Raw genomic sequence first — 72089 nt, forward strand, 5'->3', positions numbered from 1 at the left:
AGACAGAGAACGAATTCGTACTAGAACAAGTAGAAGAAGCTGTCATTGTTCAAGAAGAAGAGTTGGTTGAAGATCTAGGAGATGATGAACCTCCATGGGAATCCAGACTGAGGAGAACTCCATCAAGGATGCTACAGTTGATGCTAAGGAGGATATTGTACAATCTCCAAGGCAAGTTGTTTATGAAGAATCAGACGGAATAACCCAGGACACAAATTCCCTTGATGATGATAGTCACAAGTCAAATTCTCTTAGTAACGAACTGGCATCCGCAAGTGAATTCTCTGAGATCGAAGAATCTTCCCCAAGTGAATATGAAGATGATGCGGAGGTAGATTTATCTCAACCTCCAATCTATGACTCAAATGATGAGGAAGACATAGAAGACTTTGACCAGGACACAGATACAATTGTAGAACCTTGTAAGGAAGTAGAGGAATTCACAGAAGAGCACAAGGGAGTAGAACTTACAGAACCACCGGAAACACCTATCCCAAGGCCATTACCACCTAATACAAGCTTCAAGTGGGTACAATCCTTAACCTTTAACTTTACTTATTCACTTGAATATGGTTTACTTGAAACAGATGGCCAGCTTAGAGCTCTTTGCGGCTTTAAGAGTAAGAGGGAAATGGCTCGTACTCAGAGCTGGTGCACAAGGTTCAATAAGGTTCCACGCTTCACCACAAAGTACACGGATTGGTATCATGCTCAATTGCATGGATCACGGAGAATGTTTGGTCACCATGGTGAGATTCTACTCTTTAAACCGCCCGAATGGAAACATGTAGATCAAGACGGAGGCGAATTTAATAGCAAAGCCTGGGATCCTGGAATCTATTCTGACATTCGTCACTCCGGGAGCCTGAAAATTTGTCTGAAGCTGCTCAGAAGCTTTACATGCCTAGTACGGGATCCCGGAGGCTATTGGCATTCCAAGCACTGGTGGAGATTTTTGGACAAATTTAAACATAAGCCGCCATAGCAAGAGGCTCCTCCGATGTCCAACTTAAGGACTTTAACTAAAAGTGCTAGGTGGGAGACAACCCACCATGGTATGATCGTTCCTTTTGCAATTTTAATTTTATTTTGTTTTGTTTGTTTTTGAATTTTATTTCTATTTTATTAAACCTGGAATCATGCATAGCATTCACATTAAGCATTGCATCCTGCATTCATTTCAAAAAAAAAAAGGATGCATGACGCGACCGCATGCCCCATGCGATCGCGTCATACTGCGAATACACTATCCACGCGACTGCGTCATCCACGCGGCCGCGTGCCTTGGAGATCGGCGTCAAAAATCCAACGTCCAAAGAGTTAGGCTGGAATCGTGCGGCCCTTGTGCGTTTTGCACAAATTGGCCCACGCGATCGCATTCCCCATGCGATCGCGTCACTTGCACAAAACCAATCCCACGCGACCGCGTGAGCGACGCGATCGCGTCGCATGGATTGCACAACACCCTAGGACGAGACAGAGAGTTGCGCTGAAACGGTGCTGGAGTCGTGCGTTTAGAACATTTTCCAACGACGCGATCGCGCGACCCACGCGATCGCGTCATCCCCTCTTCCACCCCTCTCATACGATCGCGTGCCCCACGCGATCGTGTCACTCCCATTTTCACCCTCACCACGCGACCGCGTCCCCCACGCGATCGCGTGGATTTGAAAATATAACCCCCCAGCCATGCGAACCCTATCAATCGCGCAGCCCCCCCAACCCTCTTCTCCCTTTCTTCCTCCTCTTCTCTCAACCACCACCCAGCCACCATTGCCGCCACCCCGACCACCGCCCAGACGCCGCCGCCACCTGCCCCCTTCCTCCCTCCCCTTCTTTCTTCTTCTTTCTTCCTCTCTTCCCCCCCCTCTCCGCCACTCCCCTCCGCGGACCAACACCCATCACCGCCGGCCATCCCAGCCGTGCCACCCCCCCTCTCCCCTATCCTACCCCCTCCCCTATTCCACCCATTACCCCTCCCTTTCCCCTGACCGAACTGCCCCCTTAGCCGCCACCGCGCCGCCGTGCCCCTCCACCGCGCCGGACGCCGCCGCAGCCACCACCCAGCCGCTTTCTTACCCCGTTCTACTCCTCACGCCTACCAGGTTCCGATGAACGCCACCTTTTTGTCCTTCGCAGTTATTTTACAATTTTTTTTCTGTTTATAATTAGGATAGATAGATATGCATGCTGTAGTGGATTTTAGGTTGTTAGGTAGATTAGGCTGTGGTTAGTGGATTTAGGTCTGTTTACTTGCACTGTTCATGCTTCTGTTTTATCAAAACTGCGATTCTGCTGTTCATGTGACCTTGTTCATATGCGGTAATTTCCTGCATTTGCTGCTTGTTACTCTGAATTTTCATGTTTCTATTAATTATAGGTACCTGCAGCAAGTTTTTTTTATTCATATGTACTGCCTTGTTTGCTGTTTATTTTCCGGGACAATCCAATTTTAGCCGGAATGCTGCCCAAATTTTTTGTAAATTGTTTTCATTCATGTTTTGATTTGACAATCTGAACTCTGTTGTCCTCTGCTTTAACCAAACTGTTTCATGAATGCGATGGCAGACTTTCTTATCTTCTTTGATTTCTTGGTTTACAAACTGCATTTGTGATATTCTGATTCCAGTTCTTGCTTTCTTTATATCTATTAGAATCAACATCACCCTGTTTTCCTTGTTCGGTTGTAAGTTAATTCTATTCATAATTGTGAATCCTTGTTATATGGAATATTTTCTTTATGCCACTTACCTTAACCCACATTTTACTGACTCACTAATTTTAATTTAATAACTTCTTTTTCAAATTCTAACATTACTAACCTTTTCAAAATCTCTTTTCTGATTTTTTTTCACTTTCCTCTAACTTTCTAACCATGGCATCATGACAATTTTTCTATTTAACTTGAATTCTGATACATTTTGGATTGTCAATTCTTCCTTTCCAAATTTTAAACTATTATACAATCCTTAATGCACATTTACTTGACTCATTTACCTCATTCTAATTCTCCTTTGCCGCTTTGAGTTTTCTTTGTTTAATTGCCTATTTGCTTCCCTATTTTTATCCATATCCTGGTTTCCTATTTTTCAGGATGTCTGCCTCACAGAGGAAAGAAAAAGGCAAGGCTACTGGCAAGCGCAAGAGAGGAGATTCCTCCCAGTCCATCATTGCCCTCATGCATGATTCCTCATGGCGGGAGAAGAACTTTACACAGCAGGAAAAAGCTGACCAGCTGCTCCCTGCAAATGATTCAATAAAATTTGCAAACCGGTACTGTGAGCTGAAGTACCCGGCATTTGCAAACTCCAGGAATCTATACCTGGAGAGAACTCTGAAGATTCCAAAAGCACTCCAGCAGTACACCACTGAGCAAATCAAGCAAAGAGGCTGGTTCTTTCTAGAGAGAACACTGACAGAGGTTAATGCATCTTGGGTCCGGGAATTCTACTGCAACTACTACATCACCACCCTAGATGCAGTGAACCTGAGAGGAAAGCATATTCTGGTCACTGAGGAGGCCATAGAGGACATTCTCCAGCTCTCCGCCAAGTCCGATCAGCCTGATGGTTATTCAAAGGCTGAGGAGGACATGCGCCTGATGCAGTTTGATTGGGATGCTGTAAAGGCACGGATAGCTCTCGACCCGACTGTTCCTTGGGAGATGGGTCAGGACACTACCATGCCTAGAGGAATCAAGAGGGTGTACTTAAATGATGAGGCTCGGTTATGGCACCAGATCTTGAGCAATTATGTCATGCCGAGTACTCATGAGACGGAGATCCCAGCTGCTATGATCACCCTCCTATGGTGTGTGCTGGAGGGTAAGGACCTTTATCTACCACGCTTTATCCGGCATTATATGGCCAGGGTCCACGTCCGAGGCACCCTCCTTTTCCCGTATCTGGTTACACAGCTAGGCCGTCGAGCTGACGTGCCATGGGAGGATGCCGATGAGAGACCACCAGCGGCGGACTGCAGGAAGATCATTCCTCACAACAGGAACTTTCTAGCTTTGGGCTACAGACCACCACCCTTCACTGCTACTGATGAGACAGCCCCACCGTCTGCTGGACCCTCTTCATCCACGGCTGCCCCTGCTGCCACCACTACACCTCCACCGGCCTCTGAACCCGTATACCGCCTCGTGCACCGCCTATTCCGACAGCTTGACCAGATGGAGCGCCGTAACTGGCGCCGGTATGAGAGATTGGAGCGCCGCAGCTAGCGACGCTATTCGCATCTGAAGCTGATGATCAGACAGGGTGGTGACATCCCCTCCGAGCCCGACACACCATCTGAGCCATCCGAGGAGGAGGAGGATGAGCCCGAGGAGGAGACTCATTTCCAGGCAGAGACCCATCAGTAGGCAGACACAGAGCAGGCTGCACCACATCAGGAGGTTATGCATCAGATCGAGGCTGCAGATCCGGAGATCCCGATCCAGTCAGCACCACCTCTACTGCAGCCAGACCCTCAGCCCACCACCACCACAGAGCCTCCAGCTACCATCCCTACCAGTGATGACACCCCTTCACACCCGGCTTGACTGAGCATCAGGGACGATGCTTCATTTTAAGTGTGGGGAGGTCGCCATCTCTGGCGTTTTATTTTGGTGAACCACTACATCTCTTTTTCTTTTATTTTGGATATTTTTCTGTATTTTTCTTTTTTTTCTGAGTACTTATACATTGCTGCTTTTATGTATTTTTACTCTATTTTTGCATTTTTGCATTTTGTATTTTTAGTTCATATTTTTAGTTATTTAGTTTAGTTTGCAATTCTGACTTATTAGTGGATTAATTAGTATAGTTTACCCTTTTTAGCATAAGATAGCATAGTTTAAATTGAAAAATATAAAAAAGGAAGTAAACTAGGAAATTGAACATAACAGATTTAAATCCATAAACCTTGTATATATAGCATTACATCATATAGTTAAGTTGACAACATTTCATAAAGGAGGAACATTAAAACTTTAAAGGCTACCCTAAATAATTTTTTTTATGAGAATAATAGGAATTTTTAACTAAACCTGCATAACATATATGAATGATATATGATGCTTGAGTTAGAGAACACACAGCCTGTGAGTATTGAGCTTAATTGTATGGTTGCATTCAAACCATAATTTCATTCATGTGTGTTTCGCTTCTTTTTATCCTGATGTTCTTTACTTTGCTTTAATCTATATGTCCAATTATAGAATATAGATACATACCAAAAGAATTATTGATGAGGCCATCATTTGATTTTAGCTCACTTACCCCAAAATAACCTACCTTTCACATCTCCCTTGTTAGCCCCCTTGAGCCTTTAAAATCCCTTTTATTCTATTTAGCCACACTACTAGCCTTAAGCAGAAAAACAAAATAAAATCCTAAGTTGAATCATTGGTTAGCTTAAGATAGAAAATTATGAATAGATTAAAATGTGGGAAACCTATTGGGAACATGGATGATAGAAACAAAAGGTAGAAAAGTTGAAAGAAATAAAATAACTCAGAAAATTTGGGAAGCATGCTCATGAGAAATCAAAGTGATCAATTACCATGTGCATAAAAAAAAGTTATTTTTTTTCAGCATTTAATAAAAGGGGATACAAAAGAATTTCCCAATGCAAAATAAAAGCAATGCACATGGGATAAAAATAAAATTGAAACATGAGCATGTAACAACAAGTGGGATAATATGGGAAAATTGGTAAAGAAAGTTTTGTTCTACTAAATATGTATGTTAGGTGAGATCTTAGTCTAATTAAGGATTCACTTATTAGCTCACTTAGCCTTATACATATATCCTTACCTTTACCTTGGCCCCATTACAACCTTAGTTAAAGACCTCATGACTTTTGGTATGACTGTACTCTATAATTGTTGATTGGTTAGATGAAGAACAAAGTTATAGGAAGTAAGAATAAAAAGAAAAATAGAGTGAATGAACCCAATAAATACTGAGTGACTAGAGGGTAAACACAAATTCCAGTGAGGGTTCAATAACTCATCAACATATATCTGTGCTTAATTTACTAATTGTTTTGCAAGTTTGTACAATATTTTTATTTCCCATCTCATTTGCTAAAATGTTTTATTATATATATATATATATGACTCTTTGAGAATGTGAATTAATTTGACTACATGTAAGCTTTATATATGAGTTGATAAATTGGAATTGCATGACTCATTTAGGTAGATGCATTTAGAATATATTGCATTGCATAACATTCCACCACTTTAACCTTACCTTATTCTTTACCTTGGATTAAGCATGAGGACATGCTATTGTTTAAGTGTGAGGAGGTTGATAAACCCATATTTTATGATATATTTTGTGCTTAATTTAAGTGATTTATTCAATCCTTCACCCACTTATTCATATTAATTGCATGGTTTTACTTTCCCTTCCTTATTATGTGATGTATGTGAAAAACATGTTTCCTATGCTTTAATATTAACTATTTTAATTACCTTTATTTCCATTCGATGCCGTGATTAGTGTGTTGAGTAGTTTCAGATCTTCTAAGGTAGGAATGACTTAAAGGATGGAAAGGAAACATACAAAAATGGAAGGAAAGCACAAAACGGAGCTTCTGAAGAAACGGGCATCCACGCGATCGCATGGATGAAGCGATCGCGTGCCAAGCGCGAATCAGCAACGACGCGGCCGCATGACTGACGCGACCGCGCGCCTTAAGCAGAACGCACATGACGCGGTCGCATGACTGACGCGACCGCGTGGCAAGGAAATGCTCCGAATGACGCGATCGCGTGACCCACGCGGACGCGTGACAGAGGCCACGCACCAGAAATTGCAGAAAACGCTCATAGCAAATTCTGAAGCCCTTTTTGGCCCAAATCCAAGTCCAGAAGGCATAGACCAGAGGTTACAAAGTGAGGGAACGCATCCATTCAGAGAGAGCTCGCCGATTTTCACTTTCCATGATTTAGATTTAGTTTGAGAGAGGTTCTCTCGTCTCTCTCTCTCTTAGAATTAGGATTAGGATTTAGGACTTCTCTTAGTTTGTAAGAATGACTCTCGATCCAGGTTTAATATTTACTTTAATGCTTTTATTCGTACCTATAAATGTTGCCAACTTGACTTATGAACCCTTTCCATGTTATGATTTGAATTAATGATTATTTGAGGTATTTCAGTTATTGATTGCTTTCTCCTTAATTTGTGTTACCATTGCTTTTCATCTAAGGACATTTTTATTCCAATAATTTTATTTTTTCCCTTTTGGTCTTGGTTAAGAAATCGGTAACTCAACATTATTAAACTCAGCATAATTGATAATCGTTATCTTGCTAATTGAATTGAACTTCAATAATCCCAACTTTTTCTTAGGAAATAAATAGGATTCGAAGGTCAAACTAATTAGTCCCTTGACTTTCCTTTACCTTAGTAAAGGTTAACTAAGTAGAATTTAGATTCAACTTTCATTATTGTTGAGAGAGATAACTAAGTTAGACTTCCGATTTCTCTTACCTTGCCAAAAGCTTGCTTTACAGTATTTATTTATTTTAATTGCCATTTAAATTATTTGTCATATCTACTCTTCACTCTCAACCCCGAATTTACAACCTCCATAACCAATAATAAGAACATACTTCCTTGCAGTTCCTTGAGAAGACGACCCGAGGTTTGAATACTCGGTTAACAATTTTTAAAAGGGGTTTGTTACTTGTGACACCCAAAACGTTTGTATGAAAGGACTTTTGAAGGTTTAGAAACTATATTTGCAACGAGGATTTATCCGCAAATTTCTAGACCACGCAAAAGTTCTCTCGTCAGGCGCCAAAAACTTAGTGCACGAAAATTAACTCCGCACAACTGAACCAACAAGTACACTAAGTCGTCCAAGTAATACCTGAGGTGAGTCAGGGTCGATCCCACGAGGATTGTTATTTTGAAGCAAGCTATGGACACATTGTAGATCTTAGTCAGGCGATTGGAAAAGATATGTAGTTGTTTAAGTGCATAAAAGTAAAATAAAAATAACGTTACTCAGTGGTTGTGAATCTAATGATAAGAAGATGGTTAAGGCTTTGGAGATGCTTTGTTCTTCTGGATCAATACGTTCTTACTGTCTACTCCAACTGTGAATGATTTTTTCTATAGCAGACTGTATGTGATCAACACCGGTTGAGAGGCCGTCAATCTTCCTCTAGGCTAAACACCAGGTTTAGTGCGCATCTAGTTTGAATGAGGGTGAAGCTCCTGCAGTTCATCCCCTTGGTGATCCTACTCAAAACACCACAGACAAGGTCGAATCTTCCAGACCAGAGAATGCTGCACCTTGATTCTAGCTTTTACCACAAAGACTTTAATCTCCCCATACCTCAGTGGAACTGATGTCTTGAGAAGTCCCCAACGAAGTCGTGGATTAGCCGTCTAAGAGATGTATCCTCAAGCTAGTGGTTCATTGATATCCGATGAAAGACACTCGCTGAACCAATGTAGAATACAGATAACTTGTGATGATTCAACTCATTCATAAGGTTGAAGAACGAAGATACATCTTAGAAGAGAATCAAACATGAATTAAAATAGAACAGTAGTGCTTTTATTAATCCATAAAACTCAGCAGAGCTCCTAACCTTAACCTAGGAGGTTTAGTGACTCATACTGTACATAATAGTGTTTGAAACTAATGGGGGAGGAAGAAGATCCTAAACATGGTTGATCTTCTCCTATATATACTAATCTAATGACTAAGGATTACAGAAATATGATAAACTAAGTTGATAGTGCGAAAATCCACTTCTGGGGCCCACTTGGTGAGTGTTTGGGATGAGCTTAAGTGTCTCTCACTTGATAATGTCCCTTAGGGGTGTTGAACGCTGGCTAGGAACCCCCTTTTGGGCGTTGGACTCCAGTTGCTCCCTTGTGAGCACTGGACGCCAAGACTGGGGCTGGTGGCTGGCGTTCAACGTCAGTTTTGGGCCTTAATTCTGAACCAAAGTAAAGACTATTATATATTTCTGAAAAGTCCTGGATGTTAGCTTTCTATAGCTTTTGAGAGCGAGCCATTTGGACTTCTATAGCTTCAAAAAAATGCTTGCGAGTGCACGGAGGTCAGATCCTGACAACATCTGCAGTCCTTTCTCTGCTTCTGAATCAGACTTCTGCTCAAGCTCCTCAATTTCAGCCAGAAAATACCTGAAATTGGATGAAACACACAAACTCAAAGTAGAATCTAAAAATGTGAATTTTTTACTAAAACCTATGAAAACTTAATAAAACTTAAATAAAATATAATAAAAACTATATGAAAATGATGGCAAAAAGCGTATAAAATATCCGCTCATCATTGCGCATCCCCAGGAGGAACCTTAATGAAGGAGAGTTCCTTTTCACCTTCTCCTGGAGGTTTCACAAAGGAGACTGCCTTTTCACGTCGAAGGAGTGTGTCTTTCCACCTTGCAACCCGAGAAGAATGTGTGAAAAATAATATGAAGGAGAGTGTCTTTCCACCTTTCCCACATTTCCATCACGACAAGAGAGGGAATCCTCCGTCCTCAACTTGCCATCCGAACATATTTTTAAGTTAATATGCAAGCAGGTATGCACCTAGACCTTGCCATCTCGACCATTTCATCCATACTCAGTGATCATCAATCTCAACATTCACCCCTCAATTCAGTCACATCACAAGTCAAACCTTACCATTCTCAATTCATCATTCATACATCATCACCAATTCTACACTTCCCCAACCCCAATTTTATCCTTCTAAACCTTTCTTCACTTCTAAGTAACCTCTCCTTTCATAACTTAATCTCGTCACTACACTTAAAACTAATCCTTAGGGTCTAAAAGAGTAAAATTCGAGGTTTAGAGGTTCAAAATTATATTTAAAAACACAAAACTCACTTTTCTGATTTCATGGGTCATGCGTACACGTGGGCCACACATACGTGTGGGCGAGTTTTTTCTGCTCGCATATGCAAGTGCCTTGCTTGCGTACGCGAGATGCCCAACCCAAAAAGGTTGGTCGCATCGCGTGCGTTGGTCGTGTATGCAAGTTCTACAGATTGGTAAAAGTGTTGAATGCTGTAGAATTCTCAGCTTTGCACTCTAACTTTTTAACGCACATAACTTTCTTGTTTTAAAACATTTTTCATCCATTCTTCAAACAGCATAAACTTCGCGAATCCAATTTTTATAAGAAACAAGTTTGAAATAATTTGGGGGTCCGGAATCTGAGTTATGGCTCACCGAAGTTCAATTAAAAACCAAGTTTTCACCAGACTTCTAAACTTCTATTTCACTAATTTCCTTTATCAAAACCAAAGTTCTACATTTAAAAATGACTCCAAATACACCCAACACAACTCCATATCCAATCACAACCAACCATGCCTAAATTTAAACCACTTCATTCCATGAATTCTCAAATATACAAACACAATTACCAATCTATTAACATTCATATATTCACAATTCCAAATCCTCATCCATTAGCATCAAAATCATCATTCATCAATCCATTTTACCAACACCAACCACATTCACATCAATGAATCATTAATCTGATCATACCTTATCATTTTAACATACATTGACAACTAAAATCATTAAACATGCTCCAAACACATATTCAACTTATCCTATAGTCATCTAGCCTAAGTTTTCACAATACCATACATATTATATAGGGTTAAGTACTAAAATCGTCCCTAAGGTCTGAGGGAGAATCAAATTCATCCCCGACCTTTTTTTGTTATTAAAATCATCCTGAACGCTCAAAAACACTTTAAAATCATCCTCAAGTGCGTTAAAAACTTTTTAATGACAATTTTGACCCTGAACCCTTTAACGCTTCGATTTTTATTCCCGCGAAAGGGCTTCATTGTTTGAGTAACGTTACACAAGGGAAAACTGATCCTTCACCTTCTATGATACTCTAACAGAGATTCGTGGTAGCCTGAGGAGTACCGTCACTACATTTGGAGTGTGAGAAAGAGTGTGAGGGGAGCTCGTTCTCGTGGCAGTCATCTCGAATCAGGTACGTGTGCAACATTTGTTTCTAAATGTGACACTCTTGTAAACAACTAACATATGTGAGAGCTTTAATGGTGTAATAGTAGAGTCTAGGGAGAAGCCTATAGTTACAATGTTGGAGGACATCAGGATTTATTTGATGAGTAGATGGGCTGTTAATAGAGAAAGAATTAAAAATTTTAATGGTACAGTTTTACCTCGCATTAGGATGAAGCTAGAGAGGAGAGACAGATCAGCTGGTGAGTGCAGGCTTTACTGGCTTGCTGCACAAACATATGAGGTTGTTAATGGGTTGAATAAATTTGTTGTTGATCTGTCTGCTCATGAGTGTTCTTGTAGGAAGTGGCAGCTTAGTAGTATTCCTTGCACACATGCCATAAGCTGCATCAATTTTAAGGGCCTTGACATAGATGCATTTGTTGATGACTGCTACAAGAAGCCTGCATATGTCAAGTGCTATGATTCGGTGATCAATCCTTTAAATGTCCCAGATTTGTGGGAGAAGACCAATTTTGATGATGTCATGCCGCCTCCTTATCGAAAGCCTAGCCACAGACCAGTCAAAAAGAGGAAGAGAGGACCAGATAAAGCTCCGGACAGCAGTCAGTCCCACTTGTCTAGGAGGGGACAGATTCAGAGGTGCTCAAACTGTGGTGAATCCAGACATAAGAGGGGAGGATTCAAGAAGTCATCTGATAAGCGGATAATTTATACGCTTTTTGGCATTGTTTTTAGTATGTTTTTAGTATGTTTTAGTTAGTTTTTATTATTTTTTATTTAAAAATCACATTTCTAGACTTTACTATGAGTTTGTATGTTTTTCTGTGATTTCAGGTATTTTCTGGCTGAAATTGAGGGACCTGAGCAAAAATCTAATTCAGAGGCTGAAAAAGGACTACAGATGCTGTTGGATTCTGACCTCCCTGCACTCGAAGTGGATTTTCTGGAGCTACAGAAGCCCAATTGGCGCGCTCTCAATTGCGTTGGAAAGTAGACATCCTGGGATTTCCAGCAAGATATAATAGTTCATACTTTGCCCAAGATTTGATGGCCCAAACCGGCATTCCAAGTCAGCTTAAGAATTCTGGCGTCAAAACGCCAGAACTGGCACAAAAGCTGGAGTTAAACGCCCAAACTGGCATAAAAGCTGGCGTTTAACTCCAAGAAAAGTCTCTACATGTGAAAGCTTCAATGCTCAGCTCAAGCACACACCAAGTGGGCCCGGAAGAAGATTTCTACATTAATTACTTATTTCTATAAACCCTAGACTACTAGTTCTCTATAAATAGGACCTTTTACTATTGTATTTTCATCTTGGTTCTTTTGGTTCCCCCTCTGGGGCCGAAGCCAATGAACACCTTTATTACTTTTGTATTTTCAATGGTGGAGTTTCTACACACCATAGATTAAGGTGTGGAGCTCTACTGTTCCTCATGAATTAATGCAAAGTACTACTGTTTTTCTATTCAATTCGCGCCTACTTCTTCTTTAAGATATTCATTCGTTCTTCAACTTGATGAATGTGATGATCCGTGACACTCATCATCATTCTTACCTATGAACATGTGCCTGACAACCACCTCTGTTCTATTAGTAATGGCTTGAATGCGTATTGATGAGCGGATAATTTATACGCTTTTTGGCATTGTTTTTAGTATGTTTTTAGTAGAATCTGGTTACTTTTAGGGATGTTTTCATTAGTTTTTATGTTAAATTCACATTTCTGGACTTTACTATGAGTTTGTGTGTTTTTTTGTGATTTCAGGTATTTTCTGGCTGAAATTGAGGGACTTGAGCAAAAATCAGATTCAGAGGTTGAAGAAGGACTGCTGATGCTGTTGGATTCTGACCTCCCTGCACTCAAAGTGGATTTTCTGGGGCTACAGAACTGAAAATGGCGCTCTTCGAATTGCGTTGGAAAGTAGACATTCAGGGCTTTCCATCAATGTATAATAGTCTATACTTTGGCCGAGTTTAGACGACGTAAAAGGGCGTTGAACGCCAGTTCTACGCTGCTGTCTGGAGTTAAACGCCAGAAACAAGTCACAAGCCAGAGTTGAACGCCAGAAATACGTTACAAACTGGCGTTCAACTCCAAGATTGACCTCTACACGTGTAAAATTCAAGCTCAGCCCAAGCACACACCAAGTGGGCGCTGGAAGTGGATTTATGCATCAACTACTTACTTCTGTAAACCCTAGTAACTAGTTTAGTATAAATAGGACTTTTTACTATTGTATTAGACATCTTTTGATCATTTTTAGATCTCTAGACCTCCATGGGAGGCTGGCCACTCAGCCATGCTTACCCTATGTTCACTTATGTATTTTTCAACGGTAGAGTTTCTGCACTCTATAGATTAAGGTGTGGAGCTCTGTTGTTCCTCAAAGATTAATGCAAAGTACTACTATTTTTCTATTCAATTTAACTTATTCCGCTTCTAAGATATTCATTCGTACTTCAACATGAATGTGATGAACGTGACAATCATCATCATTCCCCATGAACGAGTGCCTGACAACCACTTCCGTTCTACCTTAGATTGAATGAGTATCTCTTGGATATCTAATACAGGGGACCGAGTCCGAGTTATTAGTGTCTTCGTGGTATAAGTTAGAACCCATGGATGGCCATTCTTGAGATCCGGAAAGTCTAAACCTTGTCTGTGGTATTTCGAGTAGGATCTGGGAAGGGATGGCTGTGACGAGCTTAAAACTCGCGAGTGCTAGGCGTAGTGACAGACGCAAAAGGATCAATGGATCCTATTCCAGTATGATCGAGAACCTCAGATGATTAGCCGTGCCGTGACAGAGCATTTGGACCTTTTTCACAAGAAGATGGGATGTAGCCATTGACAACGGTGATGCCCTTACAGAAAGCTTGCCATGGAAAGGAGTAAGACTGATTGGATGAAGACAGTAGGAAAGCAGAGGTTCAGAGGAACGAAAGCATCTCTATACACTTATCTGAAATTCTCACCAATGATATACATAAGTGTTTCTATCCTTATTTTCTATCTATTTATTATTTATGTTCGAAAACTCCATAACCTTTTGATATCCGCCAGACTGAGATTTACAAGGTGACCATAGCTTGCTTCAAGCCAACAATCTCCGTGGGATCGACCCTTACTCACGTAAGGTTTATTACTTGGACGACCCAGTGCACTTGCTGGTTAGTTGTATCGAAGTTGTGAATGAAAAACGATTTATTAAGACGTGCGTACAGAGTTTCTGGCGCCGTTGCCTGAGATCACAATTTCGTGCACCAAGTTTTTGGCGCCGTTGCCGGGGATTGTTCGAGTTTGAACAACTGATAGTTCATCTTGTTTCTCAGATTAGGTAATTTTCTTTCTGTTTTATTTTCAAAATTTTTTCAAAAACCTTCCAAAAATTTCTCCTTTGTTTTCGAAAAAAAAATTTAAATAAATGTTTTCAAAAATATATTTTTCTTCAGAATTTTTAAGAATGAATTCTAGTGTTTCATGAAGCATGTTGAAGCCTGGCTGGCTGTAAAGCCATGTCTAATTCTTCTGGATAGGAAATGTCAGGCGTGTCATGTCTGAGTTACATACTAAAGCTTGGCTGGCTATTAAGCCATGCCTGACCCTTTGATTGGAGCTTTAGACTAAAGAGCATAAGATTCCTGGAATTCATATTAAAAATTTTGGAATCCTTATTTTTCTTTTTCAAAATGATTTTCGAAAAAATTAAAAGAAAATACAAAAAAATCATAAAATCATAAAAATCAAAAAAATATTTTGTATTTCTTGTTTGAGTCTTGAGTCAAGTTGAAAGTTTGGTGTCAATTGCATGTTTTAAAGTTTGCATAAAATTTTCAAAAAAAAAATTCATGCATTCATAGTGTTCTTCATGATCTTCAAGTTGTTCTTGGTAAGTCTTCTTGTTTGATCTTGATGTTTTCTTGTTTTGTGTTGTATGGTGTTTTTCATATGCATTCGTGAATTCTTAGTGCCTAAGCATTAAAGATTTCTAAGTTTGGTGTCTTGCATGTATTCTTTGCATAAAAAAATTTTTCAAAAATAAGTTCTTGATGTTCATCATGATCTTCAAAGTGTTCTTGGTGTTCATCTTGACATTCATAGTGTTCTTGCATGCATTCCTTGTTTTGATCCAAAAAGAAAAGAGAAAAACATGAAAATGATGTTTTAATTTTTCTCTCTCATCATAAAAATTCAAAAAATCAAAAAAAAATATCTTCCCCTTTTTCTCTCTTAAAATTTCAAAAATTAGATTTGACTTTTTCAAAAAATTTTAAAATCTAGTTGTTTTTATGAGTCAAATCAAATTTTCAATTTAAAAATCTTATCTTTTTCAAAATCTTTTTTTAAAAATCAAATCTTTTTCATTTTTCTTATTTATTTTCGAAAATTTTTAAAATATTTTTCAAAAATCTTTTTCTTATCTTTTTCTCCTAATTTTCAAAAATAACATCATCAATTAATGTTTTGATTCAAAAATTTCAAGTTTATTACTTGCTTGTTAAGAAAGATTCAAACTTTGAGTTCCAGAATCATATCTTGTGATTTCTTGTGAATCAAGTCATTAATTGTGATTTTAAAAATCAAATTTTTTTTCAAAACCAATTCTAATCATATCTTTGCAAAAATATCTTCTTATCTTATCTTTTTCAAAAATTTGATTTTAAAATATCTTCTCTAACTTCTTATCTTCTTATCTTTTCAAAATTGATTTTCAAATTTGTTTCAACTAACTAACTAACTTTTTGTTTGTTTCTTATCTTTTTCAAAACCACCTAACTAACTCTCTCTCTCTAATTTTCGAAAATATCTTCCCTCTTTTTCAAAAATTATTTTTAATTAACTAATTATTTTAATTTTTTATTTTAATTTTCGAAAATTACTAACCTTTTTCAAAAACCATTTTCGAAAATCACTAACTCTTTTTCAAAAATTATTTTCGAAAACTCTCTCTCTCTTATCTCCTTCTATTTATTTATTCATCTATTAACACTTCATCTCACCCAAATTCGAACCCCCTCTTCCATCTGTGTTCGAATTTTTTCTTCTTCTTTTCTTCTACTTACATAAGTAGACCTCTATACTGTGGTAAAAAGGACCCCTATTATTATTATTTTTCTGTCCCTCTTTTTCATATGAGCAGGAGCAAGGACAAGAATATTCTTGTTGAAGCAGATCCAAAACCTGAAAGGACTCTGAAGAGGAAACTAAGAGAAGCTAAATTACAACAATCCAGCAAGCACCTTTCAGAAATTTTCGAACAGGAAGAGGAGATGGCAGCCGAAAATAATAATAATGCAAGGAGGATGCTTGGTGACTTTACTGCACCTAATTCCAATTTACATGGAAGAAGCATCTCCATTCCTGTCATTGGAGCAAACAATTTTGAGCTTAAACCTCAATTAGTTTCTCTGATGCAGCAGAATTGCAAGTTTCATGGACTTTCATCTGAAGATCCTTTTCAGTTCTTAACTGAATTCTTGTAGATCTGTGATACTGTTAACACTAATGGAGTAGATCCTGAAGTCTACAGACTCATGCTTTTCCCTTTTGATGTGAGAGACAGAGCTAGAATATGGTTGGACTCTCAACCTAAGGATAGCCTGAACTCTTGGGATAAGCTGGTTAAGGCTTTCTTAGCCAAGTTCTTTCCTCCTCAAAAGCTGAGTAAGCTTAGAGTGGATGTTCAGATCTTCAGACAGAAAGAAGGTGAATCCATCTATGAAGCTTGGGAGAGATACAAAGGACTGACCAAAAAGTGTCCTTCTGACATGCTTTCAGAATGGACCATCCTGGACATATTCTATGATGGTCTGTCTGAATTAGCTAAAATGTCATTGGATACCTCTGCAGGTGGATCCATTCACCTAAAGAAAACACCTGCAGAAGCTCAAAAACTCATTGACATGGTTGCTAATAACCAGTTTATGTACACTTTTGAGAGGAATCCTGTGAGTAATGGGACGCCTATGAAGAAGGGAGTTCTTGAAATTGATACTCTGAATGCTATATTGGCTCAGAATAAAATATTGACTCAGCAAGTCAATATGATTTATCAGAGTCTGAATGGAATGCAAGCTGCATCCAACAGTACTCAAGAGGCATCTTCTGAAGAAGAAGCTTATGATCCTAAAAACCCTGCAATAGCAGAGGTAAATTATATGGGTGAACCTTATGGAAACACATATAATCCATCATGGAGAAATCACCCAAATCTCTCATGGAAGGATCAACAAAAGCCTCAACAAGGCTTTAATAATGGTGGAAGAGATAGGTTTAACAATAGTAAACCTTTTCCATCATCTACTCAGCAACAGATAGAGAATTCTGAGCAGAATTCATCTAGCTTAGCAAATTTAGTCTCTGATCTATCTAAGGCCACTGTGAGTTTTATGAATGAAACAAGATCCTCCATTAGAAATTTGGAAGCACAAGTGGGCCAGCTGAGTAAAAGGATCACTGAAATCTCTCCTAGTACTCTCCCAAGCAATACAGAAGAAAATCCAAAAGGAGAGTGCAAGGCCATTGACATAACCACCATGGCCGAACCTGTAAGGGAGGTTGAGGACGTGAATCCCAGTGAGGAAGACCTCCTGGGACGTCCAGTGATCAATAAGGAGTTTTCCTTTGAGGAACCAAAGGAATCTGAGACTCATCTAGAGACCATAGAGATTCCATTGAACCTCCTTATGCCATTCATGAGCTCTGATGAGTATTCCTCTTCTGAAGAAAAGGAGGATGTTACTGAAGAGCAAACTGCCAAGTTTCTTGGTGCAATCATGAAGCTGAATGCCAAATTATTTGGTATTAAGACTTGGGAAGATGAACCTCCCTTGTTCACCAATGAACTAAGTGATCTGGATCAACTGACATTGCCTCAGAAGAAACAGGATCCTGGAAAGTTCATAATACCTTGTACCATAGTCAACATGATCTTTGAAAAGGCTCTGTGTGACCTTGGTTTAGGGATAAACCTTATGCCCCTCTCTGTAATAGAGAAACTGGGAATCTATGGGGTACAAGATGCTAAAATCTCATTAGAGATGGCAGACAATTCAAGAAAACAGGCGTATGGACAAGTAGAGGACGTGTTAGTAAAGGTTGAAGGCCTTTACATCCCTGCTGATTTCATAGTCCTGGATACTGGGAAGGATGAGGATGAATCCATCATCCTTGGAAGACCTTTCCTAGCCACAGCAAGAGCTGTGATTGATGTTGACAGAGGTGAATTAGTCCTTCAACTGAATGAGGACTCCCTTGAGTTTAAAACTCAAGGACATCCTTCTGTAAACATGGAGAGGAAGCATAAAAAGCTTCTCTCAAAACAGAGTCAACCAAAGCCCCCACAGTCAAACTCTAAGTTTGGTGTTGGGAGGTCACAACCAAACTCTAAGTTTGGTGTTGAACTCTCATATCCAAACTCTAAGTTTGGTGTTGGGAAGTCTCAACAATGCTCTGAACATCTGTGAGGCTCCATGAGAGCCCACTGTCAAGCTATTGACATTAAAGAAGCGCTTGTTGGGAGGCAACCCAATTTTTATTTATCTAATTCTATTTTTCTTGTTCTTTCATGTTTTATTAGGTTCATGATCATGTGGAGTCACAAAATAAATATAAAAATTGAAAATGGAATCAAAAACAGCAGAAGAAAAATCACACCCTGAAGGAAGACCTTACTGGCATTTAAAAGCCAGTAAGAAGCATCTGGCTGGCGTTCAACGCCAGAACAGAGCATAGTTCTGGCGCTGAACGCCCAAAATGGGCAGCATCTGGGTGTTTGAACGCCAGAATTGCACCCTGGAGAAGAGCTCTCGCTGAACGCCCAGAACAAGCATGGTTCTGGCGTTCAACGCCAGAAATGGGCAACAAATGGGCGTTCAACGCCCAGAACAAGCACCAATCTGGCGCTGAATGCCCAGAGCTGTGTGCAAGGGCATTTTGCATGACTAATTTGGTGTAAGGTTGTAAATTCTTGAACACCTCAGGATCTGTGGACCCCACAGGATCTCCACTTACCTCCACTCACTTCTTCTCACCCCTCTTTCACACAATCCCATAAACACTCTTCCCCAAAACTCTTCACCAATCACCTCAATCTCTCTTCCCTATCACCACTTCACCACTCATATCCATCCACTCTTCCCCATAAACCTACCTCATAAACACCACCTACCTTCAAAATTCAAAATCAATTTCTCACCCAAACCCACCCTATATGGCCGAAACCTTACCCCCTCTCCCTTCCCTATATAAAGCCCTCCATTCTTCTTCATTTTCACACAACACAACCCTCTCTTTCTCTTCTTAGCCGAATACACCCCTCCCCCTCTCCTCCATATTTTCTTCTTCTTCTTCATCTATTCTTTCTTCTCTTGCTCGAGGCCGAGCAACATTCTAAGTTTGGTGTGGTAAAAGCATAAGCTTTTTGTTTTTCCATTACCATTGATGGCACCTAAGACCGGAGAATCCTCTAGAAAAGGGAAAGGGAAGACAAAAGCTTCCACCTCCGAGTCATGGGAGATGGAAAGATTCATCTCCAAAGCTCATCAAGACCACTTCTATGATGTTGTGGTCAAGAAGAAGGTGATCCCTGAGGTCCCTTTCAAACTCAAGAGAAATAAGTATCCGGAGATCCGACATGAAATCCAAAGAAGAGGTTGGGAAGTTCTAACAAACCCCATCCAACAAGTCGGCATCCTAATGGTTCAAGAGTTCTATGCCAATGCATGGATCACTAAGAACCATGATCAAAGTAAGAACCCAAACCCAAAGAATTATATTACAATGGTTCGGGGGAAATACTTAGATTTTAGTTCGGAAAATGTGAGGTTGGCGTTTAACTTGCCTATGATGCAAGGAGATGCACGCCCCTACACTAGAAGGGTCAACTTTAATCAAAGGTTAGACCAAGTCCTCATGGACATATGTGTGGAAGGAACTCAATGGAAGATTGACTCCAAAGGCAAGCTGGTTCAACTAAGAAGACTGGACTTCAAGCCTGTGGCTAGAGGATGGTTGGAGTTCATCCAACGCTCCATCATCTCCACTAGCAACCGATCTGAAGTTACTGTGGATCGGGCCATCATGATTCATAGCATCATGATTGGAGAGGAAGTAGAAGTTCATGAAGTCATCTCCCTTGAATTCTACAAAATGGCCGAAAAGCCCTCTCCTGGGGCAAGGCTAGCTTTTCCTCATCTTATTTGCCATCTATGTTACTCAGCTGGAGCTCTCATAGAAGGAGACATTCCCATTGAGGAAGAGAAGCCCATCACTAAGAAAAGGATGGAGCAAGCAAGAGAGCCCATTCATGGATCTCAAGAGACGCATGAAGCTCATCACCATGAGATCCCAGAGATGCCTCAAATGCATCTTCCTCCACAAAACTATTGGGAGCAAATCAACACCTCCCTAGGAGAATTAAGTTCCAACATGGGACAATTAAGGGTGGAACATCAAGAGCACTCCATCATCCTTCATGAAATTAGAGAAGATCAAAAAGCAATGAGGGAGGAGCAACAAAGACAAGGAAGAGACATAGAAGAGCTCAAGGACATCATTGGTTCCTCAAGAAGGAAATGCCACCATCACTAAGGTGGACTCATTCCTTGTTCTTATTCTCTGTTTTTCATTTTCTCTATGTTAAGTGCTTATCTATGTTTGTGTCTTATTACATGATCATTAGTAGTTAGTAACTATGTCTTAAAGTTATGAATGTCCTATGAATCCATCACCTCTCTTAAATGAAAACTGTTTTAATTCAAAAGAACAAGAAGTACATGAGTTTCGAATTTATCCTTGAACTTAGTTTAATTATATTGATGTGGTGACAATGCTTCTTGTTTTCTGAATGAATGCTTGAACAGTGCATATGTCTTTTGAAGTTGTTGTTTAAGAATGTTAAATATGTTGGCTCTTGAAAGAAAGATGATAAGGAGACATGTTATTTGATAATCTGAAAAATCATAAAAATGATTCTTGAAGCAAGAAAAAGCAGCAAAGAACAAAGCTTGCAGAAAAAAAAAAGAGAAAAAAAATATAGGTGAAAAAAAAAAAGAAAAAGCAAGCAGAAAAAGCCAAAAGCTCTTAAAACCAAGAGGCAAGAGCAAAAAGCCAATAACCCTTAAAACCAAAAGGCAAGGGTAAATAAAAAGGATCCCAAGGCTTTGAGCATCAGTGGATAGGAGGGCTTAAAGGAATAAAATCCTGGCCTACGCGGCTAAACCAAGCTGTCCCTAACCATGTGCTTGTGGCGTGAAGGTGTCAAGTGAAAACTTGAGACTGAGCGGTTAAAGTCAAGGTCCAAAGAAAAAAAAGAGTGTGCTTAAGAACCCTGGACACCTCTAATTGGGGACTTTAGCAAAGCTGAGTCACAATCTGAAAAGGTTCACCCAATTATGTGTCTGTGGCATTTATGTATCCGGTGGTAATACTGGAAAACAAAGTGCTTAGGGCCACGGCCAAGACTCATAAAGTAGCTGTATTCAAGAATCAACATACTGAACTAGGAGAATCAATAATACTATCTGAACTCTGAGTTCCTATAGATGCCAATCATTATGAACTTCAATGGATAAAGTGAGATGCCAAAACTATTCAAGAGGCAAAAAGCTACAAGTCCCGCTCATTTAATTGGAGCTATGTTTCATTGATAGTTTGGAATTTATAATATATTCTCTTCTTTTTATCCTATTTGATTTTCAGTTGCTTGGGGACAAGCAACAATTTAAGTTTGGTGTTATGATGAGCGGATAATTTATACGCTTTTTGGCATTGTTTTTAGTATATTTTTAGTAGAATCTGGTTACTTTTGGGGATGTTTTCATTAGTTTTTATGTTAAATTCACATTTCTAGACTTTACTATGAGTTTGTGTGTTTTTCTGTGATTTCAGGTATTTTCTGGCTGAAATTGAGGGACTTGAGCAAAAATCAGATTCAGAGGTTGAAGAAGGACTGCTGATACTGTTGGATTCTGACCTCCCTGCACTCAAAGTGTATTTTCTGGAGCTACAGAACTCAAAATGGCGCGCTTCTAATTGCGTTGAAAAGTAGACATTCAGGGCTTTCCAGCAATGTATAATAGTCCATACTTTGGCCGAGTTTAGACGACGTAAAAGGGCGTTGAACGCCAGTTCTACGCTGCTGTCTGGAGTTAAACGCCAGAAACAAGTCACAAGCCAGAGTTGAACGCCAGAAATATGTTACAAACTGGCGTTCAACTCCAAGATTGACCTCTACACGTGTAACATTCAAGCTCAGCCCAAGCACACACCAAGTGGGCCCCGGAAGTGGATTTATGCATCAATTACTTACTTTTGTAAACCCTAGTAACTAGTTTAGTATAAATAGGACTTTTTACTATTGTATTAGACATCTTTTGATCATTTTTAGATCTCTAGACCTCCATGGGAGGCTGGCCACTCAGCCATGCTTACCCTATGTTCACTTATGTATTTTTCAACGGTAGAGTTTCTGCACTCTATAGATTAAGGTGTGGAGCTCTGCTGTTCCTCAAAGATTAATGCAAAGTACTACTGTTTTTCTATTCAATTTAACTTATTCCGCTTCTAAGATATTCATTCGCACTTCAACATGAATGTGATGAACGTGACAATCATCATCATTCCCCATGAACGAGTACCTGACAACCACTTCCGTTCTACCTTAGATTGAATGAGTATCTCTTGGATATCTAATACAGGGGACCGAGTCCGAGTTATTAGTGTCTTCGTGGTATAAGTTAGAACCCATGGATGGCCATTCTTGAGATCCGGAAAGTCTAAACCTTGTCTGTGGTATTTCGAGTAGGATCTGGGAAGGGATGGCTGTGACGAGCTTAAAACTCGCGAGTGCTAGGTGTAGTGACAGACGCAAAAGGATCAATGGATCCTATTCCAGTATGATCGAGAACCTCAGATGATTAGCCGTGCCGTGACAGAGCATTTGGACCTTTTTCACAAGAGGATGGGATGTAGCCATTGACAACGGTGATGCCCTTACAGAAAGCTTACCATGGAAAGGAGTAAGACTGATTGGATGAAGACAGCAGGAAAGCAGAGGTTCAGAGGAACGAAAGCATCTCTATACACTTATCTGAAATTCTCACCAATGATATACATAAGTGTTTCTATCCTTATTTTCTATCTATTTATTATTTATGTTCGAAAACTCTATAACCTTTTGATATCCGCCTGACTGAGATTTACAAGGTGACCATAGCTTGCTTCAAGCCAACAATCTCCATGGGATCGACCCTTACTCACGTAAGGTTTATTACTTGGACGACCCAGTGCACTTGCTGGTTAGTTGTATCGAAGTTGTGAATGAAAAATGATTTATTAAGACGTGCGTACAGAGTTTCTGGCGCCGTTTCCTGAGATCACAATTTCGTGCACCACGTATCTCTTGGGTTTCTAATCTAAGATTAGAACCTTCGTGGTATAGGCTAGAATTATTGGCAGCCATTCCTGAGATCCGGAACGTCTAAACCTTGTCTGTGGTATTCTGAGTAGGATCTGGAAAGGGATGACTGTGACGAGCTTCAAACTCGTGAGTGTTGGGCGTGTGACAGACGCAAAAGGATCAATGGATCCTATTCCAACATGATCGAGAACCGACAGATGATTAGCCGTGCGGTGACAGCGTGCGTAGAACATTTTCACTGAGAGGATGGGAAGTAGCCATTGACAATGGTGATGCCCAACATAAAGCTTTCCATGGAAGGGAGTATGAATGATTGGAAGAAGGCAATGGGAAAAACCAGAGGTTCAGGAGGAACAAAGCATCTTCATACGCTTATCTGAAATTCTCACCAATGAATTACATAAGTATCTCTATCTTTATTTTATGGTTTATTCATCTTTTAATTATCAATCATCCATAATCATTTGAATCCGCCTGACTGAGATTTACAAGATGACCATAGCTTGCTTCAAGCCGACAGTCTCCGTGGGATCAACCCTTACTCACATAAGGTTTATTACTTGGACGACCCAGTGCACTTGCTGGTTAGTTGTGCGGAATTGTGACAAAGTGTGATTCACGTTTGAGAGCTCCAAGTCTTTGGTGCCATTGTTGATGATCACAATTTCGTGCACCAAGTTTTTGGCGCCGTTGCCGGGGATTGTTCGAGTTTGGACAACTGACGGTTCATCTTATTGCTTAGATTAGGTAATTTTACTTTTTATTTTCGAAAATTTTTTTTATACAAAAAAAATTTTATTTTGTTCTTTAGAGTTTTTAAGAATGAATTCTAGAGTTTCATGATGATCTGTTGAGGTCTGGCTGGCTGTGAAGCCATGTCTAATCTTATTGGACCGAGGTTTCAACTTATCATCACAAGAGCTTGTTAATTTCTATCAATTTTGCTGTTGTGAGCAATGATCTGCTAAAGCTTGGCTGGCCATTGGCCATGTCTAGTGTTTTGGACCGGAGCTTTCTTTGAAAGCTTGGCTGGCTAGTAAGCCATGTCTAATTCCTGGACCGGAGTCTTAGACTAGCATTGCAATGATTCCTGGAACTCTTATTAAAAATTTTGAATCCCTTTCTTCTCCACTCAATTTTCGAAAAATCACAAAAAAATTTTATAAAACCATGAAAATCAAAAATATTTTATGTTTCTTGTTTGAGTCTAGTATCAATTTTTAAGTTTGGTGTCAATTGCATGTTTTTATTCTTCTTGCATTTTTCGAATATATGCATTATGTTCTTCATTGATCTTCAAGTTGTTCTTGATGATTTCAGTGCTCTGATCTTTAATTTCTCTTATTTTGTGTCTTTTGTTGTTTCTTATATGCATTTTCAAATTGTTATAGTCCTTAGTATACAAACTTCTAAGTTTGGTGTCTTGCATGCATTGTTTATTTGATCTTAGTTGCATTCTTTTTATTATTGTTTCTCATCATTTAAAAATTGAAAAAAAAAATTTAATTGTGTCTTTTCAAGTCAATAACACAGAGAATTGAAGATTCAGAACATTCAGCAGAGAAATTACACAGAAAAAGCTGGGCGTTCAAAACGCCCAGTGAAGAAGGAAAACTGGCGTTTAAACGCCAGCCAGGATACCTGGCTGGGCATTAAACGTCCAAAAAGGGCGTTTAACACCAGGATGACACTAGAGGGAAGATTTTTTTTTAATTCAAATCTTTTTCAAATTTTCATAATTTTTCAAAATCAAATTTTTTTCAAATCATATCTTTTCAAAATCAATTTCTTTTCAATTTTTTATTTATTACTATTTTCGAAAATCCTTGCTAGAATTAGTGATTTAATTCAAAATTTTCAAGTTGTTAATTGCCTATTAAGAAAGGATCAAAAGTTTTAATTCTAGAATCATATCTTTTAATTTCTTGTTGGTCAAGTAATCAACTTTAATTTTAAAAAACTTTCTCTTTTTAATTTGATTCTCAATCATATCTCCTCAATCATATCTTTTCAATCACATCTTTTTCAAAATTAATTTTCAATCATATCTTTTTTATTTCTAATTTCAAAATCTTTTCCAAAAATCACTTAATTTCTTTCCCAATCTTAGTTTTCGAAAATCATTTACCAAATTTTCAAAATTTCTTTTAATTATTTTAAAATCTTCTACTTTAATTTCGAAAATTCTTCCTCTCTTCTCAAATCCTTCTATTTAAAGGACTAACACTTCTCTATTATCAGCAATTCGAACTCTGTCCCTCTTGATAAGTTCGAATTCTTTCTTCTCTACCTCATCCTTCTATTCTTCTTTTCCTCTGACATCTCAAGAAATCTCTATACTGTGACATAGAGGATTCTATATTTTCTTCTTCTCTCTTTTCATATGAGCAGGAGTAAGGACAAAGACATTCTTGTTGAGGCTGATCCTGAACCTGAAAGGACCTTGAAGAGAAAGCTAAGAGAAGCTAAAGTACAACTCTCTGGAAAGGACCTAACAGAAATTTTCAAACAAGAAGAAGCCATGGCAGCCGAAAACAACAACAATGCCAACAATGCAAGGAAGGTGCTTGGTGACTTTACTGTACCTACTCCTAACTTCTATGGGAGAAGCATCTCAATTCCTGCCATTGGAGCAAACAACTTTGAGCTTAAGCCTCAATTAGTTTCTCTAATGCAACAGAATTGCAAGTTTTATGGACTTCCATTGGAAGATCCTCATCAGTTCTTAGCTGAATTCTTGCAAATCTATGATACTGTCAAGACCAATGGGGTTGATCCCGAGGTCTACAAGCTTATGCTCTTCCCCTTTGCTGTAAGAGACAGAGCTAGAACATGGTTGGATTCACAACCTAAAGAAAGCCTGAACTCTTGGGAAAAGCTAGTTAATGCCTTCTTGGCAAAGTTCTTTCCACCTCAAAAATTGAGCAAGCTTAGAGTGGAAGTCCAAACCTTCAGACAGAAGGAAGGTGAATCCCTCTATGAAGCATGGGAAAGATATAAGCAATTGATCAGAAGGTGTCCTTCTGACATGCTTTCAGAATGGAGCATCATAGGTATCTTCTATGATGGTCTGTCTGAACTGTCCAAAATGTCATTGGACAGCTCTGCTGGAGGATCTCTTCATCTGAAGAAGACGCCTGTAGAAGCTCAGGAACTCATTGAAATGGTTGCAAATAACCAATTCATGTACACCTCTGAAAGGAATCCTGTGAATAATGGGACAAATCAGAAGAAAGGAGTTCTTGAGATTGATACTCTGAATGCCATACTGGCTCAGAACAAAATATTGACTCAACAAGTCAATATGATTTTTCAGAGTCTATCTGAAATACATGCAGCAACAGGCAGTACCAAAGAAGCTTCCTTTGAAGAAGAAGCTTATGATCCTGAGAATCCAGCAACGAAAGAGGTGAATTACATGGGAGATTCCTATGGAAACACTTACAATCCTTCATGGAGAAATCATCCAAATCTCTCATGGAAGGACCAACAGAGGCCTCAACAAGGCTTCAATAACAATAATGGTGGAAGAAACAGGTCTAGCAATAGCAAGCCTTTTCCATCATCTTCTCAGCAACAGACAGAGAATTCTAAGCAGAGCCACTCTGACTTAGCAACTGTAATCTCTGATCTAATTAAAACCACTCAAAGTTTCATGACTGAAACAAGATCCTCCATTAGAAATTTGGAGGCACAAGTAGGTCAGCTGAGTAAGAAAGTTACTGAACTCCCTCCTAGTACTCTTCCAAGCAATACAGAAGAGAATCCAAAAGGAGAGTGCAAGGCCATCAACACGACCCACACGGCCGAACTTGGAGAGGAGGAAGAGGCAGTGATCTCCACTGAGGAAGACCTCACTGGACGTCCACTGGCCTCCAAGGAGTTCCCTCATGAGGAACAATGGGAATCTGAGGCTCACACTGAGACCATAAAGATTCCATTGAATTTACTTCTGCCATTCATGAGCTCTGATGAGTATTCTTCCTCTGAAGAGGATGAAGATGTTACTGAAGAGCAAGTTGCTAAGTACCTTGGAGCAATCATGAAGCTAAACACCAAGTTATTTGGTAATGAGACTTGGGAGAATGAACCTCCATTGCTCACTAAAGAACTGAATGACTTGACTAGGCAGAAATTACCTCTGAAGAGACAAGATCCTGGAAAGTTCTCAATACCTTGTACTATAGGTACCATGACCTTTGAAAAGGCTCTGTGTGACCTAGGGTCAAGCATAAACCTCATGCCTCTCTCTGTAATAGAGAATCTAGGGATCATTGAGGTACAAGCTGCAAGAATCTCACTGGAGATGGCAGACAATTCAAAGAAACGGGCTTATGGACTTGTAGAGGATGTCTTGGTAAAGGTTGAAGACCACTACATCCCTGCTGATTTCATAATCTTAGAGACTGGAAAGTGTATAGATGAATCCATCATCCTTAGTAGACCCTTCCTAGTCATAGCAAAAGCTGTGATTGATGTAGACAGAGGAGTATTAGTCCTTCAAGTGAATGAGGACTCCCTTGTGTTTAAGGCTCAAGGATCTCCCTCTGTAACCATGGAGAGGAAGCATGAAAAGCTTCTCTCAATACAGAGTCAAACAAAATACCCACATTCAAACTCTAAGTTTGATGTTAGGAGACCACAACCAAACTCTAAGTTTGGTGTTGAGAGGCCATCATCATGCTCTGAGTATCTGTGAGGCTCCATGAGAGCCCACTATCAAGCAACTGACATTAAAGAAGTGCTTATTGGGAGGCAACCCAATTTTATTTATTCTCCATTGTTATTTTATGTTTTTTGTAGGTTGATGATCATGTGAAGTCACAAAAACAATTGAAAAAACAAAAACAGAAGGAAAAACAGTATTAAAAACAGAACACCCTGGAGGAGAAATTTACTGGCGTTTAAACGCCAGTAAGGGTAGCAGAATGGGCGTTAAACGCCCAGTCTGGCACCATTCTGGGCGTTTAACGCCAGAAATGGGCACCAGACTGGCGTTTAACGCCAGGAATGGGCAAGAAGCTGGCGTTAAACGCCAGAAATGGGCAGCAGCCTGGCGTTTAACGCCAGGATTGTCAGAAAGGGGCATTTTTGCACGCCACTTGGTGCAGGGATGAGATATCCTTGACACCTCAGGATTTGTAGACCCCACAGGATCCCCACCTACCCCACCTCTCTCTCTCTACTTTACCCATTCACCAATCACCTCAATACCTCTTCCCCAAAAAACCCCTCACCTATCAACTCCCACAATTCTCTTTACCACTCACATCCATCCTTCATAAAACCCCACCTACCTCACCATTCAAATTCAAACCACTTTCCCACCCAAACCCACCCATAATGGCCGAACCATACACCCCTCTCCACTCCTATATAAACCCATCTTCACTCCTTCATTTTCACACAACATACACACTACTTCTCCCCCTTGGCGAAACACTAAGCCCCCTCCATCTCCTCTATTTCTTCTTCTTCTACTCTCTTCTTTCTTCTTTTGCTCAAGGACGAGCAAAGATTCTAAGTTTGGTGTGGTAAAAGCGTTGCTTTTTGTTTTTCCATAACCATTTATGGCACCTAAGGCTGGAGAAACCTCTAGAAAGAGGAAAGGGAAAGCAAAAGCTTTCACCTCCAAGTCATGGGAGATGGAGAGATTCATCTCAAGGGTGCACCAAGACCACTTCTATGAAGTTGTGGCCAAGAAGAAGGTGATCCCCGAGGTCCCTTTCAAACTCAAAAAGGGTGAATATTTGGAGATCCGACATGAGATTCAAAGAAGAGGTTGGGAAATGCTTAGATTTTAGTCCGGAGAATGTAAGGTTAGCATTCAACTTGCCCATGATGCAAGGAGATGCACACCCCTACACTAGAAGGGTCAACTTTGATCAAAGGTTGGACCAAGTCCTCATAGACATTTGTGAAAAGGCACTCAATGGAAGAGAGATTCAAGAGGGAAGCCGGTTCAACTAAGAAGGCATGACCTCAAGCCCGTGGCTAGGGGATGGTTGGAGTTTATCCAACGCTCAATCATTCCCACTAGCAACCGGTCTGAAGTTACTATAGACCGAGCCATCATGATTCATAGCATCATGACTAGAGAGGAAGTAGAAGTTCATGAGGTTATCTCCCAAGAACTCTACAAGGTGGCGGACAAGCCCTCTACTTTGGCAAGGTTAGCCTTCCCTCACCTCATTTGTCACCTCTGCAATTCAGCTGGAATTCACATAGAGGAAGACATCCTCATTGATGAGGATAAGCCCATCACTAAGAAAAGGATGGAGCAAATAGAAGAACCTCACCATGAGCATGAGGAAATTCCTCATCATGAAATCCCTGAGATGCCTCAAGGGATGCATTTTCCTCCACAAAACTATTGGGAGCAAATCAACACCTCCCTAGGAGAATTAAGTTCCAACATGGGACTACTAAGGGTGGAGCACCAAGAGCATTCTATCCTCCTCCATGAAATTAGAGAAGACCAAAGAACCATGAGAGAGGAGCAACAAAGGCAAGAAAGAGACATTGAGGAGCTCAAGCACTCCATAAGATCTTCAACAGGAAGAACAAGCCGCCATTACTAAGGTGGACCCGTTCTTTAATTTCCTTGTTCTTTATTTTCTGTTTTTCAAAAATTATGCTTGATGTTTATTTATATTTGTGTATTTATTACATGATCACTAGTGTCTAAGCGTCTATGCCTCAAAGATATGAAAATGAATCCATCACCTTTCTTAAATGGAAAATGTTTTTAATTAAAAAAAGAAAAAGAAGTGCATGAATTTCGAATTTTATAACAGATTAATTATTTTGATGTGGTGGCAATACTTTTGTCTTTCTGAATGAATGCTTGAACAGTGCATATTTTTGAATTTGATTGTTCATGAATGTTAAAATTATTGGCTCTTGAAAGAATGATGGAGAAGGAGAAATGTTATTTGATAATCTGAAAAATCATAAAATTGATTCTTGAAGCAAGAAAAAGCAGTGAATACAAAAAAAACAAAAGCAAGCAGAAAAAACCAATAACCCTTTAAACTAAAAGGCAAGGGCAAAATAAAAAGGATCCAAGGCTTTGAGCATCAGTGGATAGGAGGGCCCATAGGAATAAAATCCTTGCCTAAGCGGCTAAATCAAGCTGTCCCTAACCATGTGCTTGTGGCGTGAAGATGTCAAGTGAAAACTTGAGACTGAGCGGTTAAAGTCGTGGTCCAAAGCAAAAAGAGTGTGCTTAAGAGCCTTGGACACCTCTCACTGGGGACTTTAGCAAAGCTGAGTCACAATCTGAAAAGGTTCACCCAGTCATGTGTCTGTGGCATTTATGTATCCGATGGTAATACTGGAAAACAAAATGCTTAGGGTCACAGCCAAGACTCATAAAGTAGCTGTGTTCAAGAATCAACATACTTAACTAGGAGAATCAATAACACTATCTGGATTTTGAGCTCCTATAGATGCCAATCATTCTGAACTTCAAGGGATAAAGTGAGATGCCAAAACTGTTCAGAAGCAAAAAGCTAAAAGCCCTGCTCATCTAATTAATACTGATCTTCATAGATATTTTTGGAATTCATTGTACATTCTATTCTTTTTGTCCTATATGATTTTTAGTTGCTTGGGGACAAGCAATAATTTAAGTTTGGTGTTGTGATGAGCGGATAATTTATACGCTTTTTGGCATTATTTTTAGTATGTTTTTAGTATATTTTAGTTAGTTTTTATTATGTTTTTATTAGTTTTTATTTAAAAATCACATTTCTGGACTTTACTATGAGTTTGTGTGTTTTTCTGTGATTTCAGGTATTTTCTGGCTAAAATTAAGGGACCTGAGCAAAAATCTGATTCAGAGGCTGAAAAAGGACTGCAGATGTTGTTGGATTCTGATCTCCCTGCACTCAAAGTGGATTTTCTAGAGCTACAGAAGCCCAATTAGCGGGATCTTAATTGTGTTGGAAAGTAGACATCCTGAGCTTTCCAGCAATATATAATAGTCCATACTTTGCCTAAGATTTGATGGCCCAAATCGGCGTTCCAAGTCAGCTTAAGAATTCTGGCGTCAAAACGCCAGAACTGGCACAAAAGCTGGAGTTAAACGCCCAAACTGGCACAAAAGCTGGCGTTTAACTCCAAGAAAAGTCTCTACATATGAAAGATTCAATGCTCAGCCCAAGCACATACCAAGTGGGCCCGGAAGAAGATTTTTGCATTAATTACTTATTTCTGTAAACCCTAGGCTACTAGTTCTCTATAAATAGGACCTTTTACTATTGTATTTTCATCTTGGTTCTTCTGGTTCCCCCTCTGGGGCCGAAGCCAATGAACACCTTTATTACTTTTGTATTTTCAATGGTGGAGTTTTTACACACCATAGATTAAGGTGTGGAGCTCTGCTGTTCCTCATGAATTAATGCAAAGTACTACTGTTTTTCTATTCAATTCGCGCCTACTTCTTCTTTAAGATATTCATTCGTTCTTCAACTTGATGAATGTGATGATCCGTGACACTCATCATCATTCTCACCTATGAACATGTGCCTGACAACCACCTCTGTTCTACTAGTAATGGCTTGAATGCGTATCTCTTGGGTTTCTAATCTAAGATTAGAACCTTCGTGGTATAGGCTAGAATTATTGGCAGCCATTCCTGAGATCTGGAATGTCTAAACCTTGTCTGTGGTATTCTGAGTAGGATCTGGGAAGGGATGACTATGACGAGCTTCAAACTCACGAGTGTTGGGCGTGTGACAGACGCAAAAGGATCAATGGATCCTATTCCAACATAATTGAGAACCGACAGATGATTAGCCGTGTGGTGACAGCGTGCGTAGAACATTTTCACTGAGAGGACGGGAAGTAGCCATTGACAACGGTGATGCCCAACATAAAGCTTGCCATGGAAGGGAGTATGAATGATTGGAAGAAGGCAATGGGAAACCAGAGGTTCAGGAGGAACAAAGCATCTTCATACGCTTATCTGAAATTCTCACCAATGAATTACATAAGTATCTCTATCTTTATTTTATGTTTTATTCATCTTTTAATTATCAATCCTCCATAACCATTTGAATCCTCCTGACTGAGATTTACAAGATGACCATAGCTTGCTTCAAGCGGACAGTCTCCGTGGGATCGACCCTTACTCACGTAAGGTTTATTACATGGACGACCCAGTGTACTTGCTGGTTAGTTGTGCGGAATTGTGACAAAGTGTGATTCACGTTTGAGAGCTCCAAGTCTTTGGCGCCATTTTTTATGATCACAATTTCGTGCACCACCATCCCTGGATGTAAGTGTGTTTACAACATGTATGTTAGGGTTACAATTGAATTGTTCATCAACTGAATTTTTTAATGTGTTTCAGGCCCAATAGCCTAGGTAAGCTGTTGTCAAGAGAACCAAAGGAGGGAGGAAACCTTCATCTAGCACACCCATAACCAGGTCTAAGGCATCATCATAGCCTGCTATGCAATCTGCAAGTAGAGGTAGGAGGAGGTCCACCAAGTCTAAAGCATCATCACAGCCCCAACCAACCACCACCTCATCTAGACCCAACTCAACCCATTCCAGGTCCAATCCCACATCACCCTCACCTAGGCCCAACACACCACCAGTGGGTACTCACCACCGAAGGCTCAAGATAAAGCCCATCAGAAGCACCACACAGCAACCACCAGCACCAAAGGAGAAGGATGCATCCAGCTCGAGCCAACCAGCCAAGACTGTCTCATTCAGTCACAAAATTTCACTTCATGTATCTCCAAGAAAGCTGAGGCTCATGGCAAAACTTTCACCAAGACTTTGGGAAAACTTTAAGACTTTTGTGAAAATTTGAGTTTTGTGCTGTTATTAATGTACTATTGACTTGAGTAGACACAATGTTTGTGACACTTTTTTTAGTTTGTTTGAAACTTACACAACATGGTTTATGCTTCATCTTTCTTAGATAGCAATAGAGTTGCTCTAGATTTCTGGATGTCATAGGTATCCAGCTTTTGTTGTTATTTCCCTAAGCCTAAAGACTATATTTTGTTCTGAGTCCATGTAATGGAATTGATTGTGACTGAAGTTTCCACCTTTTGGTGTTATTTTTCTATGCTTATTAATGAATTACATATAGTTGTGTTATGCCTAATATGCTTCTGGTTTTGTTTAATGAATTTCCACCTTTTAGTTCATATGCTGTAAAGTTGATTAACACAACTCTTCATTAACAATTCCAGGCTAACAGATAAATTTTTCTTTCCAATTAATTGTCAAATTACAAGGACAACAGTTCACTCACATAATGAATCACCAAAACCCTAAACCAAACTTACATGTTCATTTAAGACCCTCACAGTACAACTCAATTTACAAAACTCATACACACTCAAACAAATCCAAAGTGAACCTTAAATTCTCCCCTAATTTCATCAACCATACTTCAACGGTATCACACATGCTACCCCCTGCCTCTTATTGAACCAAATCTGCGACCAGAAGAAAAATAAACCAACCCATCCAACTGATGCGGTAATTTTACAACCACACTTACTAACCCGCAAGTGCACCGGGTCGTACCAAGTAATACCTTACGTGAGTAAGGGTCGATCCCACGAGGATTGATGGATTAAGCAACAATAGTGTTTGATAGGATTAGTTAGACAAACAGAAAAGAGTATTTGAATATTCAATCGTGCAGAAATTAAAATAGTAAAGTAAATAAATTGGAAAGAAAATATGGAGAAAATAGTTAAGCTTTCAGAGTTATCTATTTTTCCGGATTAACTTCTTTTATTAACTAATTTAATTATGCAGGATTCAATTTATGGCAAACTATATGTGACTAGACCCTAATTCCTTAGACCTTCCTAGTCTCCTCTAAAATTCATTAACTGCCAATTCCTTGGTCAATTAATTCCAATTAGAGGGTGATAATCAATTTCTAGTTTATATGCCACAGAAACTCTAATTACCCAAAAATAAAAGGATTATATGTCACGTATCCCGTTAAATCCAAATAATTAAAATTTAGGAGAAATTGTTTTCAAGCTGTTGTTCAAGTAAAGAGCTTTTCCAAGTTTTACAGGAACTCAAATAGAAAGAGGGTCATACTTCTGTTCCACCCAAATTCATAAAATAAAGAGCAAAAATAATTCTTAAATTATAAATCCATATATAAATTAAAATAAAAAAAGTAATAAAATCAATCCATACAAATAAACAGAGCTCCTAACCATAACAGTGGAGGTTTATTTGCTCATAGAAAAGAGAGAAAATTAGGATTGTCAATTATGTTCCCCTGATGGGATGAGGTGGAATCTCCCCCGGACCTCTCTCTAAAGGAAGGAAAGTTTCTCCCTTTTTATAACTAATCCTAATAAATTTTAAAAATCAAATATCTAAAATTAAAATTAAAATAATATCTTTTCCTAAAATAAGATTTGAATTTAAATTCAAATTAATTAACAAGTCTTCAGCTGATGGGTGGGGACCACTTGATTTGTCCATTCTGCAGCTTCTAATATGTGATTTCTGGGCTAAGAACTGGGTCAAAATGGCCCAGAAATCGCCCACAGCGTTTTTCTACATTTTCTGCACGTGGCGCATGTGACGTGTCCGCGTCGTCCACGCGTTCGCGTCATTTGTGCATATTCCAGTCCATGTGTTCGCGTCAGGCACGCGATCGCGTCATTGCGATTTCCTCCATTCCGCGCGGTCGCGTGAGCCATGTGTCCGCGTCGGTATTCGCTGGTCATATCCTTGGCTTCTTCTCTTTCTCTGCAGAAACTCCATCAAATTCTGCCAAATGCTACCTAAAATAAACAGTATTGTACAAAACTCAAAATAGAATCCATAGTGGCTAAAATATAATTAATTCTTAATTAAATTCAACAATTTAGATGCAAATTCACTAGGAAAAGATAGACAAGATGCTCACGCATCACAACACCAAACTTAAACTGTTGCTTGTCCTCAAGCAACCAACACTAATATAAGCTTAGGATGTGAATTTGCATGAGAATGAGAGTTCGATTAAGCTCATGTCTCTTCTTATAGTGGGGTTTACAACTGCAATCCTGAATAGTTTTGGCATCTCACTTTATCCTTTGAAGTTCATGATGATTGGCATCCATAGGAACTCAGAATTCAGATAGTGTTATTGATTCTCCTAGTTCAGTATGTTGATTCTTGAACACAGGTACTTTATGAGTCTTGACTGTGACCCTAAGCATTTTGTTTTCTAGTATTACCACCGGATACATAAATGCCACAGACACATAACTGGGTGAACCTTTTCAGATTGTGACTCACCTTTGCTAGAGTCCCCAGTTAGAGGTGCCCAGAGTTCTTAAGCACACTCTTTTTGCTTTGGACCACGACTTTAACCGCTCAGTCTCAAGCTTTTCACTTGACACCTTCACGCCACAAGCACATGGTTAGGGACAGCTTGATTTAGCCGCTTAGGCCAGGATTTTATTCCTTAGGGCCCTCCTATCCATTAATGCTCAAAGTCTTTGATCCTTTTTACCCTTTGCCTTTTAGTTTAAAGGTTTATTGGCTTTTTCTGCTTGCTTTTTCTTTTTCTTTTTTTTTTCTTTTTTTTCTTCGCAAGCTTTATGTTTTTCACTGCTTTTTCTTGCTTCAAGAATCAATTTTATGATTTTTCAGATTATCAATAACATTTTTCTTTTTCATCATTCTTTCAAGAGCCAACAATTTTAACATTCATAAACTTCACTATAAAAAATATGCACTGTTCATGTCATGCATTCAGAATCACAGAAAATACCACCACATTTAAGTAAATAAGACTATTCTTCAATATAGACCCATTTTCTCATGCAATATATCACTCCTGTATTTTTGTTTTGAAATTAAGCTCAGTGAGTAATACATGAGACAATTTTTTTTTTTCAGAATTAAAGCAATAGGGAGAACTAAACTAGTCCTAGGATTCTAACTAATAAAGGATCATGCAACAAACAAAGCAAAATAGCAGAAAACCGGAACATAACATAGACAAAGAGGGGAGGAATAAAAATGAAAGGAACTCAACCACCTTAGTTATCCTAGCGGACGTTTTATTTTTCAGGTTGTGCTCCTCAGTGAAGATGATTCGCCTCCCTTTTGGTGCTATAAGAATAAACAGAAAACCTTTACGCGAAGCGTCAACACCAAACTTAAATGTTTGCTTGTCCTCAAGCAAATAAGAACTGAAAATAGAAAGAGATAATTTATTATGATAAAAAAAATAAAAGGATAAGAGAATAAGAGAGAATTAGGATTGGGAGGGAGAGAGAAAGAAAACTGGGCAGCGCAAGCGACGCGTTCGTGTGGAGCATGCGCTCGCGTGCATCGCGGAACTTCCTTAATGATGCGAACGCGTCAGCCACGTGTCCGCATGACCAAATTTGTGCTTTTAGCACACTTCTTGCTCCAAGCTGGCACAACTCTCTGCCCAAATGTTCTTTTACGTCGAATTTGCAGGTCATGCGATCGCGTCGGTGACGCGGTCGCGTGGGTGACGAAAATCACAAGCGATGCGAACGCGTGGGCCATGCGTCCGCGTGGGCTTGTTTTTGCAAAAAACTTCATTCTGGCACCACTCCCGCGCAACTATCTGTAACTTTTTATTTTTCTTGCACCCCTAGATGACGCATACGCGTCAGCGACGCTTTCGCATCAGGTGCTTTTTTTTTTTAGCTTGAGGTGTTCGGTTCCTGTTATAAAATAGCTGCATGATCAGAAAATTAGTAAGAACTTAATAAAAATCAACTAAGTAAGAAAACTACTATTACGAAAAACAACTAAGAATGAAAAAGAACTATCATACCACAGTGGGTTGTCTCCCACCAAGCACTTTTAGTTAAAGTCCTTAAGTTGGACATGTTGTGAGCTTCTTGTCATGGTGGCTTGTGCTTGTACTGATCTAGGAATCTCTACCAATGTTTGCAATGCCAATGGCTACCGGGATCCCAAACTAGGCGTATAACGCCTTTGAGCAAGTTGAAGTAAGTGACAAGGTCCCAAGAGTGTTGATTGTGGGAATGAATTCCAGGGTCCCAAACCTTGCTTTTACACCCGTCTTCTTGTGTATCACCATTGTTCCCACCGGGTGGCAAGCGATCTGAATTCTCACAGAGACATCCAAACAACCTTCTAGACCCATTCAGATTAGCTCTACACCAATTCCTGCACTTCAATTCGGAGCATGCAACCATATTAAACCTTGCTTGACAACTCTTACTCCTAACCATCTTCCTCTCACTCTTAATGCCACAAAGAGCTCTAAGTTGACCATTCGTCTCCAGTATCCCATATTCAAGTTGGAAAGTAAGGGTTAAGGATAGAAATTTTATCCACTTGAATGTTGTATTGGATGGTGACGGCTTTGGAAGAGGTCTTGCAAGCTCCACTCCCTTGTGTTCTTCTTTAAATTCTACCACCTCTTTGCAAGCTTCCTCAATTTCAACCTCTTCTTCTTGGTAGCTCTCTTCTAATTCAATCTCTTCTTTATTGCTTACCAATGGCATGGGAGGTTGTGCATCTTCCCCTTTTGTGGGTGCATCTTCCTCCTTTGTTTTTGCATCTTCCTCTTCTTCCATGTGTGAGGATGGAAAGTTCTCTAATGCACTTGAGTATAAACTCCTTTGATTGATTTCCTCATTTTCTTCCATAGGATCTTGCATTGTATCTTTTGGGAGGGAATTTGCTTGTTCCTCTTCCTGGTACTTGATAATCGACTGCATATGCTTCTCTATATTTTTGACACTTGTCTTTATATCATGTAAGCATTCTTTCATGAGAAGCTCAAAATCTGATGGTATTTGAGATGAATAAGAAGGAGGTGATTGTTCTTGATAAGTGTAAAAAGAGGGTGGTTCTTGGTATGGATAGGGAGATAGTGGCTCTTGATATGGGTAGAAAGATGATGGTTCATGATACGGATAGAGAGGTGATAGTTCTTGATATGAATATGGAGGTGGTGGCTCTTGATAGTTGGGACATGGAGCACTGAGGTTTCTTTGGTTTTGACCTTGCCAACCAAAATTTGGGTAGTTTCCCCATTCATAAGGATATGAATCACTACTCGGGTGTGAGTAGTAACCCATATGATCTCTCTCTATTATTTTTCCTTAGCACAACACACCAAAACGAATTAAACGCACCATGTGGTAAACAGGAAAGTAAAGAAAAAAGAACAAAATTCTAAAAATTAAAATAAAAAAAATTTAAAATAAAACTAACTAGAAAACACCAAACTTAATTTCAGAAATAAAAAAAATATTAATACTGTTTTATTTAATTATTAAATTTTTTTGGTTAAAAATAGAAATAAAATAAAACTAATAAAATATTCAAAGATAAGAAATATTTTTTTGGAAAGAAATAGAATAAAAATAAAAAAAATTAAAAGGAAAAATAAAAAAAAAAACTGACGAAGGTTTTGAAAAGAAAAAAAATCAAAAGTTGATTGAAGTAAAAAAATAAAACAGGGTAGGGGGATGGGAACGAAAAAAGAAAACAAGGAAAATTTTTTTAATTTTAAAAAAAAATTTTCGAAAAATAATAAAATAATATTTAAATAAAGTTAAAATTAAAATGCCTAATCTAAGCAATCAAACAACTAATAGTTGTTAATCACAGTCAATCCCCGGCAACGGCGCCAAAAACTTGGTGCGGTAATTTTACAACCACACTTACTAACCGGCAAGTGCACCGGGTCGTACCAAGTAATACCTTACGTGAGTAAGGGTCGATCCCACGAGGATTGATGGATTAAGCAACAATAGTGTTTGATAGGATTAGTTAGACAAACAGAAAAGAGTATTTGAATATTCAATCGTGTAGAAAATAAAATAGTAAAGTAAATAAATTGGGAAGAAAATATGGAGAAAATAGTTAAGGTTTCAGAGTTATCTATTTTTTCGAATTAACTTTTCTTATTAACTAATTTAATTATGCAGGATTCAATTTATGGCAAACTGTATGTGACTAGACCCTAATTCCTTAGACCTTCCTAGTCTCCTCTAAAATTCATTAACTGCCAATTCCTTGGTCAATTAATTCCAATTAGAGGGTGATAATCAATTTCTAGTTTATATGCCACAGAAACTCTAATTACCCAAAAATAAAAGGATTATATGTCACGTATCCCGTTAAATCCAAATAATAAAATTTAGGAGAAATTGTTTTCAAGCTGTTGTTCAAGTAAAGAGCTTTTCCAAGTTTTACAGGAACTCAAATAGAAAGAGGGTCATACTTCCGTTCCACCCAAATTCATAAAATAAAGAGCGAAAACAATTCTTAAATTATAAATCTATACATAAATTAAAATAGAAAAAGTAATAAAATCAATCCATACAAATAGACAGAGCTCCTAACCTTAACAGTGGAGGTTTAGTTGCTCATAGAAAAGAGAGAAAATTAGGATTGTCAATTATGTTCCCCTGATGGGATGAGGTGGAATCTCCCCCGGACCTCTCTCTAAAGGAAGGAAAGTTTCTCCCTTTTTATAACTAATCCTAATAAATTTTAAAAATCAAATATCTAAAATTAAAATTAAAATAATATCTTTTCCTAAAATAAGATTTGAATTTAAATTCGAATAAATTAACAAGTCTTCAGCTGATGGGTGGGGACCACTTGATTTGTCCATTCTGCAGCTTCTAATCTGTGATTTCTGGGCTAAGAACTGGGTCAAAACGGCCCAGAAATCGTCCCCAGTGTTTTTCTACATTTTCTGCACGTGGCGCATGTGACACGTCCGCGTCGTCCACGCGTTCGCGTCATTTGTGCAGATTCCAGTCCATGCGTTCGCGTCAGGCACGCGATCGCGTCATTACGATTTCCTCCATTCCGCGCAGTCGCGTGAGTCATGCGTCCGCGTCGGTATTTGCTGGTCATCTCCTTGGCTTCTTCTCTTTCTCTGCAGAAACTCCATCAAATTCCGCCAAATGCTACCTAAAATAAACAGTATTGTACAAAACTCAAAATAGCATCCATAGTGGCTAAAATATAATTAATTCTTAATTAAATTCAATAATTTAGATGCAAATTCACTAGGAAAAGATAGACAAGATGCTCACGCATCACAACACCAAACTTAAACTGTTGCTTGTCTTCAAGCAACCAACACTAATATAAGCTTAGGATGTGAATTTGCATGAGAATGAGAGTTCGATTAAGCTCATGTCTCTTCTTATAGTGGGGTTTACAACTGCAATCCTGAATAGTTTTGGCATCTCACTTTATCCTTTGAAGTTCATGATGATTGGCATCCATAGGAACTCAGAATTCAGATAGTGTTATTGATTCTCCTAGTTCAGTATGTTGATTCTTGAACACAGCTACTTTATGAGTCTTGGCTGTGACCCTAAGCATTTTGTTTTCCAGTATTACCACCGGATACATAAATGCCACAGACACATAACTGGGTGAACCTTTTCAGATTGTGACTCAGCTTTGCTAGAGTCCCCAGTTAGAGGTGCCCAGAGTTTTAAGCACACTCTTTTTGCTTTGGACCACGACTTTAACCGCTCAGTCTCAAGCTTTTCACTTGACACCTTCACGCCACAAGCACATGGTTAGAGACAGCTTGATTTAGCTGCTTAGGCCAGGATTTTATTCCTTAGGGCCCTCCTATCCATTAATGCTCAAAGTCTTGGATTCTTTTTACCCTTTGCCTTTTAGTTTAAAGGGTTATTGGCTTTTTCTGCTTGCTTTTTCTTTTTCTTTTTTTTTATTTTTTTTTCTTCGCAAGCTTTGTGTTTTTCACTGCTTTTTCTTGCTTCAAGAATCAATTTTAAGATTTTTCAGATTATCAATAACATTTTTCTTTTTCATCATTCTTTCAAGAGCCAACAATCTTAACATTCATAAACTTCACTATAAAAAATATGCACTGTTCATGTCATGCATTCAAAATCACAGAAAATACCACCACATTTAAGTAAATAAGACTATTCTTCAATATAGACCCACTTTCTCATGCAATATTTCACTCCTGTATTTTTGTTTTGAAATTAAGCTCAGTGAGTAATACATGAGACAATTTTTTTTTCAGAATTAAAGCAATAGGGAGAACTAAACTAGTCCTAGGATTCTAACTAATAAAGGATCATGCAACAAACAAAGCAAAATAGCAGAAAACTAGAACATAACATAGACAAAGAGGGGAGGAATAAAAATGAAAAGAACTCAACCACCTTAGTTATCCTAGCGGACGTTTTATTTTTCAGGTTGTGCTCCTCAGTGAAGATGATTCGCCTCCCTTTTGGTGCTATAAGAAGAAACAGAAAACCTTTACGCGAAGCGTCAACACCAAACTTAAAGGTTTGCTTGTCCTCAAGCAAATAAGAACTGAAAATAGAAAGAGATAATTTATTATGATAAAAAAAAATAAAAGGATAAGAGAATAAGAGAGAATTAGGATTGGGAGGGAGAGAGAAAGAAAACTGTGCAACGCAAGTAACGAAGATAGTGGGTGATTGTCACGGGTCACCCCTTCATTCTGACTTAACTGAATTAGGTACGAGAGTATATCTTGGAAAAGAAGTAAGCGTGAATTGAAAGAGAAACAATAGTACTTGCATTAATTCATGAAGAACAGCAGAGCTCCGCACCTTAATCTATGAGGTGTAGAAACTCCACCGTTGGAAAATACATAAGAGAAAATAGCCTAGGCATGGCCGTGAGGCCAGCCAAGCATGAAGTTGATAAAAGATGATAAAGGTCTATATCTGTCCGAATACAATAGGAAAGACTAGTATTTATACTAAACTAGTTACTAAGGATTACAGAAATTGAGTAACTAAGTGCAGATAGTGCAGAAATCTACTTCCGGGGCCCACTTGGTGTGTCCTTGGACTGAGCATTGAGCTTTACACGTGCATAGGCCTTTTCTAGAGTTAAACGCCAGCTTGGATTCCAGTTTGGGCGTTTAACTCCAGTTCTAGTGCCAGTTCTGGCGTTTTACGCTAGAAAAGGGTCTCCGGCTGGCGTTTAACGCCAGTTTGGGCCATCAAATCTCGGGAAAAGTATAGACTATTATACATTGCTGGAAAGCTCAAGATGTCTACTTTTCAACGCAATTGAGATCGCGCCAATTGGGCTTCTGTAGCTCCAGAAAATCCAGTTCGAGTGCAGGAGGGTTAGAATCCAACAGCATATGCAGTCCTTTCTCAGCCTCTGAATCAGACTTTTGCTCAGGCCCCTCAATTTCAGCCATAAAATACCTGAAATTACAGAAAAAAACATAAACTCATAGTAAAGTCCAAAAATGTGATTTTTGCATAAAAACTAATAAAAACATAATAAAAAGTAACTAAAACATACTAAAAACTACCTAAAAACAATGCCAAAAAGCGTATAAATTATCCGCTCATCACAACACCAAACTTAAATTGTTGCTTGTCCCCAAGCAACTTAAAACAAAATAGGATAAAAAGAAGAGAAAATACAATAAATTTCAAAATATCAATGAAGTTTAGTTCCAATTAGATGAGCGGGACTAGTGGCTTTTTGCTTCTGAACAGTTTTGGCATCTCACTTTATCCTTTGAAGTTCTGAATGATTGGCATCCATAGGAACTCAGAATTCAGATAGTGTTATTGATTCTCCTAGTTTAGTATGTTGATTCTTGAACACAGCTACTTTATGAGTCTTGGCCGTGACCCTAAGCATTTTGTTTTCCAGTATTACCACCGGATACATAAATGCCACGGACACATAACTGGGTGAACCTTTTCAGATTGTGACTCAGCTTTGCTAGAGTACCCAGTTAGAGGTGCCCAGAGTTCTTAAGCACACTCTTTTTGCTTTGGATCGCGACTTTAACCACTCAGTCTCAAGCTTTTCACTTGGACCTTCATGACACAAGCACATGGTTAGGGACAGCTTGATTTAGCCGCTTAGGCTAGGATTTTATTCCTTTGGGCCCTCCTATCCATTAATGCTCAAAGCCTTGGATCCTTTTTACCCTTGCCTTTTGGTTTAAAGAGCTATTGGCTTTTTCTGCTTGCTTTTTCTTTTTCTTTCTCTTTTTTTTCTTTATTTTTTGCCATTTTTTTCGCAAGCTTTGTGTTTTTCACTACTTTTTCTTACTTCAAGAATCAATTTTATGATTTTTCAGATTATCAATAACATTTCTCTTTTTTCATTATTCTTTCAAGAGCTAACAATTTTAACATTCATAAACTTCACTATCAAAAATATGCACTGTTCAAGCATTCATTCAGAAAACAAAAAGTATTGCCACCACATCAAAATAATTAAACTATTTTCAAGATAGAATTCGAAATTCATGTACTTCTTTTTCTTTTTCAGAAAACATTTTTCATTTAAGAAAGGTGAAAGATTCATGGAACATTCATAGCTTTAAGACATAGACACTAAACACTAATGATCATGTAATGAAGACACAAACATAGTCAAAACATAAAGCAAAAAAAATGAAAACAGAAAAGAAAATAAACAAGGAGATTAAAGAACGGGTCCACCTTAGTGATGGTGGCTTCTTCTTCCTCTTGAAGAACCAATGGAGTTCTTGAGCTCCTCTATGTCTCTTCCTTGCTTGTGTTACTCCATGTTGAAACTCAATTCTCCTAAAGAGGTGTTGAGTTGCTCACAATAGTTGTGTGAAGGGAAATACATCCCTTGAGGCATCTCAGAGATTTCTTGATGAGGAATTTCCTCATGCTCTTGTTGAGGTCCATGAGTGGGCTCTCTTGTTTGCTCTATCCTCTTTCTAGTGATGGGCTTTTGAGATGAATCTCTCCATCTCCCATAACTTGGAGTTGAAAGCAACAGCCTTCCCTTTCCTCTTCCTAGAGGTTTCTCTGGCCTTAGGTGCCATTAGTGGTTATGGAAAGCAAAAAGCTGAGCTTTTCCACACCAAACTTAAAAGCTTTGCTCGTCCTTGATGATTAGATTCTTGCTAGTAAAGAATTTTATAAAAATAATCACGTTATAAGTATAATTTCTAAACCAACAGAGAATCCTTTCGTACAAAAACTTTGGTTGTCACAAGTAACAAAACCCAATAAAATTTATAACCGAAGTATTTAAACCTCGGGTCGTCTTCTCAAGGAATTGCAGGAAAGTATGATTTATTATTGGTTATGGAAAATGTATATTTTTGGGTTTTTGAAATAGGGAACAGGAAAATAAATTGGCAAGAAAGTAATCTTAATTATCATGAACACCAGTGCAAGGTATAAGAACTGAAAATTCCATCCTAGTTATCCTTATCAAGTGTGATGAGAATTGTTTATTGCTCCTACTTAGTTAACCCTTACTAAATAAAGGAAAGTCAAGTGGACTAATCAACTTGATTCCTCAAGTCCTAGTCAACTCCTATGGAAAGACTAGCTTTAGAGAGATCCAAATCAACCAGCAAGAATTCCAATTTTCAATTAACAACTGAGTTCAAACTCAAGTGTCACCAATTACTCAACCAAAGCAAAGGGAAAAAAATCTAAATTATTTATATCATAAATAGAATAAAACAATCATAAATCTGAAATACCTCAAATTGCATTTAAACATAAATTCAAACCTAACATGAAAAGTTCATAAGCCAATTTGGCAACATAAGTAATTAACAAGTAAAAGTATTAGAGTAAATAAAAGTAGAAGAGAAACATAAATTAAGGAAACATTGAACCTAGAATTGAAAAGCAATCCTAAAATTAAGAGAAATCCTAATCCTAAAGACTAAGAGAGAGGAGAGAGCCTCTCTCTCTAGAAACTTAAAACTAAAACCTAATAATTATGAATATGAAAGTTGTTTCGATGAATGGATGCATTTTCCCACTTTATAGCCTCTAAAATGTGTTTTCTGGGCCAAAAACTGGGTCAAAAACAGCCCAGAAAACACATTTTAGAGGTCGCTGCAAAGTCACGCGGAAGCGTCGTCCACGCGTTAGCATGGATTGGGTTTTTGCCAGGTCATGCATTCGCGTGATCCATGCGTGCGCATCGCCTGGCTTCGGGGCAGCTATGACAAATTATCCATCATTGCGAAGCCTCGGACGTTAGCTTTCCAACGCAACTGGAACCGCATCATTTGGACCTTTGTAGCTCAAGTTAGGGTCAATTTAGTACCAGGAAGTCAGGCTGGACAACTTTAGCAGTTCCTTCAGTTTCTTGTATTCCTTCCACTTTTGCATGCTTCCTTTCCATCATCTAAGTCTTCCCTGCCCTGTAATCTCTGAAAATACTTAACACATATATCAAGGCATCGAATGGTAATAAGAGGGGATTAAACATAGCTAAATTAAGACCAAGGAAACATGTTTTCAATCATAGCACAAAATCAGGAAAGAAAACGTAAACTCATGCAAATCATATGAATAAGTGGGTAAAGTCTTGATAAAAAACCACTTAATTGAGCACGAGATAAACCATAAAATAGTGGTTTATCAACCTCCTCACACTTAAACATTAGCATGTCCTCATGCTATGCTCAAGAGAAGCTATAAGAGAGTGAAGAGGAATGGTAGAATGTATGAAATGCAACCTATGAATGCAACTAAATGCAGAATGATTTTTCCTACTTGGTTAAAAGTAAACAAATCTTTTAAGAACAAATATGAACTGGATTTTACTAATTCAAATCACAAAATAAAGTACAAGTGAACTTGCAAAAGAAAATAGCTCGTGAAAGCCGGGAACAAAGAATCGAGCATCGAACCCTCACTGGAAGTGTATGCACTCTAATCGCTCATGTGTTTAAGGTTCGATCTCTCAATTCTCTACTAACCTTGCTTTCTAAGGCTTGATTTTCTTCTACCAATCAACATAAATTTAATGCACAAATACACATATCAAGAGGTCTTTTAAGGGTTGTAATGGGGTTAGGGTCAAGGTAGGATTGTATTTGGTCAAGTGGACTAAAATCTGAATCCTTAATTAACCTAAACTTTCCACCTAACTTTAGACAATCCATGTAATCATAATACCACATCTAACTATCCATTAGCCATGTTTTCCACATATTCATGCATCCTAATTTCGAGTACAGTATATATGCATTACTTTCACCATTTACTTTGGGGCATTTTGTTCCCTTTTATTATTTGCTCTTTTTCTTTTCTTTTTCTCTTTTTTCTTTTTTATTTATTTTATTTATTTTTTTATTTTTATATATACATATTTTTTTTCTTTTATTTTTCTCAATGCATATGATTAAATTATTGAATGCACGAACATGTCCTAAATATTTCTTTCATATTTTCATAAAGATATATAACATACTAAATTTCCAAACCCAATTTTTCCACACTTAATTCATAAGCATTCTCACTAGTCTAAACTAACCAAGGATTCAAATTAAGGACATTATTGTTTTCTGCTTAGAGTTAGTGATGAGCTAAAGTAAAGAATAAAGGGGTAAAATAAGCTCAAAATTGGTTTGCAAGGGATAATGAAAGGTAAGGCCATATGGGTATGTAAGCTTAGTGAAACAAAGGCCTCAATCATATAAGTGCATGCATACATCAAACCATGGAAATATAGAATTAAACAAGACAAAGATCACAATTTTAGAGAGAATAACACACACCAAAAATAAAATATTGGTTGATAAGATGCAACTAATCAAATAGGCTCAAAATCCCACTGGTTTTGTGTGTTCGAGCTCTAAACCATGTTCCAGTATAATATTTCTTCAAACAAGTTCAATAAAAATTTTAATTCAAATTAGTGGAATGCTATAAAAAGTTTCTTGAAAAAGAAAATATTACTTCAACCAAGTGGTGGTAAAATATGCACAAAATTAAACAAATATGAAATCAAACATGCAAATGCAATAATGAACAAACAGAGAAAATAAAAAGTTGGTATTGAGAAGAAAATAACTAACCCACGGAAGTCGGTATCGACCTCCCCACACTTAAATGCTGAGATGTGCAAGTGGACGGTTTGCTACAACTGATGCTTTTCTCCAAAGATTGTGCAGATGAACTTTTCTGTCGTCCCATTGAGAAGTTCTTTTCCTTTCCTTTTCCGGTGGCCATCCTGAAAGAAGAGAAAAAAAAGAAAAGTAACCCAGAAATAAAGATAGAAAACAAATAAAATATGGGTGTTAATGTCAAATAACGAGGGTCTCAATTACATGGTAGCTACAACATACAAGTGAGAAAACAGTAGTAGCAAATAGCATATCAATAGTGCAAAAATTGCAACAATGGGGAAGAGAGTGTGGGTAATGCAAGATAGTGTGAGTGCATGTCAATGCAAAAGGAATACCAGTATTATAAAAATTAGCATTGACTTATGAATAATAATACCCAATCAGAATAAAACAAGTCATGAAGCACCAGAATAATTCAAGAAAAGATGCAACAGTTGAATAAGAAAATTTAACACCAATGGAAAAATAATAAATTTAGAAAAGAAAATAAAAATATGCACAAAATTAAAATGCAATGAATGAACGCATGCAGATAAATTAAGTAAAATAGAATGGAAAAGAAGAAGGATGAGAAGTTGAAGAGATGAAGAAGAAGAAAGTAAGAAAGAAGGAAGAAAGAAGTATAAAGGAGAGAAGAAAGAATTAAGAATTTAGAAACGGGGCGCAATGCGTACGCGTGCACCACGCGGACGCGTGCAAATTGAACTGGCCGTGCGACGCGTAAGCATCGGTCACGCGTAAACTGGTTGTGCTAAACGCACAATACCAGCACCAAGGCAGCACAACTTTCGGCCTGACACCTCTTTACGCCGATTTTCCTAAGTCACGCATGCGCGTGATGGACGCTCACGTGTGGATGGCTGATTTTGCAAGATGACGTGAACGGGTCAGGGACGCGTTCGCGTGGGTGTGTTTGTGCCTGAGGCACGCCTCCAGCCACGCTCCCACACAACTCTCTGTAAGGTTTAGCGTCGCATGTGACGCGTGCGCGTGGTTCACGCGCACGTGTGGGACGCGCTTTTTTTTATATATATGCAGTATGCAGAATGCAAAATCCAGATATTATAAATGAACACTAAGAAAAATAGAATAAAATAAAACTAAGAATAAAAGAAAATAAAATAAAACTAAGAATGAAAAGGAAAGATTATACCATGGTGGGTTGTCTCCCACCTAGCACTTTTTGTTAAAGTCCTTAAGTTGGACATTTGGTGAGTCCCTTGTTATGGTGGCTTGTGCTTGAACTCATCCAGAAATCCCCCACCAATGTTTGTACTTCCAGTAACCTCCAGGGTCCCAAATTAGACGCATAAAGTCTTCAAGCAAGTTGAAGCAAGTGACTAGGCCCCAAGAGTGTTGATTGTTGGAATGAATTCCAGGGTCTCAGACATTGCTTTTACACCCGTCTTCTTGTTGATCATCATGATTCCATCCGGGTGGCACGCAATTTAAATTCTCATTGAGACATCCAAACAGCTTCCTAGACCCATTTAATTGAGAATTGTACCAACCTTTGTACTTCAATTTGGAGCACGCAACCATATTGAACCTTGCATGACAATTCTTACCACTAACCATCTCCCTCTTACTCTTATAGCCACAAAGAGCTCTAAGTTGCCCATCCGTCTCAAGTAAAGCATATTCAAGTGGGCTAATTAAGCTTAGAGATGAAAGATTTACCCACTTGAATGAAGGAATGGACGGTGATGGCTTTGGGGGAGAGGTCTCCAAAAACTTTGGCAAGGTGATTTCCAGCTCCATTCCCTTGAGCTCTTCCTTGACAACTTCCACCTCCTTGCAAGCTTCTTCAATTTCAACCTCTTCTTCATTGTTTACCAAGGGCATGGGAGGTTGTGCTTCTTCTTCTTTAATCTCCATGTCAATTCCAATGGGAGAGGATTCAAATGTAGATAAGAATTCATCAATGATTGCTCTTGATCATCCCCTTCAAAGTCTTCAACCATGATGTGCCTTGGAGGTTGTACACCCTCCTCAACATCAAATGCAAACTCTTTAGAAGGGGGCTCTATGACTGGGCTTTCCTATGGACGTTCTGCATCTCCTAAGTCTTCGACCACTTCTTCCTCTTCAATAATTCCGGCTTCCTCCACTTGTTCCAGTACAAAGTCATGCTCCTTACTGTCCACCAGAGTTTCTAGTGTCTCCTCCATACTACGTTCTTCATTAGATTCTCCACATGAAGCCATGGGGGTTCCTTGAGTGTCCGAACGTCGGGAAGCTAATTGATTTATCGCTTATTCCAATTGATGAAGGGTTACATGAAATTGATCTACTGTTTCCTTGAGGCGAGCCTGTGATTCTTGGGTCGATGGATATGGACATGGTGCATATAAAAGTGCTGGTTTTTGGGAGTAATTGGATTGGAATTGGGGTGGGTAAGGGTTAGGGTCATATGGAGGTGAATGGTGTAAAGGGGCTTGTGAGTTTGGTGGTTCAAAGGTATGTTGGGGAGGTGGTTCATAGGCATATGGTGGGGCTTGTTGGTAACTACAAGGGGGTCCACCATATTCATCATCTTTGTACGCTTCCTGGAATGGCTCTTGACCATAGTAATTTGGTGGAGGTTAGTTGTCACGAAAGGGTCCACCATAACTATTGTCTTGGCATGCATTGTAGAATGGTCGTTGTCTATGGTATCTTGGAAGGTGTTATTGCCGAAAGGGTTGATCAGATCCTCGTGGCTCCTTCCATTTTTGATTGTTTTGACCTTGATGCATGTTCCTGTTATAGCTTCCATTCCTTACAACAATATTAGAACTAAACTCAAAGCGACGGGGGTGAGAACTCATAGTAACTAATAAAAATTAAAAACAAAAATAAATAAAAACAAATAAACAAGCAAAATAAAATATTTACAATAACCAATAATAAGGCACACAATTGTAATTTCCCGGCAATGGTGTCATTTTGACGATTAGATTTTTGCTAGTAAAGAATTTTATAAAAAAATCACGTTGTAAGTATAGTTTCTAAACCAATAGAGAATCCTTTCGTACAAAAACTTTGGTTGTCACAAGTAACAAAATCCAATAAAATTTATAACCGAAGTATGTAAACCTCGGGTCGTCTTCTCAAGGAATTGCAGGGAAATATGATTTATTATTGGTTATGAAAAAAAGTATATTTTTGGGTTTTTGAAATAGGGAACAGGAAAATAAATTGGCAAGAAAGTAATCTTAATTATCATGAACACCAGTGCAAGGTATAAGAATTGGAAATCCCATCCTAGTTATCCTTATCAAGTGTGATGAGAATTGTTTATTGCTCCCACTTAGTTAACCCTTACTAAATAAAGGAAAATCAAGTGGACTAATCAACTTGATTCCTTAAGTCCTAGTCAACTCCTATGGAAAGACTAGCTTTAGAGGGATCCAAATCAACCAGCAAGAATTTCAATTTTCAATCAACAGCTGAATTTGACAACTCAAGTGTCACGAATTACTCAACCAAATCAAAGGGGGAAAAATCTAAATTATTTATATCATAAATAGAATAAAACAATCATAAATCTGAAATACCTCAAATTACATTTAAACAAAAATTCAAATCTAACATGAAAAGTTCATAAGCCAACTTGGCAACATAAGTAATTAAAAAGTAAAAAGCATAAGAGTAAATAAAAGTAGAAGAGAAACTTAAATTAAAGGAACATTGAACCTGGAATTGAGAAGCAATCCTAAAATTAAGAGAAATCCTAATCCTAAAACCTAAGAGAGAGGAGAGAGTCTCTCTCTCTAGAAACTACATCTAAAATCTAATAATTGTGAATATGAAAGTTGTTTCGATGAATAGATGCATTTCCCCACTTTATAGCCTCTCATCTGTGTTTTTTGGGCCGAAAATTGGGTCAAAAACAGCCCAAAAATCACCCCCAGCGATTTCTGATACGTACAGGTCGCTGCAAAGTCACGCGGAAGCGTCGTCCACGCATTAGCGTGGATTGGGTTTTTGCCAGGTCACGCGTCCGCGTGATCTACGCGTGTGCGTCGCATGGATTCGAGGCAGCTATGGCAAATTATATATTGTTGCGAAGCCCCGGACATTAGCTTTCCAATGCAACTGGAACCGCATCATTTGGACCTTTGTAGCTCAAGTTATCGTCAATTTAGTACCAAGAGGTCAGGCTAGACAGCTTTAGCAGTTCCTTCAATTTCTTGTATTCCTTCCACTTTTGCATGCTTCCTTTCCATCCTCTAAGTCATCCCTGCCCTGTAATCTCTGAAAACACTTAACACACATATCAAGGCATCAAATGATAATAAGAGGGGATTAAACATAGCTAAATTAAGACCAAGGAAACGTGTTTTCAATCATAGCACAAAATCAGGAAGGAAAACGTAAACTCATGCAAATCATATGAATTAGTTGGTAAAGACTTGATAAAAACCACTCAATTGAACACGAGATAAATCATAAAATAGTGGTTTATCAGTCCTCGAGCAAAATAAGATAAAAGGGAGTAGAAGAAGAATGATGCAATTAAATTTGAAAACTTATTACTGTATACAAGAAAAATTAAAAAGAGTTGAAAAGAATTGAAAAAGAATTAAAAAGAATTGGAAAGATTATTAATTTTTGAAAATAGAAATTGAAAGATGAACGTTTAAAATATGTTAATGCAAAAAATTATGAATTAAAACATGAAAAATTGAAAAAAATTCTAATTGGAAACAAAATTACCTTCCTTGTGTCATCCTGGCGTTTAACGCCCACTTGACTTCCTCTTTGGGTGTTTAACGCCCAACTAGATACCCTGACTGGCGTTAAACGCCAGGAATCCTTCTTTACTGGGCGTTTTTCTGAACGCCCAGAATGCTGCCTGCATGGGCATTAAACGCCCATTCTGCTATCCTTACTGGCGTTTAAACGCCAGTAAGCCTATCCTCCAGGGTGTGTTATTTTTTATGCTGTTTTTGATTCCGCTTTAATTCTGCAGCTGTTTTTGTGACTCCACATGATCATCAACCTAAAGAAAACATAACATGGTAATGGAAACAAATGTCTATATAAAAAAAATATAATTAAATAACATTGGGTTGCTTCCCAATAAGCGCTTCTTTAATGTCAATAGCTTGACAGTGAGCTCTTAAAGAGCTTCACAGAGACTCAGAGCTTGATGGTGGCCTCCCAACACCAAACTTAAAGTTTGAATGTGGGGGCTCTGCTTGACTCTGTATTGAGAGAAGCTTTTCATGCTTCCTCTCCATGGTTACAGAGGAAGATCCTTGAGCCTTAAACACAAGGTAGTCCTCATTCAATTGAAGGACTAACTCTCCTTTGTCCACATTAATCACAGCCCTTGTTGTGGCTAGGAAGGGTCTTCCAAGGATGATGGATTCATCCTCATCCTTCCCAGTGTCTAGGATTATGAAGTCAGCAGGGATGTAAAGGCCTTCAACCTTCACTAAGACATCCTCTACAAGTCCATAAGCCTGTTTCATTGATTTGTCTGTCATCTCTAGTGAGATTCTTGCAGCTTGTACCTCAAAGATCCCTAGTTTCTCCATTACAGAGAGTGGCATGAGGTTTATACCTGACCCCAGGTTACACAGAGCCTTCTCATAGGTCATGGTGCCTATGGTACAAGGTATTAAGAACCTTCCGGGATCCGGTTTCTTCTGAGGTAATTTCTGCTAAACCAAGGCATTCAGTTCATTGATGAGCAATGGAGGTTCATCCTCCCAAGTCTCATTACCAAATAACTTGTCATTCAGCTTCATGATTGCTCCTAGATACCGAGCAACTTACTCTTCAACAATATCTTCATCATCTTCAGAGGAAGAATACTCATCAGAGCTCATGAATGGCAACAGTAAGTTCAGTGGAATCTCTCTGGTCTCTGTATGAGCCTCAGATTCCTTTGGTTCCTCATTAGGAAACTCCTTAGTGGTCATTGGACGTCCATTGAGGTCTTCCTCACTGGAAATCACTGCCTCTTCCTCCTCTATAGGTTCGGTCACTTTGGATATATTGATGGCCTTGCACTCTCTCTTTGGATTCTCTTCTATATTGCTTGGGAGAGTACTATGAGGAGTTTCAGTAACTCTTTTACTCAGCTGATCCACTTGTGCCTCCAAATTTCTGATGGAGGACCTTGTTTCAGTCATGAAACTGAGAGTGGTCTTAGATAGATCAGAGACTATGGTTGCTAAGTCAGAGCGGTGATGAACGGATTTTTGACGGTTTAGAAATTCACTAATGAAACCTCGTTGTAAAGTATAGTTTCTAAACCAAGCAATAATCCTTTCATACAAAAAGTTGTTTGTCACTAGTACAAACCCCTAAAATTTATAAACCAAAGTATTGGACCTCGGGTCGTTCTCCCTAGGAATTGTAATGAAGTGTCTTGTTATCGGTTGTGAGTTATATTTGGGGTTTTTAGGATTTTTAGACAAGAATTATAAATGGCAAGAAAAGTAAACTAACAACTATAAAAGGCTCTTGGTAAGGTGTGAGAACTAGAAGTCCTATCCTAGTTATCCTTCTCAATTGTGATGAGAATTGTTCATTGCTACCACTTAGTTAACCCTTACTAAATAAAGGAAAGTCAAGTGGATGAATTGACTTGAGCCACAAGTTCTAGCCAACTCCCAAGGAAAGACTAGCTTTAGTGCACTCCAAACCAATTAGCAATCTCTCCAATTATCAATCAACAAAGGAATTAGATAACTCAAGTGTCACTAATTACTCAACCTAGGCCAAGAGGAACAAAATCTACACTAAAACTAAAAGAGACATTTCAACAAACACATAAAGTGCAATAGAAGTAAACATTATTAAATGCAAGAGTTAAAGGAATCTACAACTACAAAAGCAAGAGATCAACAATAGAAAAGCAAAGAAGACACATTTATTATGAATTACCTCTTATTGAATTGGAAGAATGTAGAAGGAACAATACTAGATCTACAACAAAATATAAGAACAACATAAAGGAAATTACAACAAAAGAATGGAAGAAGATTGAATGTAGAAACAAAGAATTGAGAGATAGAAGTGGAAGAAAGCAAAGATTAAAACCTAGATCTAAGAACTAAACCTAATCCTAATCCTAATTCTAGAGAGAAGAGAGAGCTTCTCTCTCTAGAAACTTACTCTAAACTAATCCTAATGAGTGTGTATGATTGGAATCCCCCTTGCTCTTCAATCCTTGGCTTTAAATAGCATCTTTGGCGCCAAAGTTGGTTGGGATTGGGCCCCACAACCCTTGAGAATTCGTTGGTCACGTTTTCATTAAAAAATCATAAACCAGCACCGACGCGTATGCGCACAGCACGCGTACGCGTCCATGGGGTGATTCGCAGGTGCGTGCAAGCGCCAAGTGCGCGCGCGCGTCCATGGGCGAGTTCAACTTCTTTTACTTTTCATGATTTCTCCACTTTGCATGCTTTCCTCTTCACTCCTTTGATCCATTCCTAGCCTTTTCAATTTGAAATCACTAACAAACATATCAAGGCATCTAGTGGAATCAAAGGGAGATTAAAACCATCAAATTAAGGGTCTAAAAGCATGTTTTCACATCTAAGCACAAATAAGGAGACAATCACAAAACCATGCTATTTCATTGAATAAATGTGGGTAAAAGGTGATAAAATCTTTTAAAATCAATACAGGATAAACTGTCAAAACGGGGTTTATCAACCGGCTCTGCTTAGAATTCTCTATCTGTTGCTGAGAAGATGATGAAAAAGGCTTGCTATTGCTAAACCTATTTCTCCCACCATTATTATTATTGAAGCCTTGTTGAGGCTTTTGTTGATCCTTCCATGAGAAATTTGAATGATTTCTCCATGAAGGATTGTAGGTGTTTCCATAGGATTCTCCCATGTAATTCACCTCTTCCATTGTAGGATTCTCAGGGTCATAAGCTTCTCCTTCAGAGGAAGCTTCTTTAGTACTGCCGGATGCAGTTTACATTCCAGTCAGATTCTGAGAAATCATATTAAGTTGCTGAGTCAATATTTTATTCTGAGCCAATATGGCATTCAGAGTATCAATCTCAAGAACTCCTTTCTTCTGAGTCATCCCATTATTCACAGGATTTCTTTCAGAAGTGTACATGAATTGGTTATTTGCAACCATCTCAATGAGTTTCTGGGCTTCTACAGGGGTTTTCTTTAGATGAAGAGATCCACCAGTAGAGTGGTCCAATGACATCTTGGACAATTCAGACAGACCATCATAGAATATACCTAAGATGCTCCATTCTGAAAGCATGTCAGAAGGACACCTTCTGATCAATTACTTGTATCTTTCCCAAGCTTCATAAAGGGATTCACCTTCCTTCTGTCTGAAGGTTTGGACTTTTACTCTAAGCTTGCTCATCTTTTGAGGTGGAAAGAATTTGGCCAAGAAAGCATTGACCAACTTTTCCCAAGAGTTCAGGCTTTCTTTAGGTTGTGAGTCCAACCATATCCTAGCTCTGTCTCTTACAGCAAAGGGGAAAAGCAGAAGTCTGTAGACCTCGGGATTAACCCCATTGGTCTTAACAGTGTCACAGATTTGCAAGAATTCAGCTAAGAACTGATGAGGATCTTCTAGTGGAAGTCCATGAAACTTGCAATTCTGCTGCATTAGAGAAACTAATTGAGGCTTAAGCTCAAAGTTGTCTGCTCCAATTGCAGGAATTGAGATGCTTCTTCCATAGAAGTTGGAAGTTGGTGCAGTAAAGTCACCAAGCATCTTCCTTGCATCTCCACCATTGTTCTCAGGTTCGGCTGCCATGTCTGCTTCTTTTTCAAAATTTTCTGTAAGATCCTCTCTGGAGTGTTGTGCTTTAGCTTCTCTTAGCTTCCTCTTCAGAGTCCTTTCAGGTTCAGGATCAGCTTCAACAAGAATGTCCTTATCCTTGTTCCTGCTCATATGAAAAAGAAGAGAACAAAGAGAGTAGTGGAATCCTCTATGTCATAGTATAGAGATTCCTTTATGTGAGTATAAGAATAGAAGAATGAGAAGAATGAGAAGAGAGAGGAGATGAGTAATTCGAACAGAGAGAAGAGAGAGGGGTTCGAATTATGAGTAGAAGGGAAGTGTTAGTAATTAAATAAAATAAATAGAAAGAGATGAGAGAGAGTATTCGAAAATTTTTTTTAGTAAAATAAAAGAAAAATATTTGTTTTTATTTTAATTATTTAGTTAGTGTTCAAAAATATTAAAAGAAATAAAATAAAATTAGAATTTAAAACAATTAGTTAATTAAAAAGAATTTTGAAAAAGTGGTTAGTGATTTTCGAAAAGTGGAAAAGTAGTTAGGTGGTTTTGAAAAAGATAAGAAATAGTGAACTTTTTAAAATTAAAACAAACAAGTCAAGTAGTTAGTTGAAAAAGATTTGAAAATAAATTTTGAAAAGATATGATTGAAATTTATTTTGAAAAAGAATTAAAAAAGAAATTAAAAAGATTTGATTTTTAAAATTAAAGTTGATGACTTGACTAACAAGAAACTAAAAGATATGATTCTAGAATTTAGAGATTGAATCTTTCTTAACAAGAAAGTAACAAACTTGAAATTTTTGAATCAAAACATTAATTGTTAGCAAGGATTTTTGAAAATATGAAATAAAACTAAGAAAAAGATTTTGAAAAATTAGTTTTAAAATTTTCGAAAACATTAAAAGAAAAATGAAAAAGATTTTGAAAAATTTTAAGAATGAAATTTGAAAATCATAAAAAAAATGAAAAAGAATTGATTTTGAAAAAGATTTGAAAAGATAAAGTTTTTAAATTGAAATTTTGACTTCACTAACAAGAAACAACTAAATTTTAAAATTTTTGATCAAGTCAACTCAAAATTTCGAAAATTATGAGAAGAATAAGGAAAAGATATTTTTTTACTTTTGAATTTTTAATGAGGAGAGAGAAAAATAACAAAATAAAATAAAACATAAAAATTTAAGATCAAAACAAATAATACATGCAAGAACACTTTGAAGATCATGATGAACATCAAGAATACTTTGAAGATCATGATGAACATCAAGAACATATTTTTGAAAATTTTTTAAGAAAAGAAAGACATGCAAGACACCAAACTTAAGAACTTTTGTACTAGGGACACTAACAATTTGAAAATGCATATGAAAAATAAGAAAAGACACAAACCAAGAAAATATAAAGATCAAACAAAGAAAATCATCAAGAACAACTTAAAGCTCATGAAGAACATAATGCATGAATTTCTGAAAATTTTAAGAAAATTAAAAACATGCAGTTGATACCAAACTTAAAATTTGACACTAGACTCAAACAAGAAATATAAATTTTTTTTGTTTTATGATTTTATTAATTTTTTTGTATATTTTTTGAAAAATTATTTTGGAAAAAGAGAAATAAGAAATTCAAAAAAAAAATTAATAAGAATTTCAAGGTTCCTGTAATGTTAGTCTAAAGCTTTGGTCCAAAAGATTAGACATGGCCAAATGGCCAGCCAAGCTTTAGCATAGCATTACATACAACAATCCAATAAATAAGAATCCAAAGGCTCCTGCAATGATAAGTGAAAACCTCAGTTCAAAAGATTAGACATGGCTTAATAGCCAGCCAGACTTCAACATATCATCATGAAGCTCTAAGGTGGAATTCATTCTTAAAAATTTTTATGAATTTTTCGAAAACTAAAATTTTTTTTTACTTTTTGAAAAGAAAATAAAGGTTGAAACAAGAAAGAAGGTTACCTAATCTAAGCAACAAGATGAACCGTCAGTTGTCCAAACTCGAACAATCCCCGGCAACGGCGCCAAAAACTTGGTGCACGGAATTGTGATCACACTTTTCACAACTCCGGTACAACTAACCAGCAAGTGTACTGGGTCGTCCAAGTAATAAAACCTTACGTGAGTAAGGGTCGATTCCACGGAGATTGCCAGCTTGAAGCAAGCTATGGTCATCCTGTAAATCTTAGTCAGGCGGATTCAATTGGTTATGAGTTTTGATAATTGAAAGATAAATAAAACATAAATTAAAATAAAGATACTTATGTAATTCATTGGTGGAAATTTCAGATAAGCATTTGGAGATGCTTTGTTGCTTCTGAACCTCTGCTTTCCTATTGTCTTCATCCAATCATGCGTGCTCCCTTCCATGGCAAGATGTATGTTGGTGGATCACCGTTGTCAATGGCTACCATCCGTCCTCTCAGTTAAAATGGTCCAAGTACGATTTCTGTACGGCTAATCAACTGTCGAATCTCTCGTCTCGGATGAAAAATACTAGGCACAGCTAATCATCTGTCGGTTCTCACTTGTGTCAGAATAGGATCTCTCTATCCTTTTGCACACTGTCACTGTGCCCAACATTCGTGAGTTTGAAGCTCGTCACAGTCATCCCGTCCCAGATCCTATTCGGAATACCACAGACAAGGTTTAGACTTTTCGAATCTCAGGAATGCTGCCAATTGGTTCTAGCCTCTACCACGAAGGTTCTAATCTTACGGATTCAAATGCTCTATTGTCAGGAGAGGCAAGTCAAATCCGTAGATCAGAGACCCAAGAGACTATACTCCGGCTGTCGTCCAATGACTACGTTGAACATCATGTAGACCGCTTGTGGTTGTCAGACACGCGGATCTTGGCTAAGCGAGTAACGAAGATAGTGGGTGATTGTCACGGGTCACCCCTTCATTCTGACTTAACTGAATTAGGTACGAGAGTATATCTTGAAAAAGAAGTAAGCGTGAATTGAAAGAGAAACAATAGTACTTGCATTAATTCATGAAGAACAGCAGAGCTCCGCACCTTAATCTATGAGGTGTAGAAACTCCACCGTTGAAAAATACATAAGAGAAAATAGCCTAGGCATGGATGTGAGGCCAGCCAAGCATGAAGTTGATAAAAGATGATAAAGGTCTATATCTATCCCAATACAATAGGAAAGACTAGTATTTATACTAAACTAGTTACTAAGGATTACAGAAATTGAGTAACTAAGTGCAGATAGTGCAGAAATCCACTTCCGAAGCCCACTTGGTGTGTGCTTGGACTGAGCATTGAGCTTTACACGTGAATAGGCCTTTTCTAGAGTTAAACGCCAGCTTGGATGCCAGCTTGGGTGTTTAACTCTAGTTCTGGTGCCAGTTCCGGCGTTTTACGCCAGAAAAGGGTCTCTGGCTGGAGTTTAACGCCAGTTTGGGCTATCAAATATTGGGTAAAGTATGGACTATTATACATTTCTGGAAAGCCCAATATGTCTACTTTCCAACGCAATTGAGAGCGTGCAAATTGGGCTTCTGTAGCTCCAGAAAATCCACTTCGAGTGCAGGAGGGTCAGAATCTAACAGCATCTGCAGTCCTTTCTCAGCCTCTAAATCAGACTTTTGCTCAGGCCCCTCAATTTCAGCCAGAAAATACCTGAAATTATAGAAAAACACACAAACTCATAGTAAAGTCCAGAAATATAATTTTTTCATAAAAATTAATAAAAACATAATAAAAAGTAACTAAAACATACTAAAAACTACCTAAAAACAATGCCAAAAAGTGTATAAATTATCCGCTCATCAGTTCTCAGAACAAACAATTCATTGCCATCAACCACCAACAAAAACTTAAAACACGAACCTCATAGTAGACACACCCCCAAAATTGTCGCCCAGGGTTGTTCTTCGTTCCGAAAATTCTTAGCACGGGTTTCTCCCCATGTCCACAAAAAAGCTCCCTCTTCTGCGCAGACGACCGTGAGCTCTCGGCAGCCAAGGCTCCACTCGCCTTCACGAGCCCTAGAAGCTGCTCTGTTACATTGGTTAGGGATGAGTACTTTGATTTAATCCCAACCCTCCCCAACCAAGAATTTATAAAAAAAATAAATAAATAAATAAATAAACTTTATTCATTAAAAGCTCCAACTGACAGTAACAGCTAAAAGGGAAAAAGTGTCCAAAATTTTTGTTTTATGGAGGGGAGGATGACTTTAAAGCATTTCTGAGCGTTGGGGATGATTTTAATAAGAAAAAAAAGGTCCGGGACGAATTTGATTTTCACCCCAGACCTTAGGGACGAATTTAGTACTTAACCGTACGAGAATCCAAAACCATACCTTGGCCGATTTCTCGTAAAACCCAGAACGTCACCATTTGTCACCATTCCACAAAACCCAAGCTTCCAAGGTCACACCAAACGGGTCTCCGGGTTCCCAAAATCCAATATCAAATCTCCAACTCCACCAATTTATTTGCAAAACGCACAATCCAAACTAATTTCCCAAAATAACACTAAGATTACCATCGGGTTCACTAATTAGATAGCTTGAAAAAGATTAAATGTTTTCACCTTACCAACAGAAGATCGAAACAACGCCCAACATATTCTCAAGGTCAATATGATCCTAAACATCAAGATTTAACCAAATCTCAGCACATGCACTCATTAATTTTTTAAATTGAGGGATGAGCAGCTGGGAATGAGAATGAGGCTTACCTATGAAATTGTTGGATGGGTCTTGTAAATCTCGTCGCGGTGAACGCGTGGCTGCAAATGGTGCAGCGATCGGAGCTCCAAATTGGAAGTTATGTTGATTTGAATTTTGGGCAAGGTTTTGCTCTCTCTCCCTTTGTGTTTCCTCACAAGTTCAGCGTGCTTCCATGGAACACAAGAAGGAAGGCTGAGTTCTTTTAAGTGTTGGTGAAGTGGGTTGGCCTTGGGTCTAATACGGGCCCGGTTCACCCGGTTCGGTCCGTTCGGCCAAATTTTGGGCCAAATTCTTTAAAATTAGTGTCAAAATTCATATTTTAATTAATTCTACCTCGTTAAACTATAAAATTTCTTTGTCTAATTTTTTTATTAATAATTAATTTATTGGCTAATTATTTACTAATTTTGCGGGTTTTACATCCTACCCCTCTAAAAAAAATTTTCCTTTGAAAATTCACTCTTAAATCTTCATATACGCCCCCTCAGTTTTAACCGACATCTTACCATTCATTTTTTCATTCTTCCAACATTAATTCAAACACTAATTCACATTCTCTAGCCTTAGGTACAAAATTATAAACTTAATCAAATTCAAGCCTAAACTATACCCGTTTGTTACACTCTTAACTTAGTCTAGTTCTTTTTTAACAACTGCAAATTTCCTTATACTGTATAAGTGCCATCAAATTTAATTTAAATCTCAAGTCCTTCTCAACCATTTCAAACACTAGACAATTACCCTATCTCTTAGTCTAAGTCAAATCATTCTAACCTAAACTCATATACACACACTCTCGATCTTATATTAATCCTCAATTCATTCTCATATCCTAATACTCCTTTCTCACGTCACTATAATTCTAAAACCACCAAATTCACAGCGGTTCCGCAGTGTTACTCTGATTATAAGCCACTAAGATCTTGAGATGTACAACAAGCAAAACAATGATAACTAAGAATATAGAACATAGTTAAACTTGAACTTACCAATATCTGAGATTCTATTGGAGAGAAACACGGAGACACCAGGGCAGCCTGCTTCAAATTGTCAACAATACATATAGTACTTTAATCTATCCGACTCTACAACTTGGTACTCAACACTTCTGCGAATGCTGTAATTCTTCATGCCCTGTAATACTGCATCTCAGCTTTTGAATCTGTGGCCAACCCAAAACTCCACACCACCGTCTAAGTTGTAATCGTCTTCACTGGTGTTGGAAAATGGATTTTTCTCTTGCATTACGTCCAGATCCAATGTATGATAGTTACTATGTACACATGATGTAACACCCTAATCACCCTAAGCCTTATCTCATACCCATAAAGCAATTGTTAATTAAAGGTTACGACAATTCTAAGGCTTATACGATAATATATAGAAAGAAATAGTAATTCTAGAAGCCCGATGAAGAAATAAGCTCAAAAACAGAATTACAAAAGCGCGAAACGCTCACACGAAGCTACAAACTTAAGGCACAAGATATAGATACAAGATAATGAAGCATATATAGAGATATGAATAAAATAGTCATAAAAAAAACTAGCCATATCCCGCAGAGTTTCAGCCGACTAGTTATATACAGACATACAGAATTTTGAAAGTTAAAACAGTATACGACATATCTCTCTCAGAGTAAGCCTCTAAGGCAAAATATAATACAAAAGTGAGACTACAATTCAAAATATCCAAAATGACTCCAAAAAGGAATCGAGATCCTCCGCTCTGTCACCATCACGTAACTCACGGAGGTGGGTTATGACCTGTATTTGAAAAATAACAACACAATATAGTATGAGAACCGGAGGTTCTCAGTATGGTAATAGTGCCCAGTAATATAAGATATAAGACTCCAAGACGCCAGAGGCAATCCTAGAACTTCATCTCAATCATGAGATTCAACTTAAAGTATAACTAAATTTAAAACCATCATTTTAGAACCATAATGAAATAAGGGGATCTAACTTACGGATATAGTGTCGGGCACACTCCTGTGATCCAAAAGGATGCAAGCGGGATACTCTGCCACAGACCTCACATCTCAACGTAAGTGGGATTAACCACCATCCTTATGCCACCGCCGCGACCTCAACAAGCGGGATTAACCACCGTCCTTGCTAGGCGCATAGCGTCTCAACAATCTCAGTATAAAACAGTGTATCAGTGGTTTTCAGAAATCATTTTCAGTACTCAGTCCACTCCGAGTCCTAGACTTGTCTCAACATCATCAATCCGAAATTCACAAATTCATTATTTCAATCATCATTACATTACTTCACCATCTCACTCAACTAATCCATCCTCAGTACTTCAGAAACCTAAGTCTCCTTCTTCTAAATTCATGTAGAATTTTACTAAAATAAATCACTAACTCATCTTTAGTAATATTGGAACCTAATTACTAGATAATACTCTTAAACAGAATTTGAAAAAAGTTTAGAAAGTTAGAAAACCCTTAAAAACGAAGAAAAATTATTTTTCAGCAAAATAGGGGACTCGCGTACGCAAGCCTCTGTCTTGCGTATGCATGCTATTGAAAAAAAAAGGGGTGGTCCCGTACGCGACCCCTTGCTCGCGTACGCGAGTTCCCCGATCCGAATGGGTTGCTCGCGTCTCGTGTTAAAGTTCGTGTACCCAAGGGTTGCATTTTTTATAGCTCACGTACGCATGCAATGCCCGCGTACGCGAGATGCCCAACCCGAATGGGTTGGTCGCGTCACTTGCACCATGTCGCATACGCGACCCTCACCAGACTTCAATTATCAAAATTTAGTTTTAAAGCCAGACTTCAGTTTTAAAGTTGCAGAATTTAGTTTTAAACACTAAACTTTAAACGTTCATAACTTCCTTTACAAAAATCTATTTTCCTCAAACTTTATATCAATTTAAAGCCCTATAAATCATCTTTAATTTAAGGCAATTTCCAACCAATTTTAAAAACAGAGGCTCAAGTTATGATCTGTCAAAGTTCACTAAAAACTGATTTTTACCAAAAATTAACTAGGTTCTCAAACTTGCAAAATTCACCACCAAACCAAATCAAAGCCTATTCAATTTCACCATAAAACACTATCAAATACTATACTTTACCTTTCCATCACAATTCAACCAATTCAACACATATATCAATCAATTCCTCCTTCATAAACTCAACAATTCCACAATTTGTGCATCAATATTCCAATATTAACAACTTGAACACAATCTCACTACTCATAAGCATTATTTATCATACCACATCAAAAATTCTCATAATTACAATAATTCAACCTCAACAGCAACAATTCCCATCACAAGTCATCAAAACCATCACAAGCAATAACATCAGCACACATTATCAATTTAACAACTGTCAACAATCAAATTCAAACCTATCTAAGGTCCACTAGCCTAAATGTCCAAAAATATTACATATTACATAGAGAAAATCAAAATCATACATTGCCTAATTCCCAATATGCACAATAAACCAAGTTGAGTCCAATTCAAGCCTCTAATCACCAACAAATCACCAATCAACTCCAACAAGCATCAACAATCAAATTTCCCAAGTTATACACATTAATTTACCACAAATCAATACTTATGGTTCCTAAATACACAAATTCACAAGGGATAAGAGCAATCTTACCTTACCAAACAGTTTTGGGAACAAAACCCCATAGTAACCAAGTACTAGAGTGTACCTAAATACCCAAAATTACAAAAATTTCTCAAAAACTAAACCTAAAATTCCAAAATTTTTAGAACAGCAGAATGGGAAGTGAAATTCGAAATCTTACCAACAAAGGTTAGATAGAACTAACGGGCTCGTCAAGAATTTCGTGTAAGAGATGTGTTTGTTTATATCTCTATCTATATCTTATCTGTTAAATACAATTTTATGTCTCAGTGTCTCTATTTTAACGTCTTGCACCTATAAACAAACACAGCTTTAAAGATAGATTTTTGAGACTGTTTCGAATCTCAAATAAAAAAGAATAGTATCCGTGAATGTGGTGTATAAATTGGCTCTGGGTTTAGAATTTTCGACGGTGAATGAGTTTTTTAAAAGTGAAAAAATACAAAGAAATGAGTTACTATATTTGCTGGATAGAGTAATCTTTTGTGCAAGTTACGAATAACTTGACGTGAATATATAGTTCAGATGGAGATATTCTACAAAGTCTTTTATCAAAAGTAGCTATTGGAAAGACTCATGGTGTGCCCAAAAAGAAGCATATCTTTAATGACTTTTGGTAAGAATTAGTGTCTTCAAGAGTGAAAACGCTCACATTGTTTGTGCTATCAAAGGCATTGAATACAAATGATGTATTAAAAAGAAGGTGAATCATAAACCAAGAGGAAGATATGTGCCTGATTTGTGGAGTTGAACCCAAGACGGTAAACCACTTGTTCATATATTATAGATTTGTATCTAATTTGTGGTAGTTGGCATTAGGTTTAGGGAGTGTTCATTAGATAGGGACTAATGCGGTAAAAACATAGTGTGAGAGCTGGTTGGAACAAAAGGTAAATAGATTCAAAAGAAGAGTTTGAATAATATAGGTAGTTTGGAAGTATAAAAAAAATTAAGTGTTTGAATAAAACGGTAGTGGATTGGAGCCAGCATTTCCTAAGACATTGATTGTTCGGCAATGGCATCGGAAAGTAGGAAGAAATCAAGCCAGTGGAGCCGTGGAGGCATCCCTCAATTTCAATCATGGTGGAAACTCGAGGTTCTATATTCTTAGCGCCGTAGGCATGAATCAGGGATATTAGAGGTGTTGTTCGAAGATGTGCATCGCCAGTCTTCTATCACCAGGCCGCCATTTCTGCAAGATCAGAACCACTTCTTGCAGCGCCAGAGTTGGGTGACGTCACCACCAAACACCAGAGCAGAAGAATTTTCTCTCTCCCTAGATCTCGTCGCTCACCAAACAGCCTCAAGGATGAAAAGCAGATCACACATCACAGTGACATTCACGATTAGGAGTGCCTGTTAGGTGAGAAAGGCAGAGGTAGTTAGCAGGACTAATCTGAATTTTCAGAGTCTTAGATTCTAGTGGTGACCCATTTGGGTTGGTGTTGTGAGTGTGTTTTGTGTGGGTCGGGGCTGTCCGACCCATACCCAGTCCAAAAAAAAATAAGAGTGGTAGAGAGCAAGTTAAATGTCTAATTTCTCAATGGAGTATTAGAAAGAAAAAAGGAAATAGTTGCTGAAAAAATATAATTCAAAATTGTGCACAAAGAAATTGGGTGTGGTGGCAATCCTTAATGTATAAAATGGAAATAAACATGTAACAAATGGTGAGGGTCTATCCAAGTGCTTTACGAGGGATGTAGTAATAGAAAAGTCTAAGGGGAGGCAGTTTCAAAATGTCTTCATCAGGCAGTTCAATTCCTCTTAGACGAATTTGAGGCTTGTGAAAAAATACAAAAATATTATTATAGATTGGCATAAAAGAAAGAAAGAAACTAGCTGGGAGTCTAGGTTCTCAATAAACAAAACTAAGAGCCTTGGCTATTTATTCCACCATATTGATATTGAGTATAAAGAAGACAAAAGTTCTAGTGAGTGTCACCGTTGGAAATAATTGGTTGTGGACAAGACCACAAAATGGGCTATATGGGTGTGACATTATATGTATTATTATGATATTATTAATAGGATATATGCTTGTGCTTTGAGAAAGATGCATGTGATGGTGACTCGATATGATTCCAAACGAAAGATGGCATTCTACAAGACCAAGAAAGAGTGTTGTATGAGGATGTAGGGACGGTACGAACGAATGTGTCTAAAGAGTTACTATTGGATCCAAGAGCTATAACACGGACATACAAAAATGAATGTGTCTAAGAGTTACTATTGCAACATGAGACGTGACAGTCTAACTGACAGGCAACAGTAATAAGAAAACTGTATTAATAAAAATTTAGGATTGTGCAGTAATGTTCGGATTAATTTGTATGTGAGAATTTGTTGTATGCCTTGATGGTTGGGGTGCGGCGGTTTCGTTTGTTGTGATTCACAAAAACTTGTAATTTGTAGTTGATCTTTGATGGTAATGTCAAAAGAGATTAATTATGAATCAAAGACAACACTCTCCTATTTAAATGGAGACTAATAAGAACGATCTTAAAAAAATCTTGAATTTACTAAACATATGAGTAGTATATACCAAATGTCATCCTAGAATATTTTGCATGACAACAAAATTATGGAAATGAAGTTGTATTTTGAATATTTGAAATTGTAATTCTACTGTATATTCTGGTCATAAAACTAAATTAAACCTTAAAATATTAATATGACTTATTTATTTCACTTTTAGAATGCTTTTAAAATTTAGTAAATGTGTGCATTTGAGTTGATTAATGTTTTATGATTTGATTATCTTTATTAAAATTTGATTGATTAAATTTTAATAATTTATTATTATTTTTGGTAACTGAATGAAATTTATAAAGAGTTAAAGAAGGATTAATATACCTGATAATAAAATTAATTAGTATCAATGTCAAACCGAACCGTGATCCGGCCGGTTTTTTGGATGGCAACAAAATGCTGCCGTTTTTCGTTCTGAATCCCTAAATCACCAAAACTCCAGATGCTGAGATCCCTAAATCACTAAAACGCCTTCCCTTCTCTGCTTCAGTGGTTTTGATTCTTCGAGCAGGCTTCGCTGAAGCTGCTTCCAACGCCTCAATGAGCCACTGTCACACTCACACCGTCACACGGGTCGAGGGCTCGCCGTCGAGCCACCGCAGAGCCGTCGAGAACTGAGAAGTGAGAACGCCTCACTCTCACACGGGTCGAGCCACCGCAGCAGCCGTCGAGAACTGAGAAGGTGCCTTCGCTGTCTCCCACCGCCTCACTCTCACTCTCCCTGTTGCATGTTCTGTCTTGAAGATGCCTTCACTGTCTCAGTGTCTCCCACTCTCCCTGTTTTATTTTTCTTTGAACTGTGTAGTGTGATTACTCAAACTGGATGATTTTACTTTGAACTGAAACTGATCTGTGATTCAGCATGATGAACACCGAAACTGTGAACTTTGAAATTCTGTCTCCCTGTTTTATTTTTCTTTGAACTGTATAGTGTGAACTGTGAACTTATTCAAGATTCAACTGATTGGAGGGAGCTAAACTGTACTGTGATTATTGACTAGTGAGTGATTACTGAAACTGAACTGTGATTCAATATGATGACTGATTGTTGTTTACTGATTAGTGATTAACTGATTACTGAAACTGAACTAATTTTGGTTTGTTTACTAAACTGGATTTTGTTATTTGTTGAATAATTGTGAATAATTTTGAATAATTTTGGATGTTGTTTGTTTACTGAACTGATTTCGCTCTTCCTTTTCTTCCTGTTGGCACTCTCCCTCTTCCGTTTCTCTTCTCCTTCCCATTCACTCTCGCCTCCAATCCAGTAACTATCTAACTAACTACTCTCCAATTTTGTTCCACTTATTTATTTATTATCATAATTTGATTGCATGATTGTACTCTGATATTATTTAATTGAAGCTAGAACTATGCTTTTGGATTGTTCAGATTCTTAATTTGATATGGGATTAGGTGAAATTTGTGTTGATTTTTTGTCTTTATTCTATTTGCTACTGCAGCTTCTGCAAATGGAGATATTGGGGTTGAATTACCTGGTGATCAGGCAGAGATTATATTCATGGGGACTGGAACTAGTGAAGGGATACCTAGAGTTAGCTGCTTGACTAATCCTCTGAAAAAATGTTTGGTACAATGAAGAAAAAAACAATCTTTGTGGAAAAAATAATTAAGATTTTGCTGCAATGGAAGTGAATGTTCAGGGTTTTGTTAAGATTTCTATATTTCATGATTGTTGTAGGTATGTTCAAACTTCAAAGGCTGCTAAGCCGGGCAATAAGAATAGGAGACTTAAACATATAAAGACTGCTCAGCCAGGCAAATTGGTAGAATATTTCTTAACATATAAAGACTTGCTGGAACACGTACTGGATTACAGTAAGCAGACAATAGATGATTTAGTTAAATTGTTTGGAAAATTTTGATGCAGCAATGAATCATATTAAAACTGTCGACCTATGCAGGTAGTAATTAGAATAAGTGAGGTAACGGTTGAGAACTTAGGTTGGGAATATAAGGTGCTCCCAATGGCCTTTAAGGACATGTAATTACAACTTTAAGGTTTATATTAGACTATAATTATGTTTTAATGTGTTTATTTATATTTTATTTATTATTTTATTAGAAAACGGTTTTTTCGGTTCAACTACGGTCGAACCGGTTGAACTTATGAACCAGTGAACCAGTAGCTAGAACGGTTCGATGACCGGTTCGGTTTTCAGAACCTTGCAAAATTGTGATCTCCTATGAGGTAAGTGTTAAGTACATTTATCGATATTCTAAATTGAGTCTGAGGATAATGGAAGTTTGGTTTATTAGCCCATAAAGTGAATAATTGAACAATGATTTGATGAGATTGAATGAGGAAATATAATGTGTTTGAGTTCATTTGATATTGGTTATAAATGATTATGTCGTATCTGACTTAGTTTGCAACATTAACCATGAGCATATGGTATTGTATTCAACGCCTCATACCCGCAAGCCGTATGTAACGGCCTAAGCCTAACCTGGTGGACATTAAAATGTGCGGAGTAGGAAGTGGAGTTGTGTTGATAGCTATGATGAGAATTATAATTGTTATGAGATTGATTATGAGAAATGAGATATGATGCGAGCCTTACGACCAATGTTCTAAAAACCGGACCGGACCGGTCGGTTCGACCGGGTTAATCAGGAACTGGTCATCTGGCCGGTCCGGTTGATGCCAGAAACTGAGCGGCAAAAAATCGGGAAAAAAATCGGACGAACCGGTGGTTAATCAGTAGACCGTATGAACCGACTGGGTTTTTTAGCCTCCCGGTTCGCTACTTTATATATTTAAAAAAAAAGAAACCAGAGAGGTAGAGAGACTTTCTTCTCAGTTCTCTCTCCAAACACGAAACCCTATCGCAGCCACCTTCAAGCTCCAGAACGTGTGTCAGCCCCCGTCACTGTCGCCGCCGATAGTGACAACCCTCTCGAAGGTCAAGCTAGTTGTCATCGTCGGCCCTGAGTTGCAGATTTTTTTTTTTTTGTCGTCGTCTCCAAACACGAACCCTATCACAGCCACCTTCAACTCAGTTGTGGACTTCTCTCATCGCCGTCGCTCACGCACGTTCGCTTCTCGTCGGTGTTTTAGTGCTTCGTCTATGTTCTCTCTTTCTCGTAGCTCAGTCACTGTTACCGTTGCCCGTTGGTAAGCGTCCATCCCTCTACTGCTTCTTCAATTTTCATTTTTGGGAGTTAATTGCTATTTTTCTGGATTTAATTATGTTGATTGTTGATTGTTTTTTTTTTTTGGGTTATTTAGTTATTTTCTGAGTTAATTTTCTTTGTTGTTCATTATTGTTAATAGGGCTGGATTGTTGTTTTGTTCTGACTTCTGGGTTAATTCTTGTTTATTATTGGTAATTTTCTGAGTTATCTTTGTGCTATTTTTTCTAATTCTGAGTTAATTTACTAGTTGTTGGCTTGTTGCTGAGTGAAATTAGTTAAACTTAAAAACTTGGTTTGTTATATTGATTCTAATTTCTGAGTTTTGTTTTGTTATATTGATTCTGATTTCTGAGTTGTTGGTTGCTGATTTTTTCTAATTCTTCTAATTATGAGTTGTTGATGGTACTTTATTGGAAATGAATGTGTCAGTATACAATTGAGATATTTGTGCTCTTCAACTGGTTCTAGCTTTGATTTGATGCTGAAAGAAGAGTTTTCAGTTGAAATCCCGGATGAGAAAACTGATAAGCTTCACTCTATTATTCTTTTGTTGATTTATGCTCTTTTGGTTGTGCTGGAAATACAAAAAGGATGTTGCTGGTTAATTTTTTTATTTTGTTAATTATATGAATTGATGGCTTGATGCAGAGTTCTTCTGATTTTCAATTTTTTTTATTTTATTAATTATATGAATTAATCATTCTGTAATTCTGATTTTGATATAAGTTTAATTTCGGAACCTTGGATTTTGAATTTTGCTATATTGAATTTTGTCATATAAGTTTAATTCTGTTATATTGAATTTTATTGAATATAATTCTGGATTTTGAATGTTATATGAATTGATATGATCTTCTGGATTATGAATTGCTGTCATTCTTAATTGTTGTATGTAATTTGGATCTTTAGATTTCGGATTCGGATCCGCTTATTAAGCCATGGCAAATTCCTCACCCGATTCAATCAATCATGGCATTTGCGGACATGTTTTTGCATTGAACTACGTATTTTTTCTTTTGTTAATCTCCTTATATGTTGTATTGTGTTGTGTTCTATGTGATTGGCATAAAGCCACTATTGTTATATGGTGGAAATGTCTAGAATGAGGTAATTGTTAAGAATGTAGTTTAGGAGATTTTTTTTATTTTTATTGGTACCATTTACATCTAAATAATAGAGGAACTTTGTGTAATTATTATGAATAAATTATCTCTATTAGTGTTTTTATTGAGCATCTTAATGTATCCAGTGTTAATGTTTTTAAGAAAACTACTAACCTCTAATCTTGAGGTATAATACCTTTTAGTTTCATGTTGAGGGATAACTCAAAAATTATTTTTATATTAAAATTTTTTATTTAAAAATTATTAAATTTTTAATAATTTTATTTAATATTTAATTAAACTGGTTAAATCATGGTTGAATCCCGGTTGAACCACTAAACCAGTGAACCAGTCACTTCACCAGTTCATTGATCGGTCCGATTCTTGCAACCTTGCTTACGACAAAGTGAGGGTGATATGAGACTTATGATAAGAACTGTGATTAAGTTGAGATTTATGCAATAGCTTATGATTTATGATGATAATTCATTGATGATACAATTGGTAATGATTATGATTTTTTATTATGATGATGGTTTTGGTTGATGATGATTATGATGGATGATGGTATAAACAAAGACGATGGTTTTGTCTCGCTTGGGTGATTATGATTGAGAGATGACTATTAAAGTATTGATTAACAAAGATGTGCGTTTTGTCCCACTTGCATCACTGATAAGACATCTGCACCTAACAAGAATGGTGGTTTTGTCTAGGACTGTTAAAATGGGCTAAACTCATCGAGCCAACTCATTTACCCGTTTAAACGAAGGGATTTTGCCTTTAAAATTAAGCCCATTAAAATTTCGGGTTAAACGGGTTGAGCCTGATTAACCCGAAAGAAATAATGGATTAAATGGACTAGTCCATGGGCTAAACGGACGGTCCGTTTAATTTTTATACTTTTTTAAAAATTACACT

At 37.8% G+C, this 72089-nt stretch overlaps 3 non-coding genes across 3 annotated transcripts; 1 reads left to right on the plus strand and 2 right to left on the minus strand.

Moving 5' to 3' along the window:
* Positions 1–16679: 16679 nt before the first annotated feature.
* LOC148572137 (small nucleolar RNA R71) lies at positions 16680–16787 on the minus strand. Its single transcript, XR_015909025.1, has one exon. It is a non-coding gene; the product is annotated as a small nucleolar RNA R71 (small nucleolar RNA).
* A 9573-nt stretch (positions 16788–26360) lies between these two features.
* Positions 26361–26468, minus strand: LOC148572138 (small nucleolar RNA R71). Its single transcript, XR_015908041.1, has one exon. It is a non-coding gene; the product is annotated as a small nucleolar RNA R71 (small nucleolar RNA).
* A 29094-nt stretch (positions 26469–55562) lies between these two features.
* Positions 55563–55670, plus strand: LOC148572139 (small nucleolar RNA R71). The gene has a single exon (XR_015908455.1). It is a non-coding gene; the product is annotated as a small nucleolar RNA R71 (small nucleolar RNA).
* Positions 55671–72089: the final 16419 nt, after the last annotated feature.

Source organism: Arachis ipaensis, chromosome B3, assembly GCF_059453495.1.
Source record: "Arachis ipaensis isolate K30076 ecotype BB chromosome B3, ASM5945349v1, whole genome shotgun sequence".
Lineage (NCBI taxonomy): Eukaryota > Viridiplantae > Streptophyta > Magnoliopsida > Fabales > Fabaceae > Arachis > Arachis ipaensis.